The sequence below is a fragment of the Eupeodes corollae genome, chromosome 1 (assembly GCF_945859685.1).
Source record: "Eupeodes corollae chromosome 1, idEupCoro1.1, whole genome shotgun sequence".
Classification (NCBI taxonomy): Eukaryota; Metazoa; Arthropoda; class Insecta; order Diptera; family Syrphidae; genus Eupeodes; species Eupeodes corollae.
Window position 1 is genome coordinate 285,934,791 of NC_079147.1, and position 52,836 is coordinate 285,987,626.

The following is a 52,836-nucleotide window of genomic DNA, read 5'->3' on the forward strand; positions in this document are numbered from 1 at the left end:
CTGTTTATATATGCTCATGCTCTGTCAAGCTGACTAAAATCTATGAAATATAAACTGACCAATTATTAAAATAACGTTTAACTCGAGTTTATTATTGTGTTTTATAATTTTGAGTTAGTCAAACAGTAAGTATAATATGTATTTTAAAAACTAGTGATGTGTAAATAAAATCGAAAAACAACCAATATAGTAGTTTTTATAAAATTGAAATCAATATAAGTTTTAAAATAAAACAAAATAAGCAGTAAAACTAATGTTATGTATGTTACGCACCCAATAACTTTACTATGATGTATGATAATTTATGATAAGATTGAAATATAGGATCTTTCAATAAGAAGTTTCAATTTGAACAGCCAGCTATCACTTTTGAAGCTGTCATCTTTTGATATATGACAAGTAAAAATTAAACGATAATTAATAATAAGGTTGAAATGAACTACCTTTGAATAAGAAGTTTCATTTGGAATATCTAGCTGTCACTTTTAACGCTGTCATCTTTTAATATCTAAAAAGCAAAAAGTACCTAAAATTGAACGATGCACGCCTCAACAACAAACTAGAATTATAAAAATTGACTACAAAAATTGTCAGTAGCGGTTCATAAATTTAAGCACCTTCTCAGCAAACAGTAGTGAAACAGGTTGACAAATTTCAGCTGTTGAGACGAGTAAGTGATGTTAAGAATCAAAATAGTAATAATAATAATAATAATAATAATTCCTAGGTGATTTTTTGAATTAGGCTTCCTTAGCCCCGAACGATATCAAACAGTATTTTAATAAAAGCCTAAAGAGCAACAAAATTATCATCGAAAAATCATTTTTAGTGTTAAGGCCCATTTTCACCTGGGAAGCTTTGTTCAATATCAGAATTGTCACATTTGCAGTCGGAAAATACAAGAACGATTGTGAAAAAGCATTTCTTTTCTCAATGGGTTTCCGTTTGACGCAGTTTTTGGTTGCTAGGGAATTTTCTAGAGTGTTTTATATGTCGATAAAATGATCACAAGTGGATCTGGTATTGGTGAGCGTCCATTTTCCACAGTCTTTTGACATTTAAATTTCATTTTGTTTAAATTGTCCTCGAGTGCGGTCATGCTTAGGTATTTCTTATATTTAGTAAGCCTCCAAAAAATTAAGTTCCCTTACTTCGAGAAATTGATTCACTCAAAACCTGTGTTTTCTCTTATCTTCTTGAATAGTTAGCTGATTTAGTGCCTCCAGCTTCTTAACCAGCATTCATTTTTTTAAAAAGGCTAATTTTTGTTTACTTAAAAGAATTTTTTTTATATAATTTGTTTGAAAATTAATTTTGTAAAAAAACAACAACTACCGACACAAAAGGTAAGTCAACAAAAAAGGAAAAAAAAGGGGTTGAATCAGCTAAGGTGAATGTTGATAAAGGTTATAGTCAAATTGATACTTAAAAAGCTGTCACAACAAAAAAGTGATAGTCATTTTCCTACAAATATATCGTTTTTGAAAAGAGCTACCAGTCGCTTACAAAAAACCAATGAAACATTTTTTAATTACCTTTTTTAGGTACAAAACACATTCATGTGACGGACAAAGCTTACGACATTTGAAAAAGAAAAACACAAAAAAAGTAAGAATGTTATTAAAGCACAGCCAATTTTATACTTTTATCAAGATATTTTATAGGAATCATTTTATAATTTCACCATAACAACAATGAATCGTGACAATTCTAATCTTAAATTGTTCAATCGAATTGATTTGAATTGAAAAATCTTAATCAGTCGGAATGAAAATGATATTAAAATTGGACTATCAAAAATGTGATTGTCAATTATCACCTAAGCCGATTCCACTCCAGATTAACGATGTGTCAAATTTGACATTTGAGGTTGCTCATGGTAATATGGTCAGTCAAAAAAAAAAGAACTGGATTGCGGATGAGATTTCTGAAGAGAAGTTGTATTGGATTTTACTCTTGTAGAGCCTCACGGTAAGATCTTTCGGTAGAAATTTTTGATCCGTCAAATGTTGAAAAATCGGATGAAATTCTGTCAGAGAGAGGAAAAATGCCAAATAAGTATGAAGCGGTTTCTTGCCAAGAATTATCTGCCAATTAGCCAATGCGAAGCAAATCGAATGGACGACACTAAAAACACTTGCTTTACGTATCGCAATATTACATTTGACAGACCAACAATTCCTGTCCAAAGAATTTCCTTGGGCATAATTACAATACAACGAGGAACAATTATTTTACTCTCTTGTCAATGCTTTTTTCTGCCAAAACTAGCAAATTTGTATAGTGTGCAACAGCATTTGGGAAAAAATGGTTTACGATTGGCTGTTTTAAATTAGAAAAGTTCAGGAACAGACCTAATAAGTGTTTACCAAAAATACATATAAGTATATACTTGAAACATCTACGAATTGACATAACCATTAAAAAAATTCGCACCCATAATGTCATAGTGTAACTACCACCTTTGTTTTGAAATCAATCTTCCCTGTGGCACCACCTTAACAACCATATGTGAAGATTTATTTACTGTTTTACAAAAAAAAAAACAATACAACAAATAATCACTCTCTCGCTCTGCTCCATTTATCAATTCGATATTTCTATTTGCTCTAAAAACATAGCCTTCCACATAAACAGCAATTCAACCGAATACAACAGAAAGAAATAAACACAACATCAAACTGCAATCTATCATCAATCTATCTCTTTTGCTCTATCTATTCATATAACACATTCATCATCTTTTTCCCCCCAAAGCATTTAGGCATTAACAAGTATCGTTTCAACGCATCCGTACTAAAAAAGAAAAAACTCCTTTGTTTCTCATGACACAAACTCCGTTTCTGTTTTCCTATGTTCGTTGGATCATTTGGAAGACACAAAAAGATATAAAAATAAAAATAGCTACTTTGAAGTTAGAATAGAAAAGGAAAATACAAATTTTTCCACTCTATTCATTAATTCATCACTTTCTTCGTCTTTGTCGTCATCATATCATTCATCATCAAAATTCAAGCAGCAGCAGTAAAACAGCAAAAGAACAAGAAGAAAAAAGAAATAGAAATAGAAGAACACAGAAGGAGAAAAAATTTGATAATTATAGTGCAGTGCAGAAAGTAGCAAAGCAATAGCAAGTGCAATCCGAGTATTCTGTTTCTGATTCTCAAAAACGCATCGAAAAATGGCCAAATCACAGACAAAATTCAAAACTATTTAAGCGAAAATATTGAAAAACAAAGTGTTGGCCTAGAATTCCAAAAAATAATTGGTATAAAACGATAAAAAGCCACTTTTCCTTTGGGGTTTTTCTTTTCTTTTTCGTTGGTTTCTTTTTTTTCTTTCGTTTTTTCATTCGCTCGTTCCGTTTTGTGTGCTCTTCGAAGAACGAAACGTCAAAAATTTCTCGCTACACAGATTGTCAGTGAATTGAGTAGAGAACGTATCAGCAGGTAATTTTAATTTTTGTATAGTGAGGGGGAGAATATTTTTCCTACAATTTTACTTTTCTTATTTTTGGAAATGCACGAAACATAAAATCAAATCGAAATCAAAAACGAAAACGAAAATCCAGATTTTCAAAAGTAGAACTGTGCGAGGAGAAAAACTAAAAACAAAAATATTAAAATAAAATTCATACTCGAGTTGGAGTCGTTTTCAAATTCGTCCTCGACTAGAAAGAATTTGAAGAGAAAAGAGAATCACACGCAAGTTAATTCAGCTGTTCTCAAAAATAAAACATTAACATACAATAAAACAACAGCAAGCAGAAGAAAAACAATCACGACGAGAACAACAACGAGAACGACGACGAACAAAAAGAGTACAACGACGACGAGAAAGACATACACGAAGCGAGAACAGCAGAGTAGTCCCTCTCTCGCTGCCACCGCCTCCCCTTCCAAGCTCCCCTTAGCCCTCCTCCTCCTCGTTTAGACAAAGAGACTCAAAATTGATAGAAATAACAAAAAAGCTGCTGCAACTGGTGCCTCATCTGAGGACCAGCCGCCGCGCAAGAAAGGAAGACGTTCGGCAGGACAACAACAGGATTCAAGTGCCACACCAGCCTCTAACTCCACACCGTCGTCGTCGTCGTCTTCGTCTTCAGGTGTACTTTTAGCAGACAGTGATCAGCCTTCAAGCAGTTCAGCAGCAGCAGCAGCCGCCGCAGCAGCAGCAGCAGTAGCCACAACCACAGCATCATTAGCAGCAACAGCAACAGCAGTTGTTAGATCTGCCCAAACGCAGCGCAATAGTCGCGAACAGAGCACTACAACAATAGATATCTCTCAGCAGCAAACCGAACACCGTCGTCGTCGAAGTCGCGGACACTCGAAAGGCAGTATTGAGACTACAGAAACGGAGTCACAATCTCCGGAAACAACGAGTGCAGAAGCCAGAATAGAACGTCGCAACAGCAGTAATAGCAGCGCCAGTGGCACTGCCATGCAAAACGCTAACAACTCGTCATCAGTAGCTAGTGGCGGCGGCCCAGGACCAGGCGGGGGTGCAAGCAGCGGTGGTGAATCCACGAACGGACACATCTCTGGTGGACCCGCGGAGCTAGCCCAGAATGGCACAACGGTCTCTTCGGCGCTACCGATATCACGCACCACAACGACTAATGGCACGCTTAGTGGCCCGCCGTATAGTTCTTCAACGAATCGTCTTCATCTCGATAAGACCAACCAGGAGACGGTACGTCTGATCGGGCAGTACTTGCAGAATGTCGGACTGGACAGGACTGCCGACTTGCTGATGCAGGAATCTGGGTGCTTTTTGGAGCATCCGGCCGCAACTAAGTTTCGGGAGCACGTTTTGTCTGGCGATTGGACAAAAGCTGATAGCGATTTAAAGGTAAGTAGTTGATTGTTATTGTGTCTCTATTTCTTCTCTTGTTATTGTTTTCTTTGTTATACCCATCTACCTAATGCGTGTTTGTTTGGATAACAAATCTACAGAACGAACGATTCACCCATTGCTTGCTCAATCAATGAAATTCGTTCATTTCAAGACAAAGAAAGCAGTTCATTTGCCTTTTTTTCTGTTTGTCGCGTATCTCGTATGTGCGTTTGTTTGATTTGGTTTTGGTTTGGTTTATAAAGTATAATCTCACCTTCATCGACTGCGGCCACGGCCCACGGGCGCTGCTGCTGATGAAAGCAAATAGTTAAGCATTTATATATATTTTGTTAATTTATATTGAATTTGAGTTGAATTTTCAAAATACCATAAATAAAGTAAACAATAATTGAATGGACGACGCACTGCGAGAAGCAGTACAAAAGAAAAAGATGAAATAAAACATGAAAATAGAAATAGGAAAGAGAGGGTGGAGTTGGATTGGGAATAGGAATGGAAGATTCAAATCAAATACCTTTAATACGCCAACGCATTTGATTTCTTTTTCTATTTTCATCTTTACGAAAGAAAAGGGGGTTGAGGGAAATTGTAAGAGAGAATTATCATAATCACTTTGTTTTCTTTATTTTTGTTTTTGTTTGTGTGTTTTTGTATCATTAGTGCGTACGTAATGGGAGATAGCTCTTAAGCAAAGCAAAAGCAACACAAATCGTTATCAGCTGCTTTATGTCGATTAATATGTTTTTGTTTTATTTTTTAGGTAACTATATAAAACGCAATTTAAAAAATGCTCTTAGGTATTCTGTAGGTTAAGTGTTCTAAATTAAGTAATTAATTAATGCAGAGAAATGTTTGTTTTAGTAAGGAGAGGGGGCGGGGGGTTAAGTTGACTGGTTTTTTTTTAGACGAGAGCCTGGTGTGACCTTTGAATATCTCTACGAACCTTGCGACCTTGTGATAAGCTTTCTCTTTTGCATTGTAAGCTCTTGTTGATAGGTCTTTGTATCAATGTGCTCCTTTCGACATAAGATTATGTTTTAGGTACTATGTATTTTTTTTGTGTGGTTTTAGACACCGAAGATAATAATAGTGAATGAGAGATTTTTGAAGAATAAGTTTTAAATACATTTTCATAACTCGTTTTTCTAAAGTGTGCGTAAGAATTGAATAGGTTTTTCTTGTAGCTAGTTTTTGATATGAAAATTCAAATACGAGGTCAATGTCAAGTATACAAATAGGGGTTTCAATAAGAGGTTTCACTTTGATCTTAAAAATGGAAAGATTAAACTATTGTCAAGAGATCATACTTTCTCGTTAAATACTAACTACTAAAAATAATTTTGTTAAGTGATTTTACATTGTCATTGCTGAAATTAATTATTTTATTTGATTTGATTATTTATTTAGCTTTCGCTATTTTACAATCTTTAACTTAAAAGGAAAAAAACTACTTTTTAAATTAAATATAATTCATTTTTACATATACTATCTTTTTTCTTTTAAAAACAATACAATTATTTTTTAACTTTAAGTCAAAAGGCAAGTTATTAAATAATTTAAAACCTTTATGATATCCAATATATTCTGCTATCTACTTATTGTAAAAAATTGTAGCCTGTAATCATTGCTATTTCTTAAATTGTGTGTTTGCACAATTAAGTAACATATTACTTTTCATTTTGAAGTACATTCATTGATGTTCTTTGGTTAATGTTTAGCCATTTTAGAGCATCTAACATAAGTTGTATCGGTGTTAACCTATTACACATGAGAATACATCGCATTTCCCTAATTTGAAATTTTTGTAACCTTTCTGATATTTGTCTAGAACCCAGAAAAATATTCAAAATGTGGTTTGATCATTACATTATACATTTTAATTGCACAATTCATAGACACTTTACCGCTTGTTTTTAGAAAAATCCTATTTTCCTAGCAATTTTATTACATATATTGTTAATGTGATTTTCGAAACATAATTTTGTATCAATAATAACTCCTAAATACTTAATTTCTTAAACCTTTTCAATTGCCACTTCATTAAAAATAATATTTTGTACAGACTCCCCATTAATTATAATAGCTTTAGTTTTTGAAGAGTTAAGCTTTAATTTATTCATTTTGAAATAAGATTCAATGTTTTTTAAATCAGCATTCATTGATCGATACACTCCTCCGCAGATCTTCCATACGCATATAACAAGGTATCGTCCGCCTAGCCTTCGCATGTCTTAATACATTTTCCACGTCGTTTATGTAAATTATGAAAAGAAGTGTCCCTAACACCGTTTCTTGAGGCACACCCATCGTTTCATCCAAAACTTCTGATAATTTACTTGACACATTGGTTCTCTGAGTTCTGTTTGATAAATAGCTTTTGAACCATTGTAGTTCCACTCCTTCAATACCATATCGCTTCAGTTTTTTCAGCATTGCATTATATCTCGATCAATTGTCTCAAATACTTTTTGTAGATCCAGAAAAACAGCAACAATAACTTTCTTGTCGTAAACTTCGATTTTCCATTGCGTAATTATCAGATTAAGTAATGCTTCACAACTGTGATTTTGCCTAGATCCAGACTTATAATCCGTAACGAAATGATTGGCTGGTTATATACAGTTGAATTCTTATTGTTAATATTAATTAAAAGATTTAAATTACTGTTAGCATCGTATTTTGGTCAACAAAACAGTAGATACGCTCTGTGACTAGTAAATTTGCGACCTAAAGAATTTTTAAAACATAAGGATCACGAAATTCCCGAACAAATCTTTTAATAAAACCAAGAGTCTTATTACCCTTTTTAATAATGGTCAATAAATGTAAGTTTTTAGTCCAACACTATTAGTAGTATTTATTAATCATGATTAGCTAATATTGTAAGAACATAAATTCTTATTTATAATATAGCTTTAAAGTGTACAGCAGCTACGGCATTTTGTATCACAATAAATATAAGTTAAAATGTTAAAACATCAAATTACAAAAAGAAAGAAAGAGAATAATAATAACAAAAATATTAATAGGAATAGGTACTTAAACAATTTTATAAAAAGATGAATTTAAAAAATGTATTATTAATTGTTTTAATTGTAATTAAGGTACAGTTTTAGTTAATTTTGTAATTTCTTTGCGCAATTTAAACTTCTTATTTCACGTAGTAACGAATTCCACATTCGTGAGGAGTTTACAAAAAACTGGCGTTCAGATGTCGCACAACAAAAACGCGGGACCAATACTTAAGCGGAACGATTTGAGTTTAGGAATCTTATCTCATTATAAAGGTATTCAGGTTGTCGAGTTTGAAGAATATCAGAGAAAAAAGTTATAGTTCGATATTTGAGAAAATTTTTAAATGTCATTTTTGAGAAATTGAATCACGTCTAAGTCCATAAACATAACGAACAGCCTAGTTAAAGACGACACTAAGTTTTCTTTTGCTTTCGAAGTCAAGTTTGCAAAAAATTTCGCAACCGTAAGTTAATAAAAGCAGAAACAACGTTTTTATTAAAAGAACTCTGATTTTTATTGGAATTAAATATTGATATGGCATACGAAGGACACTATAACACTTACCCACAGTTCTATTGATATGGTCCTCCCAAGTCAGGGTCTTATTGACCAAAACAACGAGGTTTATAGCTTTGTCGACATACATGATGGCACTTTCTTTGAGATCAACTTGAGGAAAACATGACACATCAATCTTATTCCTAGCGATGACGATGCATTTCAATTTTATCGGGTTAATCAGCAAGCAATTTTCTATTGACCATTGATCGATTCTTCTTAAATCTTCATTAATACATGCAACGTAGTGTTCAATCATCCCTAAGGGACAACTTAGGTACAGCTGATTTTTTTTCAATACTGGGCATCTCGTTTACATACATTGAAAAGAACAAGGGGCCTAGTATTGACCCTTGTGGAACACCATTCGCTACAGGTAAGAAGATCGATTTTTGTTGATTATGTTCAATCGCCTGTTCACGCTCTGTTAAATAAGAAAACAATAAATCGACTGCAGAGGAGGAAAAATTGAAATAATTTGAGAGCTTAAGGCAAAGAATGTTGTGATTTACCACATCGAAAAAGAATAAGAAAAGTAACGTTGTCCATATCAACTGCTTTTCTGATATCCTCAGAAACACTTAACAAGGCAGTCAAGCAGCTATTTTTCTTTCGAAAGCCGGATTGTCTTGAGGTCAATAAGTCAAACCGTTTTACAAACTCGTTTATATGTTTTTGAAGTATTCTCTCAAAAACTTTCTACAAGAAAGGCAATATAGATATAGGTCTAAACTCTTCTCCTTTGAAATTGTTTAGTACAGGAATAACCTTTGCTTTTTTTTCATAGAGAAGGAAATTCATGCGTTCTTAAAATGGAGTTAAAAATGAGTGTGATGAATAGTAGCAAGGCAAGGAGAACAATTTTTAAGAACTTAGGGTGCATCATATCTAGTCCTACAGCGTTAGATTTTATCGATACAAGTGCCTCAACTACATGCTCCGGGGTAATGGGAGAGAAGTCGAAAAGGGGTGTATTTGGCCTAACATTTGATAAATTATTCTCCGACGAATTAACCCGGTCTGGAAAATGCGAGGTGCCTGTCGTGCTTGAGACGAAAGATAAGTTTAGGGCATTTATGTCAAGCAAATCTGTAGATTTGTTATCGAATTTACCAATTCCTATGTTTTTCAGATTCTTCCAAATCTCTTTGCTTCCCAATGCGGCATTGAAACGTGTTGAATATGTTTGAGCTTTGGCCTTGCGTATCTCCCGAATAATTTTGTTTCGCAGTTTGGAATAATTTACATAAAAACTGTCAATGCGAAATAATTTCCATCGTTTGAAGAATAAATCTCTTTTTTAAATGAGAGAGAGAATACTTCTTGTTATCCACGGTTTACTATTTGGACTAAAAGTTTTAGTTCTTAGGGGTACATGACTATAATAAAGTTCATTAATTTTTTCAGTAAAAAGTTCTACCTGCATAGAGGTCGAAGATATATCTAACAATGAGTGCCAACTAATAGTATTAAGATTTTGTTCCAAGGCGCCGTAGTTCAAATTACGGAAATCCCTGTATTCGATGGTATGGTTTTGCCTATGTCTTTCAACGTGGAAATCATAAACTAAGAAAATAAGGTCGTGTTTTGAAAAACCTGGAGCAGATAGTTGATCCTAGTGAATAACTTTATTTCGATCACATACTAAAAATAGATCCAACAATGAAGGATTACAATTATTAGGGAAATGTGTAGGCTTAGATGTGTTTACAGAAAATAGATTTAGCTTCAGAAATTGGTCATACACGTTATTTTCCTCTAAGATATTGCAATTGAAATCACCACTTAGGATTATGTTAGAGTACGAAATTGAAACCTGTTCTAAAGTAGAGATAAGAGGAGAAATACAAACGTTTCTGTTGGGTCGATATACTGTTCCCACTAAAATTTTTTCTTGACCATTCGAAATTTCTACGAAAGCGAATTCCATTTCACTTTCGTTTAAATCTATCCAAAGGTCAGTGAAACTTGACAAATTACAAAGTGATATCAGCAAAATGGTTGTCGTGGCTACGAATTCAATACCATATCATTTTAATGAAATTTTCAAAGACCAAGTCGCACATTTGCACTTGTATGTGCTCGATAACTTCACGAATTTCATCTTTAAATGTACGCAGGAATTTCATCTTTAAGGTCTTGAATCGATTATCTAGCAATAGCATAGACATTTTTTCACGTCATCCCAAATAATCGAGTAACTACATACAGAACTCTAGAAAGTAGTCAACTTAAATGAAAGACTCAATCTAAGATCAAGCTCATCAAGTGCATGTGTTAGTTTTTTTTGTTAGAAAAATAATACACAAAATCAAACAAATCAATCTCCTTTTTACTTTCACTCGAAATAAAATATACAGCGGTGGACAAGAATTTGGCACACTTGTTTAAGAATATAAAAACCATTTAATTTTCAATTTGTTTTCTTATTATGAAATTAGTTTTATTTTATTTACATTACATATATGTACATAGCACTATGTTTTCATAGTACTTCATAAAATATGTTTAACATCTGTAAGAAGAAAAAAGTATGGATGGACACGAATTTTACTTACCATTATCAATTCTAAGTTTTTCTTAGTACGAGTATTTGGTAGATAACCCATTATTTTGCAGTACAGAAGCAATACTTCTTGTCAAACTTTCAACCAAAACCTCACATCGTGACTTTGGAATTGCATACCAAGTATTTTGAATCTTCTGCCACAATTGTGTTAAATTGGTTGTTTTTGTTTTGCTCAATGTGATGTTCAACAGTATTCTACAAATTCTCGATCGGGTTAAGATCGGGTGATTGTGCTGGCCACTTCAAAACCTCTATTTTATTCACCTCTAAGGCACAATTCACTAACTTTGAAGTGTGTTTAGGGTATTAGTGTATCATATGATCCAACAGGATATCTCTGTACACGTTCTGGTCCATTTTGGTGTCAATTTTTACGATGGGGCCAACGCCGTGCCATGAAAAAGCATCCCAGATCATAACGTTGGTTCCACCGTGTTTCACCGTCTTAATGGTATACCTTCGATCATATTCGCTGTTTTTTGGACGCCATACATATTTTTTCCCATCCGGTCCGAACCGGCAGAATTTGGATTCATCGCTCCAAAACACGTTTTTTCAAAAACTAATTGGTTTGTCTAGGTGAGCTTTGGCAAACTGTAACCTAGATTGCAGATTTTTGTTTCATACAAGTGGTTTTCTCTGAGCAACGCACCCACGTATATTGTTTTCATTTAATCGATCGGCGTCTTATGGTCCTTAATTAAACATTTACTCCATAGTTCCTTTCGAATGGCACTGGAGGTCTTAAACGTATCCTTGGTCGATAACCTATAAATAATTCTATCTTCATTTGTAATTGTCTTTCTGGCCCGGGGGTTTTGTTTAACATTTTCAATCACTCTAGACTCTTCGAAATGACAAAGGGTATTATAAACCAGCTTCCTGAAGCATTGTAACAACTTAGAAATGTCTGTTACCCTTTTGACTTCATTTTCAAGGTCATACTTCTTTTTTCCTTTGAGCACCATTTTCCTTTTGCCATGACTAATTAATTTTTTTAAATTTTTTTTTTAATATAGATCATTAAAAGAACATTTAACTAACTCAAAAATTATTATTTCCTTTCCAAAAAAAAAACAAAAATTAAAAATACACTCTTTGATTGCAAAACGGGCTAAATTTATTTCCAGCTAAAAACAACGCAAATCACAAACAATCTTCGTTTTTCGCAAAACGGTATTTTACTTTTCAATAATTTACACATTTTTATTACCATATAAGGTAGTCATACTAACAACATAAAGATGAACCGTTACTTGCAAGTAATAAAGAATTGAAAATAGAAAAATACTTGTACTCTTTTCAATGTGCTAAATTCGTGCCCACCACTGTAAATTGCAGTTCTGAAATTCACTTCAATCCATTTTGATTTAATTTTGTTCAAACTTAATACGAAGTGATTTACGTGTTCGAGTTTTGTGATTTTAAAAGTCATTCCTTAGGCATAAATAACCCGATAAACGTAAAAAGTGATTGAATTTATTGTTTTTTTCTTTTTTTGTCATGTAACGTTGGCCGCTCGATTTTTATAACTTAGATTGTTAATTGATATTAAAAACAACTCACATAAAAAAAATTAAAACAATCGAATAAAATGCAAAATCACCATCTTTTGCAATTATAAGGTTATTGTACTAAAAGAACAAAGTCTTACAGCGAATTCCTTGATAGTTCAAAAATCTATTTAAAACTCGATCTAATAACTCTCAGTTTATCTTAAAAATTTGGTTTTAAAAATATTTTCAAGTTTAACATTTTGTTTCTTTTTTACTATAGAACTGGTTTAGTTAAGCAAAGTTCCGGAGAAAAATAAACTACATTTCTGACATTCTATCGAGTAATAATATTAAAAGTTTGTCAGTTTAGATTTAGCGGTAAACAATTTTCTTATTGATTCTAGTTTATTAAATAAATTGTCGTTTAAATTAATTTTCATTATTATTTTTCTGCGAACTATTTTCAATACTTTATGTGTCGGTTGCTTTTAAAATATTTTCTGCTTATTTGGTTCTATTAAGTTTTCGAAGTAATCCCTGTGACTAGACCTATGGTCTATCTGCGATTAGAGCTTCCATAGACCTTAGGGTTACAGAAATTGAAACAGGGTCTAAACATCTTATGCCTGTCTTGGAACTTTCATAGAATTAAATTTACCTTGGCGAAGGTAAAGGCGTCGCGGATCATTAAAAAAGGGTTTTCAACTAAAAGAAAGCAAATAACAGAAGCTAAACATTAAAAGCTACAAACTTTATATGTACATACATACATAGACATATTATGTGTATTTTTGTAGTCTGAAAGTTTTTTAAAGATGGACTTGTCAGCGTCAATAATGGTATTTTCTAAAAATGTATTACTTTAACATTTTAAACCAATTCGGTGACTCAAATTTCATAAAATAGTATTACCTGATCATTAAATCTTTCAAAGAATTAAAAACATTGCTAAACTAAATCAGAGTTTAGAGAACTTGATGAAGAAATGAGTTAGAATGCAACCGAGTTCCAATTTTTTAATTAACAGGGTTGGAATCGCGTAAGGTGATAGTTGACTGTCACTGTTTTGATAGTCAATTTTGATTATCAACTCTTCCTTGTACTACGTAAGGTGATCACTAAAAGCCGTTTATTGAAACTTACTTAGCTCCTAGTTTTTGCTAAGTAAAATTGAGGTTTCGATAAAAATGACAAAGTGGAGTGGAATGTTTTGGTCATTCTAAAAAATTGACCAATTAAAAAAAAAAATCATTCACGTTTTTCTATAAAGTACACATATTTGGAAGAATAACACTTTTTTGAGGATCAAATTCCAATGCCATTGTTCAATTAACGTAATGTTAGCCCACAAAATGATTTAACTCTGACTTGACTTTGAACTGACTGAATAATTAGCCTGTATATATTAATATTTTCTATTTTCTAAACCAGGACGAACAAATTAGGAACAAAAAAAAATAAGAACAAATATTTTATGTAGTGCAGTAATGTAGAACCAACATTTCTTTTACAATGGCACAGTCAGCTAAACATAACAAGTCAATCTGCATTCAATGTGCTCTCTTTCTACTTTTTTGGGAGTGCTTAGATTCACTGTATGTGCTCCTTGAACGTACCACAACTCCACACATTGGACCCAAACTCTACAGTGGAATAGAAGAAAATATGATTACTAAATACAGAATCAAAAATGAAAGGGAAGTAAAAACGATCAAAATTTAGAAATAACTTTCAAGAATGAGATAAGTAAAAACATTACCGAGTATTATAACCATAAATATTTCAAAGACTGCATAAGCTTTTTTAAGAATAACACCTTTGCATCTTTGGTCTAATAAACACTTCAAAACACTGGGCAAATTTTGGTAAAATGTGAAGTACGCATTCACCGAAGGTGGGAACACTTGGGACAGTACCAACCTTCTCTTACTGACGGTATCTCAAAAACTGGATTTTCTAGTTGATAGGAAGAACTGTAAGCGCTTCGTCGAGTTCTTGAAGGGTACACTAAAGATCTTTAGGTTGTAGAGCACTTGCCCAAACTAAATTGATTAATTTTCTTTTGTAATTCTCTTCCTTCCTCAATTGATTTCTCAATGAGACTCCACATATCAAAGCTTGTCCTTTTGAATCTTTTTTTCAACAGGTAATTTTGTACACACAAATGCAGCTTTCAATTGTTTATTTAATTTTATAGTTCCGTAGTTATTGTACTCAACACTCAAATATGTTCGCATTAAACTAATACTAAACTAAACTAATAAATTAAAATGCAGTTATTAGCAAACATAAATACATTTTTTTTCTATTAACTTATTTAATTTCAGGAGCTTGAGCCTTTAATCGAAGCAAAGCATGTTAACATCACTGAAATGAAATTCATAATACTCGAACAAAAATACCTCGAGTATTTGGAAGACGGTTGCCCCTTGGATGCCTTACATGTCCTTCGCAACGAATTAACACCACAACAGCACAATATCACACGCGTTCACCAGTTATCCTCATACATGATGTGTTCGAACAATCACGATCTCTATCAACGTGCTAAATGGGAGGGCAAGGGCATTGTGTCGCGTTCCCATGTCATGGAACGTCTGCAGGCCTTCCTGCCACCTTCCGTAATGCTGCCACCACGTCGTTTGCGTTCATTACTAACACAAGCTGTTGAATTACAAACACAGCGTTGTCCATGCCACGATGTGGGATGGGAGACCAATTTAGAAACAGTTTCTTTGCTCTCGGATCATTGCTGTTCAACAGAAGGTTTCCCCATGCAAACGCTCCAGATACTCACCGAACACTGCGATGAAGTGTGGTTCATAAAATTCTCACCGAACGGCTTGAAATTGGCTTCAGGCAGCAAGGATGCTAGCGTCATAATATGGGACGTTGACCCCTATAAATTGCAGCTAAAACATCGACGTACACTCGATGTGCAGGTGAGTGTGTCATTCCTTAGCTGGAGTCCAGATTCCAAGCTGTTGTTGGTCGGTGGACCTGATGATTCGCCTGAGATTTTCATATGGAATGTAGAAGATTGCAATTTGATTGTGAAGATGTCACATGCCATGGACGATAGTTTATCGTGTGGTGCATTCAATCCGGATGGGACACGTTTCGTAACGGGCGGCCTGAAGGGTCAATTTTATTTGTGTGACTTGAAAGGGACCATTTTGGACAGCTGGGAGGGAGTTCGTGTTAATTGTTTGGCCTTTTTGTCAGATAATAAAACAGTTCTAGCTTCAGATAATCATTATCGTATTAGAGGGTAAGATATAAATATAAATCTTGAGACTCATTAAATATAATTTAATCCTTATTTTGTTTAGCTATGTATTCGACAATCCACGCACCGATTATGACATAATTAAAGAAGCACACCCCATAATGACATTTACAATCAATTCAACAGAGCGTTATGCCCTTCTAAATATTGCCACTCAGGGCCTGCATCTCTGGGATTTAGAAGATAAGACCTTAGTTCGTCGTTTCCAAGGAATGCGTCAGAGTAATTTTGCCATACATTCGTGTTTTGGTGGCATCAATGAGAGTTTCGTTGCGAGTGGCAGCGAAGACAACAAAGTCTGCATATGGCACATCAAGCGCGAGGAGCCTCTTGCTAAGCTTTCTGGTCACACAAAAACCGTCAACTGTGTCTCATGGAATCCAGTATTTCCGTCCATGTTGGCATCGGCGTCCGATGATGCAACCATACGAATCTGGGGTCCCAAGACGCAAACACTCAATAATTCACCCGAGAGTGATGACTGCTCATCTTGTTCTTCATCATCATCATGGAATGTGACATCATAATAAAGTTAATTATTTCTTTTCTCCTGATCCTCAATTTCTTCTTCTTCGTCTTCTTCTTTCTCCTGCTCCTCTTCTTATACTTTTTATCGATTGCTGAGCATATACAAAAATCATTGCAATATTTTTCCTTTTTATATTGTTTTCTACCATTTCCTTCTAAGTGAGTGCGTGTGACTACAATTGGGAATTTATTATGTTCCCCCTTAAACAAAATATATATCCATTAAAAATTAGTGTTTAATTATTTAGGAAGGTAATTTTTACAAAAACAAAAAAAATTAAAGAAAGAAAGTAAGAAACATCAAAACAAACAATAGCTTACTCCTATCACCCTCCCTTTGTTTTTTAACAACAACAAGCATTTGTTTTAATCTTTTATACCATTTATCTAATTGATGTTATTTTAATTAATTTGTTTTTTGTTTAACTAATTAATTTACAGTATATGAATATATAGGAAAGAATTTATAAATATATATATTAGTATATATGTATGATGTATATATATATATTACCAACAAATACAACTCTTAACAAAACAGCAATAACAACAATTTAAACATTTACAAACAATTCAAATAAATTCTTATTATTTACAAAAATAAAAGAACACCACAAAAAAATAAATAAAATATAAAATTTATTGAACAAACAAAAACCAGCGGCAAACAAACAAAATAAAACAACATATAAATGGGTCATAGTAATAAAAATAGTTAAACAATAGTTATAAAATAAAAACAAACAAAACATAGATATATGAAAATGGAAAAAAATATATATTAGAATTCTAAAGCAAAAAGAAAATTATATAATAAATTTAATAAAATACAAAAATAAGAAACAGATATTTATATACGCAAATTGTGTTGTCTTCGAGAATACATAATTAGAACAATAGAAATTATAATAAATTTTCTTTTCTCCTAAAAATTATAAAAACAAAACAAAAAACAAAGAAATATTATATAAATATTAAATAAAAAATTGCAAATAAAGATAGTAAAACAAAAAAACAAGAAATAAAATTATAATTACAAGAATTACAAAAAAAAAATAAAAAAAAAAAAACAATTAGGAATTCTTATTAAGTGAAATATTAACAAAATAAAAATACAACAGCAATTACGAATAATTAAGAGAGACAAGTTTTAACGTATATATATATATATACAATTTAAAATAGGTTTGCAGAATAATAATTAATTATAATTAAATTTTAAACAAAATGAGCGTTTCTTTTTTTAAATAATGTTCTTTCTTTATTTTATTGTTTTGTTTTTCTTTTTCTTAACTTTTCGTTTGTCCATTCATGAGGTCGTCTAAATGCGCCTGAATATACATGATATATTAAGGACATTTTACATATATATATATTAAAATAGGTATATAATTAAAACAAAACTACAACAAGAAATCATCTAATAAAAGAGATTTTAATAAACCAAATTTGTGTATTGATTTTTGCTCTAAATTTTTTTCAAGGTTTCTTCACTGGATCTGGTAATCAAAGTGCACTTTTCTGATTCGGTCTGGTAATCAAAGTGCACGTTTCTGATTCATGGTCGTAATTCAAATGGGACTCAATTATTTTGTAGGTCAAAAACAACAAACAAGGGTAAAAGGTTCAAATGCTCTTAAATTTGATGAGGATTCTACTCGATATTGCGTGTAGAACAAAGGAAAAGGGGACATGTAAATATATTACCTATGAAAGAACCCCACAGTGCCAGGAAAGTTATTTTTTGAGTAGAAGACCAGCGCTACTAGAACTCCATCGTAATCGGAAACTTCTCCAAATCTTAAAAAAATATACCAACGACGATACGATGAAAATGTAACAAAAATCTGTCAAACCGTAATATATTTTTCTTTATTCGATATTCAACAAATGTGTGTTTTTTTTAATTATTCGTAAATAAATAAATTATAACAATGATAAATGTTGAAATGTATTACAACAATTTGATGAAGCCATCTTCCGTACTTAATACGTTTGCATCTGCATCTAAAGTCTTAATTTGTATTGACGTACATACAGCTGTGTTCAAAATAATAGTAGTGCTCATTAACCTATAGCATCCCTGACATTAACGCCATCTTTGCAGTTGTAAACTTAATTTCCCTGATGTCAAATTTTCTAACGGTCAACCATAAACAAATATACTGTAGCCTTATATTGAAAATTAATTAACAACAAATGTTATTAGACAGCATTGATATGTTTGCTTAATTAGAGCTTTTGTTTAATTTGTAAGTGATACATAATTAAAACTATTTTTTTTTCTTAGAAGAAAGTATTAATTTAATTTTGATAAATTTACAAAAAAAAGTTGTTTTATTTAAATTGAATTATAAAATGTGAAGAGCAAAACATTGCAATGTGTATAAGCCATGTCTAATACTGAACCTGCGAAGGGAAAACTCATTTATAAATCCAAAATCTTTTGGAATGCTCACCCACAATAATAGCCCACGCCATTAAATTCAAGGAAATACCTGAAACCCGAGGAAGAAACAGAAAGACAACAGTCATGGAGGACAGGCGCATTGTCCGGATGAGCAAAGTCGAACCCTTTGCGTCGGCTGTTGAAATACGATTCGGAGGCGATTGTTGGAAGCAAATTTAAGTGCTTGCAGTCCTCGCAAAGTCCCGCTGTTGATCAAGAAGTACCCAAATTCACTACGGACGGTAAAACTTGGAGGATCAAAGATTTTAATTTGGGCCTGTTTTTTATACTCTGGTGTAGGGCCCATAAAATGTATTGAAGGCATTCTGGCTTAGCGGGTCTATGTCGAAATCCTACAAAATACAATGCTGCAATCACCTGACCTTAACCCCATTGAAAATGTACACATACTCGTACATATACGGATTATGAAGACATTGAAATGCTTGGAAGCTGGGTCAAAACCAATTACATTTCCAGCAGCTTTTGCAGCTTTCTGAGCCTTCATTTCTTCGTCGGGATCATATTTGTGAACGAGATATACCCTCGTTTTTTCCATCATCGTCGTTTTTTTCCATCTTACAGAATTCTGAATAAAAGCGTTCAACACACCTTAAGATTATATACGACTTGTGAAATGCAGATTGTGTAGTATGCGGACGCTTTGCTTACTTGCATACATACATACTGGACATAGTTGCTCCTCTAAAACGTTAGGAGTTGCCGAAATGACTGGCACCTTGCTTAATCTAGTTGGTTCAGTCCAACACTCAAGTTTGTTCCCATCACTGTGATGGTATTCTACTTCACGGTAATTGTATTCTACTTCAGCGAAGAAAAAACAATACACACAATTTTGTTACTGGTGGGACAGCAAAACTCTCTTCTGCTGCATAAAAGGACCTAAAGAGAATATCAAGTAAATACTTGAAGACTATAAATTTACTAGTACAATTCCAGAGGGTTTAAACTTTTAATCAAGGATCTTCTAACAGCACATGGAATTTGATGTTTTTAACTCTTTCGAAAGAATCGTTGCTGCAATATTTAACATTTTTAATTTAATCTACTATCAATTTCAAAATGTTTGTTTTCCTTTTCTGAAGCTTTTGTATACATTCACAACAGCCGGTTCCAACATACACAATTCTCATAACCGAGTTTAAGGGTCCTTTTTGGGGGCTATCTAAATTCATGAAGTAGTTTCATTTTAAATAAAATGTGTGGCCTCCCAAATGAATAATTCCTTTTTGCATACCAATAACATAACATAAATAGAAAAATAGTGTTAGCCATTAGTAAAAAAAGAAGGAAGAAAGGATGTTAAGCTCTACGTTGGTTTTGAATCATTCTTGAATATTTTAATGACAGGGAAAGACAGATCGTTATAAGGCATTTCACATTCGTGTAGGATGCCTAAAGATCGAATCTCTGTCCATCCCAGTACGACTTATGATATGGTTCTCAAGGATATTACGGTCAACAAAATTAAAGGGGAGGAATGCGACCGGCTCTTTTCCATAGGAATAGTCGTTATGAAGATGAGCGAGTGACTCAATGAGCCCATGGTGTTTTCGTCATCAATTATTTTGAATGCTTTTAAAATGACTTAAGGCAGTTACTGAAACACCAGTCCAGAGATAGAAGTTGTACTCAATGTTTGGACGCATATATATTTCATAGTTTGTAACCAGATCAGAAGAGAGAAATTTCTAGCATCGCGTCCGTGATCGTTCGCAATAGGTGGTTCACAAAAGGGTATATCTCGCTTTGCGTATCGAGTTTTCGAAGCATTAAATTATGCAATTATATGTATTCTGGACGCAGTTCTACATCCAAAGAAGAGGAACAGAGCGTTTGGGTGCACCAGCATTTGTTTTGTGTTTTTCAGACTTGAACTAATTGAATTCTACTTGTATTGAATGGTCACTCTCAAGAAAACATAGTGACTAATTAAAGATTCCAAAATATTTATTGACAGCGTCCCAATTACCTTTCTAGTATTGGGCAGGTTCAGACGACATAAGGGACTTGAAAGTTAGGCAAGTTTCTAGTATCTGATTGGCCAGCTGCCAAAAAATTACCTTCCAATTGAGGCAACTTTAATAGAAAGCTGACTGGAAAGTTAGTCAAGAAAAATCAAGTCAAGTCTATCAAAATGACAGTTGATAATGTTGTTTCGTTCAACTGAAAGCTGAACTTTATTACTTTATGATTTATTTATTTACTGCACAACTTTATTTAATGCCTTCTGTAAAAGGCTTCCTTGTCATTTACTTTCAAAGAATGCAGTTGGCAGCAAATGAAGTCCCTTACGTTGGCTGAACCTGCCTGTTGTCATAGGTTCTCTTTCGAGCCCTTTCCATAACTGGATTTGTTTGACAATAATATTCACCATAAATGACAATATGGTCGAATAAGTATTTATAAGTGTCAGAAGTGAGAAAGAAGGCAAGAGTATTTCCTGCTCGAACAATAACGTCCAATATGCTTATTGACATCGTCTGATAACAATTTTAGTGCGAGGATATAAAGAAAAAAATCTTTGGATAGAATCTGATCGTACAATAAATTAACTTTAAGGTCATACTATTTATTATATTTGATTTGCTTATAAGAAACAAGGGCGACTTATGATCTTCAAATACTCTATGATCATTTAAAAATTGAATTACTGAAGTAAAATGTTCTCCTAATGTTAAGGGCGATACCATGTCGGGATAAGAATAAAGGCAATATTTTATATCCATGATTATTAACTTCAACAGGTTGTCGACAGAAAATTTGTGATGTTTTTGCAAACGTATGAACCTTATGTCAGTGCTTTCATCATATTTCATGAAATTTTTGAAAAACCTTCATAACATGTAAGATTTAATACATAAATCTGTAAGGAACGCTGAACCATTTATACTTAAACGGTTTATAACAGAAAAGGCCAAAACGATTTGAAATTAATTTAGTAACGAATCTGTCCTCTAAACAAGGCTGCAATATCCAGTTTTCGAAATAAATTAAAAAAATATAAAAGTATTCTAAAAAAACTAGAGGTATTTTTTTTTTAATTAGAACAAATAGTTAAAATCATAGTTTGGATTTTAAATCAAAACTTAAAATTAACTCTAAACGTATTTTTCAAAAGTATGAAAACATTAAATACAACGTTTATGAAGACTCATTCATAACTTATGAGAATGTCGAAAAACTAAGTAGCTATGCTGTATGCTTTGCCAAATCATCGTACAATTTATTCTTAAGAATTATGCTCCGTTTTATCGTAGATTTAAAAATACGGTTTTTGTTGTCTTCAACGTTTTAAATGAGGGTTATTTGAGAAGCCTGATGTTATAGAAAAATTATAGGATTATTAGATTCTTTTCTTTGTGGGGCAGAACATTTTAGCAACCAGTGCAATCAGCAACATTGTTTCATCAACGGTTCTTTCGGATTAACATAGTTTCAAAGTTCAACCACTTTAGTGATAAGTTGTTATATTACAAAAAATATGTGATAACAGCAAATTTAATGTCTGAATCACTGCCTAACCTCGGTTGATCTTCCGAAATCGGTGAAATGTGTTTGTACCATGTTTGTACATATGTAAATTAAATAATATAAAATTCCAGTTTTAATTTAAAATCATTTTTTTTTATTTAGAAATATTATTAATTGTATACATTGATATTCCAGCCTTAATGTATTTTTTTAATGCAAACAGTGTCAAGACTATAAGTGCGCTACGAGTTTTACTTAATCGACTGACAACTGAAAAAAAAGTACACACTCATTAATTAGCAGTTAATCAGCATAATAAACTCAAACGAGTTGCTTACCTGAATATAAAAATATTGAAGCCAGTAGATAGTGACCCATAACAAGGAAATAATGAACATTAGCACCGAATTCAGTTGTATTATCTCTCCAAATCATAATGGGTAGTAAAAAGAATTTTGAAAAGTTTGCAATTGTTATGCCTTTGTACATATTAATTGCCGATCGAAGATTGAAGAAATTCTTTTGCACAAAAACTGTGCAAGTGAATAACAATGTGAATAGTATGATGTTGTCTGAAATAAAAGTAAACCTTCCAAATTTAGCCTGTATTGTAATTCATTTAATAATATTATACCTACCAATAATGTTTTGGAGGCAACAGATGTAAAAGCCTTTTTCGTGTACCATGTCAACGTCATCGTCAAAGCCAATGTCTTGTCGTTTATGTCGGAACAATGCAAAAGACTCCAAGAGTAAGAGGACAAGAGATAATTTCCAATGAAGCTACAAGATTCAATTATTATTTTGTATCACATAACATTAAAGAGTAGGTCTTTTGTTTTGGACTTACCTTAAAATCCTGATTGAAGAGAATATGCCGAAAAGCTGTCTCTGATAGTAGAACAGAATCAATTAATATCACAACTGGTTCGAATTCTATGTACTTGTCAACTACTAAATTACATTTGTCCTGCAATTTGGATGAAGTTTAACAATTAGACTATTTTTTAAGGAATAAGCTTAAGCCTAAACTAATAATAATTTTTTAAATACTACTTACACAGCGAACTACTTTTACTGTTGTACTGAATTTTTTGTATAGTTCTTTAACAGATTGTCCACAGTTAATGCAAACATATTGTTTATTAACATTTTTATTTATTGGTAAAGTTTTGTTATGAAAGGAACTAAAAGAAGTCATTGCATTGATGAAAGAGGATGGTTTTACAAAATAAAACAAAATCACACAATATTTTTGTAAACAAAAAGCATATTCCGCAAATTAAATCATATGGTCATGGGGTACAGCAGTTTTAACGAAACGTTGTTAAAGGGTGCTCCTTTATTAAATTTGTATTTTTTAAGCGATGCTCACATTGAACTCATTTTGACATTTAGTCTTATTTTCTATCTTAACACAATGAGACGTCAAAGTGAGTTACCTTAAAGGAACTGTACACTTTTTCTTAAGAAAACTAGCAACTAGGAGCTTTCTTTTCTTTCAACACTATAGAGATCATTAAGATAATGATTTATAATTTTGACCAAGTTGATGTTTATGTTTGATTTGAGAACAATTAAGTGGTGATTCTCATCGGCTTTGTTGATCTTTTTGATGATTAAATGAAAACAATTTTCATTTGATTTTTCCCAACGTTTCGACGGTGATTGCCGTCTTCTTCAGGGGATGTCTTTATTCACATAAATGATAAGAGTGTTTATTAAATACATACGAATATTATGTAAAGCTTTCAAGTATGACTTACATTGATTTAAATATTACAAAAACATTAAAACAAAAATAATTTAAACAATTAAAACAATTAAAATTTAAAGCGCTTCCGACTTTGAAGACTTGTCACTGTTAAATGTAAACTGTTGAATTGTTTTTGTCTGAAACTAAGGAACAGTAAACGGCGGATATGTTTTGAGTGTCTTGTTTGCGGTTCATATTATTTTTGTTATTTATTATGTGAAGTGTTTCTAATGTATAGCGTTTGGATGTATGTTTCTCCGTTGCAAGAATTTGGACTCCTTCAAAGTCTGGTTGATGTCCTGTTTCGATGGTGTGGCATGCTAGTGCTGTCTTTTCCGGGTTTTTTTGGCGAATGTCTGATTTATGGTTAGCCATTCTTTGTCGAAGGAGTTGTTTAGTTGTGCCAATGTAGCAGAGATTGCATGGTTCGTCCGGTTTTCCTTTGCAGTTTATTTTGTAAACTACGTCTGAGCGGCGATCCTTGTCCGTTTTCGTCTTTAGGCATGTAAATAAAGATGCAATTGTCTGGTTTGACTTATATGCTAAGTTCACGTCAGAGTTGTTTTTGGCGACAACTTCTTTGAAATTTTCCGAGAGTTTGGGAACATACACAACACTTTTATAAACACCATTCTTCTCTTCCAACTTGTTTCCGGAAGAAACTTGATGTTTTTGACGAAGTATCAAGTTTCTTATGATTTTTATCGGAAAGCTATTGTCAATGAGTATTTGTGTTACTTTTTTCTCATTGTCGGAGTGGTATTTTGAGTCACTCAACGCAAAGACTTTATTTATGAGATTGGAAGCAGTGTTCATACGTATGTGTTTGGCTTGATTAGATCGGAAATTGACAAGTCTTCCAGATGCCGTATCCTTCTGATACCAGTCGAAAGACAGACGGTCGTTTTCCCGATAGATTTTAACGTCTAGGAATGTTATTGACTCACTTTCTTCCTTCTCTACGGTGAACTGGATCTTTTCGTTGAATTGGTTGAGGCATCGTAGCACATTATCAATTTCTTCTCTTTTAACAATCGCGAAAATATCATCAACGTATTTTGCTATAAACTTAGGTCTGTAGTTTAGTTTAAAACATTCTTCAAGCAAATAGTCTAAAACCAAGTCAGCAATCGTCGGGGAAAGAGGGTTTCCCATTGGCATACCATGTATTTGTTTGTACAAGTTGTCTTTAAATTGTAAATAGTTATTGTCCTTAATGCAAAAATTAAACAATTCGAGAAATTTGCTTTGGCTCAACCTTGTGTTTTGGCTTATAATTTCCCATTTACTTTTAATAATGTTGACTGCAAGTTGAACAGGAACATTAGTGAACAGAGAAACAGCGTCATAAGAAACCAAAACTTCATTTTTATCGATTGTTAAATCTTTCGCTTTGTACTTGAACTCTAACGAATTTTTAACTGAGTGGGAAGATTCTTTCGTGACACACTGTAATATGAACTCTCCAGGTTTCTTGGTAAAATATTACAGTGTGTCACGAAAGAATCTTCCCACTCAGTTAAAAATTCGTTAGAGTTCAAGTACAAAGCGAAAGATTTAACAATCGATAAAAATGAAGTTTTGGTTTCTTATGACGCTGTTTCTCTGTTCACTAATGTTCCTGTTCAACTTGCAGTCAACATTATTAAAAGTAAATGGGAAATTATAAGCCAAAACACAAGGTTGAGCCAAAGCAAATTTCTCGAATTGTTTAATTTTTGCATTAAGGACAATAACTATTTACAATTTAAAGACAACTTGTACAAACAAATACATGGTATGCCAATGGGAAACCCTCTTTCCCCGACGATTGCTGACTTGGTTTTAGACTATTTGCTTGAAGAATGTTTTAAACTAAACTACAGACCTAAGTTTATAGCAAAATACGTTGATGATATTTTCGCGATTGTTAAAAGAGAAGAAATTGATAATGTGCTACGATGCCTCAACCAATTCAACGAAAAGATCCAGTTCACCGTAGAGAAGGAAGAAAGTGAGTCAATAACATTCCTAGACGTTAAAATCTATCGGGAAAACGACCGTCTGTCTTTCGACTGGTATCAGAAGGATACGGCATCTGGAAGACTTGTCAATTTCCGATCTAATCAAGCCAAACACATACGTATGAACACTGCTTCCAATCTCATAAATAAAGTCTTTGCGTTGAGTGACTCAAAATACCACTCCGACAATGAGAAAAAAGTAACACAAATACTCATTGACAATAGCTTTCCGATAAAAATCATAAGAAACTTGATACTTCGTCAAAAACATCAAGTTTCTTCCGGAAACAAGTTGGAAGAGAAGAATGGTGTTTATAAAAGTGTTGTGTATGTTCCCAAACTCTCGGAAAATTTCAAAGAAGTTGTCGCCAAAAACAACTCTGACGTGAACTTAGCATATAAGTCAAACCAGACAATTGCATCTTTATTTACATGCCTAAAGACGAAAACGGACAAGGATCGCCGCTCAGACGTAGTTTACAAAATAAACTGCAAAGGAAAACCGGACGAACCATGCAATCTCTGCTACATTGGCACAACTAAACAACTCCTTCGACAAAGAATGGCTAACCATAAATCAGACATTCGCCAAAAAAACCCGGAAAAGACAGCACTAGCATGCCACACCATCGAAACAGGACATCAACCAGACTTTGAAGGAGTCCAAATTCTTGCAACGGAGAAACATACATCCAAACGCTATACATTAGAAACACTTCACATAATAAATAACAAAAATAATATGAACCGCAAACAAGACACTCAAAACATATCCGCCGTTTACTGTTCCTTAGTTTCAGACAAAAACAATTCAACAGTTTACATTTAACAGTGACAAGTCTTCAAAGTCGGAAGCGCTTTAAATTTTAATTGTTTTAATTGTTTAAATTATTTTTGTTTTAATGTTTTTGTAATATTTAAATCAATGTAAGTCATACTTGAAAGCTTTACATAATATTCGTATGTATTTAATAAACACTCTTATCATTTATGTGAATAAAGACATCCCCTGAAGAAGACGGCAATCACCGTCGAAACGTTGGGAAAAATCAAATGAAAATTGTTTTCATTTAATCATCAAAAAGATCAACAAAGCCGATGAGAATCACCACTTAATTGTTCTCAAATCAAACATGATCATTAAGATAGGAGAAAATATGTCGAGAACGGCTTATTAAAAAATAGCAACATTTTAAAATTTCAAGTTATTGCCTTGACTTTTAAAAATCTAGGCTTTCTGGAGTGGAATTATTTTAATAAATATGATTTAAAATCACGAAAATAAATATAAACCAGTATAAAAGTTTTCATACATGTTTTTTTTTTTATAATAAGCGCACACTCAAAGGGATATATAACACTTATTATGTAGACACAGTGTGAGCACTAGGAAAGGAAAAAAGAGTACACATTGGTTTTGAATTCCTGAATATTGCAATAGCTGGGAAAGACAGAGTGAGGCAAGGCATTCCACATTCGCATAGTACGGCTAAGGAACGAATCTCTGTACTTGACAGCACGACCGAAGTTGGGCTCGAGGCTATATTGATGAGCATTCCTAGAAGCGCGAGTATAACGGTTGAACTGTTTAAGGGGAGGAATGCAACTGGCTATTTTTCTAAAGCATAAACTATCAAAATAACGGTAAAAGAGGGTGAGACAAGATTACCAATCAATTTAAATACTCTACGTTTAATACTATCCAAGAGGCTTAAGTAAATTGCAGGAGCACCAGCCCAGATATGGGAGTTATACTCAAGCTTTGGATATAAATCTTGTAAATAACAGCCAGATCAGAGGGGGAGACAAATTTCTTGCATCGCCTTAGAAAACCCAAGCATCTTGCGGCATTTTTGGCGACATCGCGTATGTGATCGTTCCACAAAAGGTGGTTAGTGGTACACATACCGAGAATATCGAGATGTTTAGTCTCCTCGATGAAAGTGCCATTTATGGATAATGACAAGGGGGGTATATTGCATTTTCAAAGCATTAAATTCCACGTGGTTTCTTATTCCCCATGGTAAAATGCTGTCAAGGTCGAAATTTAATGAGATTATCATATGTTGTCGTTGCAGTTCCACATCCGAAAGCGAATATAAAAAGCTAAGAGTACTATCGTCAGTGAAACAATGTATTGGATTAGAAGTTGCAGACATGAGATCATTAATAACAATGAGAAAAAATGTTGGACATAGAACAGAACCCAGGGGCACACCAGCATTTATTTTGTGGTTTTCAGACTTGAATCCATCCAATACAACTTGTATTGAACGTTTCGAAAGGTAATTAGTAATCCAATGAAGGAGGGATTCATGAAAACTGAAAGCACGCATTTTCGATAAGAGAGCCTGATGCCAAACCCTATCAAATACTTTTGAAGTATCAAGTGCAATAATCTTACTTTTTCCAAATGAATGGTGAGATGAACCAACAGATCACCAGTTGACCTATTGCTACGTATTGTCGGTCATTAAGAAGCTTTCGATCTTCGAGATTTTTCTTGAGCTGATAATTAATCAGCGTTTCCATTAACTTGGAAAGAAGGGAAGTAAGTGCAATCAGTCGGTCGGTAATTAGACAGTGATGAAGATTCGCCTTTTTTGGGAAAAGGCTGGACAAATGCGGTTTTCCATCCGCTCGCAACGAGACCTGATTAGAAGGACAGATGAAAATTCTTACGCAGTGGTTTTAACAGGGTTGAAGAACACCTCTTCAGAACAATAGCGGGGATACCATCAGGACAAGCGGATTTATGTATATTAAGATCTTTTAGGACTCTCGCTACAGTACGAGCGCGAAAAAACATTTGCCCCATAGAATCACTAACTCGCTCAAGTACAGGTGGAGTCATAACAATCACTGGCATCGCTGAATTGGCAGCGAACTACCTAGCAAAAGATTTACTTTCCCTAAAGAGCTAACAAATGGAGTGTCATTCACAACGAGCCCCGATGTAATGGTTGGGCTCATCAGAAGATGACAATTAAACCGAGATTCCATATTATCCGAGCTACATAGTTTTAAGTATTTTGGTTAAATTTGACAAGTTTTTGCAATAAACGTTGAATAATCGAATATTTTTTTAAGAAAAGCCACTAGATGTTAGTTTTTTTAACTGTACAGAAAAAGGTTTATAATTGACTATGGAAAAAAATTTCAGTTAACTGGCTCCCAACATGGCTACTTCACCATATTCCTCCTATACAATTTTGCATAACAAGTTTAAAAGTTGACTGCTATATTTCCTTTTGCTTAATGATCACAAATTGCATAATGGGCTTGAGCCGATTGTGGATTATTGACTTGGACCTTATTTTCTACCTGACCCAAACGAAAAAGGTCATAAAGCATAAAATAACAAGACCTTTGCGTCCTCTTGCGATTAGATTTTCAAAGAAAAAAAAAACCACCAAGAAATGTTTGATGCAAAAATGAAACTATTTTTTTGGTTTGTTGGCCAAACAAAATATTAATAGTAGCTCACTCCTTCAAATTATGGTCAAATCACACCACAATCCTTAAAACCAAATAGTGATATGCTGGGTTGGCTACGAAAGACCGCATATTAAAATCTTGTTAACAAAACTAAAATCTCGGAGACTAAAATCTTGTTTTTTAGAATCTCGCAATCGAAAAATCTCACTTCTGCAAATCCCGGAATTTAAAAATATCGCAGACTAAAATCCCGAAATTTTAAATGCGAGATTTCAAATTTCAGGATTATAGTTTATCAGACTTATTGCAGCATAAAACAAAACGGGACTAACGATTAATTTTCATTTTAATTTATTGCTTTAATTGATATAAGATATGATAAGCCAAGCAATAAACAAACTGTTAAAATGAATACAAGAGAGATTACTCTTTCAATCGATGATTCAAGCTGAGCATGAAATCAAAGTGCAACTTAATATGAATATTTAGTTTAGTTTAGTTTATTCATCAAATAGATTACAGTTAATCTCTTAGACTATGATAAAAGTACATAATTTAATTGTTGGTGGGAAATATGTATTTAATACACAAACGACTATTACAAATAGAATGTTTTATTGTCTACATTAAATAAAAACATATTTAATTACAATTAGGAACAAATTATTCAAATATTATTTAATACAAGAGATTTGAACATGTTTCTTGAACAATTAGAATAAAAATCAATCCTGCTACAAATTAAATTAGCCTCCCTGATACAACGGGAAATAGGTTCATTTCGACCATAATTGCTACGATGAAACTGTTCATAAATAAGAAATCGACAACGTATTGTTCTTGATGGAGCAATTCCTCCAGTTACTAATGATAGTAACGGGGGACAATTAATATGATACGTTATGATGTCTCTAATAAACATCACTGAAAAGTATACTCTACGATCTTGAAGAGATTGTATTCCAAACAGCAAACACCGAACACTATAGAACGGTCTTGGAATCCTCCATTTCAACTTAAAGAAAGCATATCTAGTAAAATTCTTTTGAACTCTCTCAATTCTATCCCTTGAATTATTATAATAAGGATTCCAGACTATGCTGCAATACTCTAGAACCGACCTTACAAAAGAATTATATAGTGATTTTAATGTATAGGGATCTGAAAATTCTCTGGTGTTTCTTTTGACAAAACCAAGCATTTGACTAGCTTTATTAATCATATAGTCGTAGTGAGGTAAAAATGACAAATTGGTATCTAAGATAACTCCTAGGTCTTTCTTTGTTCTCACTCTTTCTAGTTTTATGTGTTTGATGTTATAAACAAACAAAATTGGGTTGTAATTCCTAACACACGACAAGACTTGACATTTAGAAATATTAAGAAGAAGGTGATTCCGTTGGCACCAATCATCTAATCTTGTTAGATCCTTCAAAAGGAGCGAACAATCAGATTCACTGCTTATTTTACGATAAAGTTTTAGATCATCCGCAAAAAGAAAGCAATTCGAATCATTAAATACATTAGGTATGTCATTTACAAATAACAAAAACAGTAATGGCCCTAAATGACTTCCTTGAGGAACCCCTGATGGAACAAAGATGTCATATGAGAACGAGCAATCTATTTTTACTTTTTGAATTCTACCTGTCAAGTATGATTTTAGCCACTTCAATAACGAAGAGTGAATACCTAGGGAAGTTAATTTATGAAGTAAGACGTTATGATTAATTCTATCGAATGCTTTCGCAAAATCTGTGAAAATAATATCCGTTTGACACATCATTTCCATATTTGATATGATATCGTGAGCCAATAAAGCTAAGTTTGTCGCAGTTGATTTACCTGAAACAAATCCATGTTGGAAAACTGATATGTGGCTACGAAACAAAACTGACAATTTGTTACAAACTAGCTTCTCGAATATTTTTGGTATTGCAGAAATTTTACATATTGGCCTATAATTAGTAATTTCCTGCCTTGACCCCGATTTAAAAATTGGAGACAAAAACGAAATTTTCCACTTATCCAAAAAATTTCCTTCTGCAAGTGAAAGATTAAAAATTATAGCAAGTGGTTCAGCTAACGCAATTGCACAATTTTTTAAAAGACAAGCAGGAATCCCATCGGGTCCTTCACTTTTATTGGCATCTAATCCAGACAGGGCCTCTTCAATTTCTTTACGACTTAAGTTCACCGAGCATAAAGAGCATAGCTCGAAATCTATATGTTTCCTAGGCTTGGGAATATATTAAGCTACCTATATGAATCGTACAGTTTTTTTTAATTTAATTTGGTTAAAAACAATGTTTGTTGTTTGTAATAAAAAATATAATCGTTTAATTTTGTGTCAAATAAATGCAAAAAATAGGATAGGGATTTTGTAATGCGAGATTTCGATAGTGTAAGATTTGTTGAAACTAGCGAAATTTTCGGAAAAAATGAGTGATTTTGTGTTTCGAGATTTTGAAAATGCGAGATTTGAAAATAAGTTATTTTGGGAATGCCAGATTTCGTTATGTGAATTTTTTTCAAATTTGCGAGATTTCGTTAAAAGTGATTTTGGTCTGCGGTCAAAGGTAGTGCTCCCTTATATGCTGACAATAGGGAGGCTTTTCAACGATAATTTTTCCCAAGTTAACACTAGAAGTACTTTATTTCAAAAGTTTATCCAATTACTGTGATACGCTTATGAATGATGATTGACAATATCAATGGGAGAACTAACGTGATGTTAAAGGGGCATTTGTGAATAGGCAGCTTAGCGGTCAATAAGTGTTAAACATGCTGACATCAAGAAAAGACCTACAACACCGAAGTCTCTTCAAAACTTCACTATAGACATATCTAACATTGAAGTAGTTAGGGATTTTTTCTACAAAAGCTCTGCTATGAACAGAAAACAACACCAGCGCTGAGATCAAACAAAGAATAATTTTTGGTAACCGCTTTTATTTTGGGCTAAGAAAGCAATTCAAAGTCCTCTCTCGAGCGACCAAAGTGTAGCTATATAGGACCCTCATCATCCCTGTATTACTATATGAAGCAGAAGCATGGACTAAGACAAAAGCGGATAAAAGCACCTTGGGTCGTTCGACAGAAAATTTCTTCGCGTGATCTATCGTCGTATAGAAAGTGAATGGAGGGGAAGATGGAACGACAAGCTGCGGGCTTTGTTCCGGAACGTCCTCAAAGTCATGTCTACAGAAAAGCGCAGTAGAGCAAGACCACGGATTAGATTGCGTGTACAGATGGAAAGTGACTACGCCCAACTTGCACAATTGTAGATATCTAGGTAGGGACTGAGCTAGATGGATAAACTGCCACTTTCAGTAAGTAAGAGAGTAATATTTACTTATCCAATGTCAGAAGTGACGGTTGCCCAAATAAGGTTTTTTTTTATTATTATGTCTAAAATAAATCTTAGTTTCTAGCTCACCTTTGAAATATCCCTTTCAATATAACTTATGTGGTTTTCCATGGGTGTATTTAGAGTTCCGTCAATATAAGATTTTTTTTTTTCCTGATGCATGGACCACGATTGAAATTGTTTTTTGTCATTGTATCAGTATAACTTCTTATTTGTGTTAATGAGTGCGGTAGAGCTGTCAAACTTGCAGCTAAGCATGTTTTAAATTGAATTACAATTATTGCAAAAATTAATCAATTTTTTTTGTCGAATTGAATGCAAAATTAAGGAAAATTTGTGTTTTGGCAGATCTAGATCTAAAATAACTTGATTAATTGTATCCATGCAAAACCATATTATTTATTGTATAAATACCATCAAACATTATTTTAGTAATATTACAGGAGCAAACATTAGGTAAATGTCAAAATTAATCGGTTTCACAAAAGTTAAATAAAAATAACAGCATGTGAACTCATGTGCTGAAAATTGATTTTATAGTAACTTTTCATTACTGCAGAACAAATTTCCTTCTAATTGTTCTTACAGTTAATTAAGGGTCTCAATAGAACATGTTTTAAGTCGAGGAAACACCTTTAAGTCATAAAACAAATATTTTCTTTTTCATATGTAACCCAACTTTTTTTGTATTTCGTTTTTTATAACAAGTTTTTTTGAATTGATAGTACGGCGTACTAACAGCTATATAGTGCTTCGAAATTCGTGCTGCGCTAATGAAAAGTTAAGTTTTTATTTTCTATGCTAAGTTTTAACCCAAATTGCAGTATATTGGTAATAAATTTTTATTTTTATTCTTGATCTGTGTTTCTCTCTCCTGACTAAAACTAAGTGGGATTGGTGTACTCGGCTTAACCAACTTGTCATTGCAATCCCACCCTTAACTGTCACCATATTTCGTTAAAACCGCTGAATTCGATGACGTTTTCGTTAAATTGATTTTTTGCCTATTTTATAAAATGTCAGTCATGTGACAACTTTTTCACTGAACATCAAGAACAAGTTTCAATTTTTATTTTTCTTCACGTAGAAACTAGATTTCCGTGAAGTTTTTCAGTTTTTTCTCCCCACAGTATTACACTATATTTCGTTTACAAAAATGGCTGCTGCATTTCTACCACCCTCATTAATTACAGTAATCTGGGGATTCATTGGAATTGTGTGTCCTTTGTTCGCCAAGGGACCAAATAAAGGGTGAGACCACCTCCAAAAATGACTCAATTGGACAAAATTTTATATTTTTCTTATCCACAGAATAATTCAGTGTTGTCTTATGTTAACTGCAGCCTGTTGTTGGTTATTGTAAGTATACCTTCTTCTAATTTTTTGAAACATTTTTTTTCCTTTAAAAACTAAATTATTATTAAAATTTGTAGCTGGTTGTGCTGTTACATGACCCAAATGAACCCACTTATTGGACCCAACCTTAGTCGTCATTCAATTTTAATCATTGCCAAAGAATGGGGAAATGAAATTACCAATACCACAACAACCTAAAGGGAACAAAAACCTCCTAAAAGGATAATCATTTAATTGTAAAAATTTATATTGTTATACTGTTAATTCTTCTATTTCTTCTGTATTTTTTTGTATGCTACTTGGTCCAAAACTTTTTAAATGTTGTATTCAATGTGCCTTTAACTAAAACAAACAAAAACAAAATAACCATACGGACAAAAATAATATGAAACACACAAAACAAAATGTTAAAATACCTTTTCTGAGAATATTTTCTATACAGTAATATATTTACAGTTTACAAATATATATACCTATTTTGCTTAAGACATTAATTGTTGATTTATTAAAAAATAAAACAAAATAAAAGATGTACCTATAAAATACCTTAAAAAAAAGAAGACAAATAAAAGAAACAAAATCAAACTAACTTGTGATCTTGTAAGAGTTGAGGTAGGAAGGGATCTACTGTGACTTTGAGAGCATAAATGGCGTCATTTCGGTCAGCTGATTATATTTGTTTAGATAAGTGCCTAGGTTCCTCGTGATGTCTCTGTTGAAACAGTCTTGATATGGGATTAGTATGAAATGATAAATATCGAATTATATTGGTTTCATTTATAATGAACATGCTATTAACGCTTGAAGGTACATTAAGTTTATTTTCATCTGTATTTAGCTTGAATTGGAACCATCACGATGAGATGTACCCGTATTTGGCTGTTAGACTTTTAAAAGGTGGGCGTCAATCATGAAGGAATATTTAGAGTTCCGGACTTGGCTATGTAAAGAAACAATGCGCCTGCTTGGAGGTAAAAGTCATTAAATAACAAAATCAAAATTTTGCAGGAGAGCAAAAAATCGGGAATACGCCCAATAGTTAAATAGTAAACTTCCTCATTCTCTGATTTGAATTTATAGCAGTTATGTTCACTTAGTGACTTTTCATACTTATGGAAAATGAAAGTTAAGAATTTGAAAGGTTTTAAAATAATTGAGGCAATGAGAGCAGTAGTGGCGTAATCCTCATTTTTTCAATTTTGAGTTTATTACACTAACATGACCAAAATTAAATTTTCTTTGCATGCAGAAGTGGCGTAGCTCATATTTGTTCAAAAAACCTACTCAATATTGTTGAAACATTGTCACTGCACGCAATTTTTCGTAGGACAGAAATGGCGTAACCCGCTTTCGCCACTTCTGCATTATGTATTTCGTTTTTAAATTAATCAATTCCAAACACACGCTATTTCTGCACCAAAATTGTACAGTAAGCGAAATCAAACATGAACTGCGTCTTAGAAAAGCGGAATCGGCTAGAAATGGCATAAGAGATGATGCAGCAAAAGCAAACGAATCTAAAGACACTTCCGTAATTGCATTTAATCTTATGAAAACCTTGCGAACTCCAGTCATTTCAAGGGGTGTGTGCTATTATAAGAGACAGCTTTGGACAAATTGTCTAGGTATCCATCCAGGAACAAAGCTTACATGTATATTTGAGATGAGTCGGTTGGATTAAGCGGTCCCCAAGAAATTGGCAGCTGCTTATTGCATTATATTAAACATTTTGTGAGTACCTCAAATTTAATTATGTACACAGACCAGTGTGGTGGGCAAAATAGGAATATTAAGATGTCCGTTTTTTGCCAATAGATTGTTTCGCATAGTGACTATCTTGTAAATAAAATTGATCACAAATTTCTATTGAGTAGCCACTCTTACTTACCTTGTGATCAAGACTTTAGTCTTATAGAAAAACAAAAGAGGTATTTAAAAGACATTTTTGGCCCTATGGACTGGTTATAGCAGCAGCAAGAAAGAAGGATCCATTTAAAATTATTGTTATGGATGGATCTGTGATAAATTTAAACAAATCCAAAGATTAATTTTAATAAAGGCAAAGCGGAATGGCTTAAGATTCAATGGCTACAAGTACAGCAATAACGAAGACGTGCTTTTTGAAACTGTGATATTAAAAATAGAACATCTAAAATAATCACAGATCTCTAAAGGAAATGCCGTAAGTGAAGCGAAAAAGAAAGATTTACTCGACTTACTAAATTGTATTCCCCTGAGTTACCAGGACTTTTATAAGAACTTGACAACTGTTTCTACAGACAGAGACGTTAGCTTAGTTGCATACACTACCGGTCAAAAGTTTGAGACCACCTTCAAAGGGTTGCTTTATTTGTCCCTGGCGCCTGGGTTTATGAATGAATATAGGATTTTTTTACCTGCATTGTTAACTTAGACCATTTATAAAAGGTGCAAGTGAAAAAACTCCAGATATTAATCCTTTTCTGTAAATTATGAGGAGTTTTGTGAAAAAAGGTAAAAAAAACAGCATTTGGTTTTTGGTTTCTATTTGGATTTTTTATAGTTTTTATTTTTATGACTTCTTACATTCAATTTGGAATTTTTTTATGACTGGGGTAATATTAAAGAGTAAAAAAAATGTAAAATTTTAATACCTACATATTCAGGATTTTGTATTTAATGCTCGGTTTGATCCAATTTAAATTTATTTGAGACTGATCTTCTCCAGTAAACAAAGTTCGCATTATGGGAAAAGTTAAGGAATTAACTATTGAAACTCGATCTGCGATCATGACCCTTATTGAAGAAGGCTATTTGCAAAGAGAAATCGCCATAAAACTGAAGATATCCAAAGGAGCAGTTCACAGGACCATACAGCGTTACTCTAGTACCGGCGGTTTTAAGGATAAACCGAGTTCAGGACGACCTAGAGTTAAGACGAAAACCGAAGATCTGCATATCATCACCATAAGCAAGCGTTCTAGGAAGAAAACAGCACAAGAAATACGCACCCAGATCAATGAAATCCGCGAAGAACCATTATCTGTATCAACGATACAACGAAGGCTAAGGCATGCTGGACTTTTTGGGAGCGTTGGAGTGCGGAAACCATTTGTACGACCCCAAAACTAGATCAAACGGTTGGAATGGGCCAAAACCCATAAGGATTGGAAAGATAAAGACTTCAACAGAGTCTTATGGAGCGATGAGTCAGGCGCAGTGCTGAATAGAAGATGCTACCAGACTGTTTGGTCTCAACTGTAAAGCATGGAGGCGGTTCAGTAATGGTGTGGGGATGTTTTTCCTTCAATGGAGGAGGAGATCTTACACGAGTGATCGGAAGAATGGATAAAGAAGTCAATAAAACGATATTGGAAGACCACGTTTTGGTATCTGAACTCCGATTAATGGGTGAAGGTTTTGTATTCCAGCAAGGCAATGACCCGAAACACACTTCAAAATTTTGCCGGGATACCTGAAACAAAAAGAAGATGAGGAAATTCTAAAAGTAATGGTATGGCCACCGCCCGCAGTCTTCAGATATTAACCCCATTGAGCTCTTATGAAAAGAGCTTGACAGAAATGCCCGGAATCACCACATAACATCGGAATCTGCTCTTTGGGAAACTCTACAAAATTGCTGGAATAATATTCCATCAAGAAAAAATACAAAACCTTGTAAGAAGATTGCCCAGAATTGTAAAAAAAATTATTGAATTTAAAGGAGGGTTTTTTTGATGAAAACTCAGTTTAGAGCTTTTATTTTTTTTTTAAATAAATAATTTATGTTTAGTACAAAAATAGTTTATATTTTTCTATCATTTACAACTAGACATGCTCTTCACTTTTTTCACGTATTAACTTTTTTCCTAAAACTTCAGTTTAGGGGTTAAAACTCGATATTTCCCAAATTTCAGAGGTGGTCTCAAACTTTTAATAATGAAAAGTGATAGTTTCATAGCAGTTTTAACTCATAACTTGTTACAATTTTGTGCTTAGAAATTTATAATAAAAAAATGTAATAACTAAAATAAAGTAAATCACACATTTAAAGACAAGATTAGAATCTAAAATAAGAGATATTCCTCCAGACATTTCATAGCTGAAGTTTATTAGCCATTTTTTAAAATAGGAAACCAATAATAAACAAATGTTTTTCTTTAATTTCTTTAACCGTTATTTTCTCAATTATTACAATTTGGGGTTACGCTTCTTCTGCTCTCAATGCCTCAATTCAGGAAAACAGGTGTTTGAAGCTTTACTATTAATAATAAAGCTATTTTAAATAAATATTATTTTCATAAAAAGTTTCTACTACAATATTGACATTTGCTTCAGGTAATTGCCTCTTGCTATTTCTTCCAAAAATATTTATCTTTTCCTTCCTTTAAACATGAAAAGAGAAAGTTCTTCTATTCATATCCTACATTTTTTTTCCAATACACTCAGAAGATGTTTTAAATTGTAAAAGTCTAATTTACCATCTTTTTCATAATTCCGCAATGGAACTTACTAAACATTTCGAAATTCTCGGCATTTGTATCACCAACCACCTGTTGTGGAACTTTCACATCGCCGATGCCACCAAAAATGTAGCAAAGTATTTAGGTTACGTAAGACAAAGACCGCTCCCCTTGATCTAAGTATTTTACTGAGTCTTGGATAGTGTTCAAAGAAGACTATTTAAAACTATTAGGGACAATAACGTCGCTTGAATACCTTTATAATGTCCTTGGCTTACTCTGTTTTCTATAGAAAGCTATCGGAAACAAAAGGAGAATGGACATTTTGGTCTTCCTACTGCCCACAAATGAGATTTATATATCATGCGGTTTAGAAAATGCTTGGTTTAGCGATAATCAAAATTATGATTCGCAAAAGGTTACCCTTAAAATGAAAGTGTTCGTCAGTTTTAACAAACTTACTAGGCCCTAAAATAATGGAACATTTATACCAATGGCCAACCATATCGATTATTATTATGATTGGCGAACATTTCGCTTAACAATAAGAACATCGTTTTTTATTATATTTAGTCAATAGAAATAATTGTGCTTCTAGTGCCCACAATAGTGATGACTGATGAACAGCGTTGGAAGCTTTACCTTTGGTTCGGAAGCATTCTCTTCAATTATGGACACAGAATTTTAAGCCATGGGACTCAGGCAATAAATAAAAAACAATCCTTTCTTTTCGTTTTTTCCTGTTTAGCGAAAATTAGATTTTGGGAAGTTTATTGAAACACATCTCAAGAAGTAGGAACCAAACCAATTTCCAATGGTCTCTTACTCCGCAGTTAAGTTAAGTTGCAAAAAATGTCGCAGAACCACATACGACAGTTTGTACTCTTTGTTCAAAAAAAAGGTTAAGCTGATCCATGTGATATTTATGATGGGACCGAAATCAAAACTTTAACGAATTCCGAGAGAAACTATTAACAAAATCAAAAATAATGGTGTTCTCGGGATGTGCACGTAAATAAACTTCATACAATTGGCACTTAAATGGAAACCCTCCACAGATGAATACAAGTACCTGGAAGGTTTTTTTTTTATTTAAAAAAAAAAACAAAATCACGTTAATGTCAAGGAATGGGGAAACATATTTTCAAACCAGCGAATAGTATTATCTTCAAAATACAATATAAATTTAATGCTGTTATAAAAAGTTCGCTTCCTTATGCTGCCCAGGTATGGGGAATCAACGAATACGAGGCGATAGAAAAGTTTAACAGATGTTTTTTGAAGAAACTTTTTAATTTACCCCTTAAAACACCTAACTATGCCTTGTATCTGGAAACAGGACTTCCAAAAATATTTACTAGCAAAATTAAATTTCACGCTGACTACATTTAAAGGTTTTATTCCATCATGAAGACCGACAGACAAAACGAATGGCACTTTATGAGCTAAGAAACGAGGACTGGTGGATGTTGATATGGAAAGCTGTGGGAAACGCGTGTCGAGAAACAATATCGTTGAATCCATCAAATTTATATCATGCTAAAGAGGCTTTCTACAAAATCCAACAAAAGTATGAAAATTTGGAATGCGATGCTCTTATGGAGGAAGCTCGAAAATCACAAAGCAAGATTCTTTACTCACAACTGAACCTGAATCTTATGGAATCAAACTTCTTTAAAGATTCACTGAATTACAATCAAATATCCTTAATATTTAAAACAAGATGTGAAGTCCCTAGCTTTAACGGATCACCATACAACGGCAGTTTTAATCAGTTTTACACCTATTCGTCTTTATTTATTTGAATTTTCAAAGCCAGTTACCTTTTTTTGTCGTTTATTTCAGTCACTTTCGATCAGTGTTACCGCTATGCGACTTTAGTTGCATTTTAAACCTTTTTTGTACCTCATGCGACCTTTTAAAAAATTGTCTATTTTGACCCTTTTTTAAAAAAAAATGCGACTTTTTTGACCCCATCTCTAGAAAAATACATTGAAAAGATAAGTTATTTTCTTAATTCATACAAAATTTCCAAACTTCCATTGAAATAAGAACATATCTAACACTGTCATACATAATTTCAATCTATAAAATGGAATCAAGTTGAAATTCTTTGGGTCGACTCAATCACGTTTGCTCAGAATCGAAATCTTGCTATTCTAGCATAAAAATTCATTTCAACCTTTCGATTCTGCATATTAATGTAGTTAATAGTTAACAATTTTAAGTTTGTAATAGTAATTTTGGTTATTTCACCACTCCGTTCCTCTTTAACAAAGTTTCCCAATTATTTCTATGTGTTTTCAATATCAATGATAGGAAGTTTTCGGTTTTGAGGCACTTGGATCCTCAAGTAATCAAACTAGGCGAAGATCTCAAACTATAATGATCTAGTATCAGATTATTAACACCTTATAATTCAACCTGAAAAAGTAATTGAAGAATACAAGCTTTTAGAATTCAAAATTCATGAAAAGAATTATGAAAGTTTTTTGGAACTGTCTAATTTGGAGGAGTTTTGGCATAAGATCGGGGCAGTTAAAAACCGTCTCGGAGAATTTGTTTAATCCAATTTATACTCCTTTGTAAAACATATTTTCACACTTCCACACTGCAGTGCGTGTGCCGAAAGGGTTTTTTCTAAGTTAACAATTCTAAAAAATATATTAACGAACCGCCTGTGTGTGGAAACATGTAATGCAATGCTCTCTGCAGCAAATATTTTAGAAAAGCAAACTCTTGATGAATGGAAACCTTCAGAGGAGCTTATAAAAAGCTACCGTAAATTAATCACAACAAAATAATCAGCCCTATAATGAATTCCATCCTAAAAATTTTTACGAATCCCGCAAAAACTGCATCATGAAATCCGTTAGTAATGCAAAATTGTATGAGATTTTCCACTACGAACGGATTTCATGATACAGTTTTTCGGGATTCGTTAAAATTTCGATTACGATGAAATTCATGATAGGGCTGAATGACTGGTATTTTAAAAATAATATAAATATAAAAGTCAAATCTTTATAAATAATATGAATTCCTAAAATGTACCTTAATTTTTGTTTTTCAAAAGAACTGAATAGAATATGAATGTATTTATTTTTTAGTTTAACTTTAAAACTTGAGTTAATATAACTTTAATCGACTGAATTGAATTGACTGTTATTGTTATTTACCTAATGTTATATACATATACACTTTAACGTATTTTTTAAGAAAAGGAACGTGTGTGATATATATTATTATTTATAAGAATTTATAATAAAGAACTAAAAAACAACTAATTTTTTTTTTGCAAATTATACAGATTTTGTTTGATTTAGGTATGTATTAAAAAAAAATCTTAATGCGACTTTTTTTTCATTTGACCCTTTTTTTTGCGACCTTTTCAAAAATCCCACCGGTAACACTGCTTTCGATTGTTTATAATACATATATATAAATACTCCATAATACCTAATCTATTTTATAGGCATCGTTTTTGGAAACTGGTTACACCAGGTCCCAAATATATTTTTCTAGTTTATTTTTCAAATCTTCTAAAATTGAAGTCATCCTTATGAAAGGAATCGATTAGGAAAATTATTTGGCCAGTTTATATTTCTTAAGTCTTTATCGCTCAATTCAAAAAGAAATGATTCCTAGGTAATCTAACTGAAGATAGTTAAAAATTCACAATTCTTGTACAAATCGAAGAATATTCCTTTAAGATCCGTAATCTCAATCTTCAATTTAAAGAATTTAGTTTCTGTTTCTGTGGAATATATATGTACATTTGGCTCAATTCTAACATAAATAATATTTATCAATAACTTAAATTTAAACATTTGTTGGCACAAAGGCTTTATGCATTGGTAAATTACAAAAATTAACATGAAGTCGTTTGCTAAAAAAAGATTGTCGTTGGCGAGGTTCATCTCAGGTTGTTTAGTCCCGGTTCTAATGATGGATTTTGGTTGGGTGTTGCGGCGTTTAGCCGCGGTAGTATGCTGACCAGGCATCATAGAAGGAGACGGCGTCGTCAGTGGGGAGTTTGTCCAAAATATCCATATCACACAGGTATCTCGGGTCCGGGTGTCAAGACTTGTCAAGACTCTCGAAGGCTTTAAGTTTTTCCATTGCAGTTTTTCATATTATGGTAACCATATCGGAAAACTGTAGGTAATAACCGGCTTTCGCTATCACAGCCTTTTAGTGTGGGTTGAATTGCAGCAGCTTATTGAAATGTATTCCCAGGTATTTGGCGTTCTTCTTGACTTTAATCCACCCGGAAACGTCAGGGGCCCAACTCTGTAACTCGATTCTACAAAGAAAATGTGCGAATTCGCAAATTTGGTACTCTGTAATTCTTATAGAACGCTACAATGTGCGAAAATCGAACAGTTCTAGTAGTGCCAAGTACTTTTTACGCACTTTCGCATAAACGGGGAACTACCGAACTCGTAAGTAGACGCCAAATTGTAGCAAAACCTCACAAAATTATCCGTCATCAAATGTGTTGCCGAAAAGAACTGTGCGAAAGTATTATTTTTCAAAATGTAAGTAAATATAAATTGAAAATTAATAATTTATTGATTTTATTTCATTATTATTGTATGTGCATGTGTTTTGTATAGGGAATCATCAAAAAATCCGAACACGAAGACATCACAATTTGAACTAATGGTGCAATTCATGACTAGCCATTCAGATTTGGCTAAAGGATATTTAAAATCTCCCGAGGCAAGACAAAAGTCCAAACAGTTGTGGCTAAATTTATCTGCAAATTTGAATGCTGAAGGTCCTCCGCAGCGTGATGTTGTCGGTTGGAAAAAGGTAAACTAAGTTCCACCATTGACCACTTTTTTTAAAGCTATGTACCTTTTTAGGTTTGGGCTGATTTTAAAGTTCATACGAAAGCTAAGTTACGAAAAAACAGAATAAATATATCCGCAACTGGAGGTGGTCCACCTAAATATTATTCTTTGAATGCTTTAGAAGAGAAAGTAATTGAGTTGCTAGATTTAAATCAAGCAGTTGATGGGATGCAAAGGTCTCTATGCTTCGGTGTTGCACATGAAACAAATTCAAATAGCCAGCTCGAAGACTATACAGAAAGTGTAGGAGCATCCGTGGTGGGCATTGAAAATGCTGATGAAGAATGTATATTTGATACTACCGTCGACTTTGAAACAAGTCTGAATACTCAGAGGGCTGAAAAAGAAAATATACCAAGACAAAGAATTACACCAAAAAAGCGACAAAATGCATTACTTGAAAATCAAATAAGCCATCAAATCGAATATCAGAACAATATGTTTATGGCTATGAGGGAAGTTAATGATAACTTAAAAAGTATTGTGAAATATAAGAAAAGAAACTATGAACTTAATGAAAAAAAGTACACACTAAAAAAAGATAAACAAAAATTTGCAAAAGAAAAGTTTGAGTTCAAAAAATTGTGTGCAATAGAAAAAAACAAAAATTTGGTATTGAAGTTAGAACTAAAAAAAGAAATTTTAAAACTTAAGCAACAGCAAACTTTTAACATTGAAGACTGTTAACTTGTAGACTTTTTATAGTAACAAAAACAAGTTTTTTTTTTTGAAAATGAAGTATTTTATTTATTTTTGTGATATCTTTTAAAGTGAAATTCCTTATTTATGTTTGTTTTTGTTGAAATAGTGAATTGATGTTTACTTATTTTTAAGTTGATTGATTTAATAAAAGTAAAATATTTATGAATTAAATAAATCGTTTCTTATATTATTTCGAATCCTTTTTGCTATATTGATATATTCTTCGTTTTCTACATAATGTTGATCTGAGCTGAAATGATCACTAACATCTTCCAAAACCAGATCTTGATTTGAATCAGGTAACGCAACTTTATATTTTACACAGATGTTATGAAGAGCGCAACAAACATTCATAATCTGAGTGACCTTCTCCGGTGTATAGTGAAGTTCTCTTGCCGCCAAAAGACATCTGAACCTTGCTTTTAAAACACCAAAAACGCGCTCAATAATTGACCTTGAAATCGAAAATTTTTCATTAAATTTTGATTCGGCAGATCCTTCGCTTGCTATTCTGTATGGTGTCAAAATCCAAGGCTCCAAAGGATACCCTGAGTCTCCTTAAAATAAAATTTTTAGTAGTATTTTATTCATTTTTTTTTCAGTAAATTTAAGACATACCTAAGATCCATGACGACCGATCACCGTTTTGAAAGTTTCTTTTGAGGAAAGCCCTTTCAGCACTTAGTCCCCAGATGTGAGAATCGTGTGAAGCTCCTCCATATCGTCCATTAACTGCCCTTATTGCCATAGTATTGTCACATATCTATATATCATTTTATATATAGCCTTTATAATATGAAATTTATATTTCAACTTACCACCATTGCATTAATACTATGCTTAAGTTTTCTGTTAAAGAAAAGCTGTTCACTAGTTGCCGGCCTAATGATCTGGATGTGGGTTCCATCGACAACACCGATCACACCGGGTATTCGCGATTTATCCCAAAAGTACCGCTTCGATTTTCTTTTTTCCTCCTCTGTCATATTAAAGTTTATGAACTTCGGACAAACAACCTTTTCTATAACAGATAAAACTTCACTCATTATTTTCGACATTGTTTGTTGTGCTAGTCCCGCAAATCTATCTCCACCGATTTGGTTTTGATATCCGCCTGTCGCCAAAAATTTCAATGTTGCCGATAATTTGATTATATTCGGCACAGAAGTTTGTCTTCTGGAAATATTTAGTTCTGTGGAAATGCTATTTAATATGAATGTAAATGCATCCTTAGACAGGCGGTAATTTTGAACAAAGCTGTAAGTAAACATAACAAAATGTATTAAAAAAAACTTTTGAAATAACTTCAATGGCACAACCTCTTGTCGCTGAGCTCCAATATATTGGAATTATCTCGTATCCATCTCCTTTGTATTTGTTGAACTCTTTCCTCATTTTCATTTGACTCCTCATCAAACCAAATTCCTACACTATCCATATTTAATTAACAAATAAAAAACTATGTTGGAATAAATTTCGCGCTTTGAGTTATTAGTTTTTCTCTTTTTATTTTTGTTCATGTAATGTCAAATAAATTCGAGCCTCGTTCGAAAATCGCAATTTTTCGAGCAATTCCTTGGCATTACTGGCATTCGATTCTACTTTCATAGGTAGTGCCACTTAAAAGTAGAATCGCAAATGATTTTCTAATAGAATCAAAAGTAGAATCGAGTTACATAGTAGGGCCCCAGAACAAGGTTTCGGGCCACTGCAGTCGATCTACATCGGTTGATGTTGGTGACGTGTCTCCGGATCCTCACCAATTCCGATTTGGAGGTGTTTATCCTTATTCCCCACTTCTGGTAGTACTCGTAGTCTGCTTATGTGTGCTTCTACTCTTCGGGCTGCGATCGTAGGAAACATAGAGGACGAATAGGTGAGTGAGTCATCCGCAAACAGCAGGTTCTCCCAATCCGTTGGCACTGGCTGTTCAGATGTCATTAGGCTGTGTAGAGGAACGGTCCAAGTTATGATCCTTGGGCGACTCCAGCCTTTACGTATTTAATTGTTGACTTGAAACTGCCAATTTCTACAAAGAAGTTTCTGAAAGAAAGAAAACAAAATTTTGTATTATTGGCTGTGGGATATTAAAAATTCGGAGCTTATGAATGAGGGCCTCAATCCTTTTTCCTTTCTCGACAATCAGAAAGCATCCAACTGTGGCTCGGTGGCTATTGAGATCGGCGGTGACGTCGGACTGAAACTTTAGAAGTGGATGGATCGTTGAGTGAGCTTGTCGAAATCCAAACTGCATGTCGGAGTGATGTTTTGTCCGTTGCAGAATATCTTCAGCCTTCTTAATATGACTTCTTCCAGAATTTTGAGTTGTTGAGGAGTGATACCGGCCTGTAGTTGGAGATCATATTGGTGCTGCCTTTCTTCGGAATTGCGACTACTTTGGATGTCTTCCACTTTTTTGGAAAATAGCCGTTGATGATGCAGTTATTTATGATGAAAGTCAAGATTATTACAAAGATTTGCTGAAGTCTTTTCAGTATATAGTTGGAAACCCTGTCCATTTCAGTTGATTTCTTCGGCTTCAAGTTGTTAATGATCTTAGCTATCTCTTCAGGATTGCAAAATCTATGGATATTAGCTGGTTCATCGGCTTTACAGTTGTCGTCAAATTGAACTACAATGTTTGGCTGTTGAGTCAACTGGATGGAGGTTTCTTTGGAGCTTCCATTTTGTAATTCATTGATGTTAGTTCAATGTTGTTGCTCATCATGATTTTCGGTAGCGGTTTTCTCCTACAATTGCAAACAGAAGCATACAAATGGGAATTCCCTAATCTCCTCGTCAGTGGGAAAAATTCAGAGGCCTTATTATTTAACGGATTACGTTCTATAATCTATTGAAATAGCGCGTTTAATTGTTCCCCTAAGCAATTCAATGGTGACTCTCGCCTTTGGTATCAATGTCAAAAATAAAGATATTGGTTCTTTTGCAAGCTTTTAAGAGGTGATTACTTTCTTCTTTCCCCACATCTTTTGAAGAACTCAATATTTTTCTTTAAAGTTTGCACTGTCTTGACTTAAATCCTCTTCAAGGCTTGCTTATTATCATATCATTTAGTGCTAAGTCGGTGTCCATCAGCATGCACGTTATGCATCGGATCAATAAAAATATATGTCCGAGAGCTATTCCAAAAAAGTTTCCTATTGAAAATAATAGAAAGAAAATCAATCTGTTCCAACCAAATAAAAACAACCCAATTCAAATTTCAAGTAAAAACTTTTATTATACTTGTCAAGTTTGTTGCAACTCGCCATTGGAGTGTCAGTCCGACGATAATTTGCAACTTAACTATTACAATTAGTATACCAAAGCATTCCTTGATGATAGAGGCGTCTGTTGATGCAGTTCTAGTGCGTTTAATCGAACAAACCGAAACCCATGTCGTCGTCTTCCTCTTCCTCGGATTCCTCCTTAGCGGCTTCCTTGGCGGCGGCTGCTGGAGCAGCTGCAGCGGCAGCAGCTGGGGCGGCTGCGGCAGCGAATTTGCTTGGATCCTTGATGTACTCCTTGATGGTGGCGGCTTCCTTGAATTCCACTTCGGTGGTGGCAGCAATGGCCAACAAGTTCCTGAAACCATTTGCAACGCTGTGTGGTGCGGATGCGATGGTTGGGTATCCAACTTGCAAACACACGGCAGCCAAATTGGCAACACCTTGTTGGAACTTGGCGCGCAAGTCCTCGGGCTTGATGTCCAAGATTTCGGGCGAGAAGATTGAACCAGAGTCGTAAACTTGTTTCACAATCAAACCGTATGAGAATGGAGAGATGTTCAACATGTTAAGCAAAGTGGCTTCGGAAGCTCCGACCTTGTCACCAGGCTTCAAGATGGGTACATCGTTGATGATTTCAATTGTACCCTTGGAAATCTTGGTTGGGATGGACAGAGCCTGGAAGAAAGAAGTCTTCTCGGGTCCCAAACCGGTGTTCTGGGCTGGGATGATGACGGGAAGTGGGGCAATGGCACCAGCACGAGCTGGGGCACGAACTTTGCTCTCCAACAACTTGTCACGGATGTCGCACAAATCCTCCTTGGTGAAAACGAAACCTACATTGTTCTTGATGTAAGGCAACAACTTCTCGAGCTGTTGGTTGTTCTCCAAGTGTCCGCGGATAGCCTTGCGGATCATGGTGTTCTTACCCATGAGAACGACACCCTTTCCACGGAGGGAAGTACGGATGTTTTGCATCTGGCGAGAACCTACGTTGTCGGCTCCGACGATGAAACATTTTGGGTATTCGTCGAACAATTGCTGAAAAAAATGAAAAATTGTTTTTAGAAATGCTAATAATTTGAATGGGCAGAGTAGAAAAGTTTGGAAGTAATCAGACAGCCCTTAGGAGGCAGGTATAAAACATTCCACGAACCAGGATACTTGGGTTCAGCTATTTCTAGCTTGAGCATCCAGACGGTTCGAGTTTAGACGGAAAGGTATTCATCATGGATTGATAGCAAATAGAAATTAATTTAAATAAATACTTACAACGACTTTAAGGAAATAGCTGGCTTTCCAGGCTGTTTTGTTCTCCCTAACCATCTTGAATAATTGTAATTAGGGACTCTTGAAGAATTTAAGAACTGCAAATTATAAAAAAAAGATATCACATTATAGCACACGAATTTAGTCAAAACATTCAATTAAATTCAAGGATGGCTTCGAAATTTTGAGATTATTTTCACAAAAAAAAATTGTAGAAACGTGGAACCTACCAAAAGCACAAACGTACACGATGATGTCTTTGACTAAAATGGCCGATTGTTGGTGAAAACCGATGCGATGACAGCTTTGTATGGGAGCCACTAGCGTGTAGCTGCTGTCAAATTAATGATAATGTAGTTTGAATGTGTATGCTTTAGGTTGCAAATACAATTTTAAATTCACGGAAGTATTCAAAATAAAGTATATGTTTTCGTGAGCCCAAAAATATCCGTCGAATAACATATAAAAATCAATTACAAATTTAATTATACATTTTTAATTAAGACTTTACTAAGCGGAGAACTTAAAACAAATATTTTCTTTTCCAAAAATTGAAAAACAAAGGGGTACTTCGCATCCATATATATTTATGGACTTACTTGCTTGCCCTTAAAGACAAATGTTTGTATATCTTCATTTTGTAATTTTTCCAAAAAAAAATGGTTGAATAAAGTTAAGCTGTCATATTGGAATAATTATTGAAATTTTTAATTGTTAATTTTAGAATATTTGAGTTGAAAATTATCTTTTTGACAACTGAAACAAATAACGTATGAAATTAAGTATTTTATTTTGATATTTAGTTACAGAATATGCCATGAAACTAGGATGTTGCCAAAAATTCTTAATATAATGACACACGAACAAATGTTGTTCTCTGTTTGGAACTATGTCAATGCAACAAACCGAAAGATTTTATTCACTTTATTTAAAATGGAAAACAATAAGGAATCCACCATTACGTCTATTTGATTAGGATTTTACATTGATTATCAAAACGACGTAACTGCTGAATAAGTGGTAACTTTGTATGTAAAACATATTTTCGTCGTTCGATTTGACGTTGAAGGTTTTTATACAAAAAAGTCTGCACAAGCTTATTTCGCAGTAGCCACCAGGTGGCGCCCCCTAGAGTGTCATTCATGATAGTACTACAAGTTTTATATACAAAGGCGGCAGGAACAAAATTCGAGAACTTATTTCATTTGTTCTTATAAAATTGTCATTGGGTTTGATGTACAAGTTTTTATGCATGATCGAGCAAGAGTTGGGTGGAGTTAGTTTTTACACTACGTTTTCTTACTACCCAAGTTGAGTTTTCCATCTGAACAGGTGAGAAAAAAGTAGCAAACAGAAAACTAAATATATATGAGTACCTAGCTGCTTATATATATTAAATTAAAACAATGGTCTAAGCGAGCTTTTAACTCGATTCAGTATTTCATATAAACGGGTTAGCTAAACTCAAAATATAAACAAACATTTATTGTTCTAAACAGTTGTTGTAACAGTAATTTTTAATTTTTTTAATGTTAATTCTTCGCATAAATTGAACATTGCTGCAATTCAACAATGTATCTTATTTTGTAGAAATAAATTTAGACCAACCAATAAACCATAAACCATTTCGAATACTATTAAAGTACATGAGCTACGAACTGCGAACTGTGAATGTTCGCATAATTTGACTTTTCTTTCACATGACCTTTATTTATATTTGCAGATAGCGACGAATTGAAGTACAATTTTCTCCATATTTTCCTCAGCCATGATCTTTCACACAAAGACAAAATAAGAATGGTATAATTTTGAGGTTATGTTGCGCGCGTATAATTTATTCGTTGCAGTGTGGATGGTATGTGGAACGCGAATAGAGTTTGACAGTTCGTAGCAACCACACTGCAATTCGTTACTACCAAACTGTTTTTAAAAAATGAATGCTTTAGAGAACAAAATTCAATTTTTATATTATTAACATTAGTGTCAATTGGTCTCTCATAATTTAAATGTGTTTTTGTTTGAAATTGACTTTTTGAAATGTGTAAAATCACGTTTGTTTGTCAAACTCAAGACAAACTCGGGTTCCACATGCGATCGACACTTCAACAAATATAATGTTTGCACCCTTCTATGCCTACAAATTAAATTTAAATTTTTGTTGTACACATAGAGGAAATATATTATCTCTAAAATATTTCCTCGATGGTTGTGCATCTGTTAAGAAGAATACAAATTATAGCAACATTAAAGAAATGTCATAATGGACGCATGTGTATTCGTTCATTCGTTGGTCACTCTCATGCAAATAGTTCAGTGAAAAGTGAAATGTTTAATATCGATAAAACTATTTTTTACCGTACACAGAATAAATCAGCTGTTCGGTTAGCTTGTAGGCAAAAAAGTATGGCTTCTGACGTTTGGCATCTTAATTTATGTATATATATGTATAGTGTTTTTGATTTTAAGTCAAGATCTTTTCTTATTAGTTAAACTACACGAATGTAAAATAGTTAGTTAGTTTTTTTGTTTTCTTTCTAAACAATTAAACATAAGCTCCGTTTTATAATTCAAAATTATCCATTTGGCTTATGTTTTAACATGTATTACTATAACTATTTGTGATCCTGGTTTCTATCTTGGTCAATGTCAGAAACTTATAAAACAGTTTACATTAAGACGGGTAGATGGCTATTTTGTGTTTTGAATGGTAAGGTAGTTTGAACTAAAGTTGATAGAAGAAAGTTTAAATGTTTGAAAAGTAAACAAACATAAGAAAAAAACATGGATGAATGAACGTTTTATGTCTTGGATTTACGTCGTTTTATTTTCCCAGGATGAACTTAATGGGTCATTGGCGGTAATAATATAATATAATTTAAATAAATACATTTTAAATGTTACATTAATCACATAAATAGTGTAAATATAAAAAATGTGCAAAGTGCTTTCAAAAGTTTCATAAGCCAAACACAGCATTGGTACTTTCATATTATTTAAATGCGGTGACATCTCTAGTTAGAACATTGTAGCCAAAAAAGAATCTTTTAGTATCCATCAGCAACGGACATTTTCCTACAAAATGCAACACATCTTCTCTTTCTTTCTGGTTGCAGATAGACTACAAGATAGAAATAGACCTACAAAAATTCTGCACGCAGTCTTAAGCACTATTCACATGAGCACGACCAACGAATGAACGAATATTCGTCAATTTTGACATTTCTTTCACATGAGAGTTTGTAATTCGTCGCGAATGAAGTTTGACTAGGAACCACAGCCAAACACCATTCACCATCGAAACCAAAACAAGAATGATTTTTTTAGGTTAAGTACGCTCGATTATTTTATTCGTTGCTAGTGTGGATAATGTGGAACGCGAATAAAATTTGACAGTTCGTATGAACATACGTTTTTTCGCGACGAATAAATTTGTTTTCTTAAATTTATTAATATATGATATTGAAAAGTAAAAGTATGCATCATAAATCAAATAAAAACTATACTGCTATCGTTTTGTTAAGAATTTGTTCGAAATATGTCTTCAAACGTACATATATAAACTCACATTTTGTATTTCATTCGTCGTTCGTTGGTCGCGCTCATGTGAATACTACTTTACTGTAATAGTTATTCACTCCATGCTATTTTCATATAGAAAATAATGTCAGAACTAATATTTAGCTCTCAGTGCATATAGAACTAGAAGCTTCTTAAATATTCTTTTCCCCACATTTTATGCCTTAATAAGTTTGTAGAGTAAGCCTTTTCAATAATTGACATTTACCGAATTCAAATTCAGATGAGTCCCACACCATATTTCCAGCTCCAACAACTCCGCATAACAACCGCGCTTTTCGGATCAATAGCTTGAAGTACTCTTTTCCTTTGGAAGTCTTTCAAAACCTAAATTAAATAATCAACGTGTATAGCTTAAGGCTCGTTTCACACTACACGGTTTCGACCGTACGGCAAAAAACCGGACGGCAACAATTTTGTTAGAGTTGCGAAGAAGAGCATATACGCTTTCATATTATACGGTCATGGCAAAATTCCCGCGCCGCGCCAGGTAGTAACCGTCTACTGCCACTACGGTATAAGGCAGCCAGATGGTGCTAAAGGGTTAGTGGCGTACGTGACAAAATGCATGTTTTCACT

The 52,836-nt window shown here is 33.4% G+C and overlaps 8 protein-coding genes across 9 annotated transcripts; 5 read left to right on the forward strand and 3 right to left on the reverse strand.

Moving 5' to 3' along the window:
- Positions 1 to 1,001: 1,001 nt before the first annotated feature.
- LOC129951146 (uncharacterized) lies at positions 1,002 to 4,402 on the forward strand. Its single transcript, XM_056063164.1, has 3 exons — positions 1,002 to 1,026; positions 3,971 to 4,339; positions 4,386 to 4,402. The coding sequence occupies exons 1-3, from the start codon at positions 1,002 to 1,004 to the stop codon at positions 4,400 to 4,402; spliced, it is 411 nt and encodes a 136-aa protein (XP_055919139.1).
- On the forward strand, positions 2,785 to 17,558 carry LOC129938902 (WD repeat-containing protein 26 homolog). The gene is made up of 4 exons (XM_056046725.1): positions 2,785 to 3,449; positions 3,572 to 4,854; positions 14,826 to 15,769; positions 15,831 to 17,558. The coding sequence occupies exons 2-4, from the start codon at positions 4,444 to 4,446 to the stop codon at positions 16,312 to 16,314; spliced, it is 1,839 nt and encodes a 612-aa protein (XP_055902700.1). The 5' UTR covers positions 2,785 to 3,449; positions 3,572 to 4,443; the 3' UTR covers positions 16,315 to 17,558.
- Positions 17,559 to 22,390: 4,832 nt separating this feature from the next.
- Positions 22,391 to 23,508, reverse strand: LOC129938920 (protein ARV1). Its single transcript, XM_056046754.1, has 5 exons — positions 23,320 to 23,508; positions 23,110 to 23,229; positions 22,898 to 23,042; positions 22,598 to 22,831; positions 22,391 to 22,529 (listed from the first exon to the last, which is right to left on the reverse strand). The coding sequence occupies exons 1-5, from the start codon at positions 23,458 to 23,460 to the stop codon at positions 22,414 to 22,416; spliced, it is 756 nt and encodes a 251-aa protein (XP_055902729.1). The 5' UTR covers positions 23,461 to 23,508; the 3' UTR covers positions 22,391 to 22,413.
- A 10,332-nt stretch (positions 23,509 to 33,840) lies between these two features.
- On the forward strand, positions 33,841 to 34,670 carry LOC129938922 (V-type proton ATPase subunit e 2). Its single transcript, XM_056046756.1, has 3 exons — positions 33,841 to 34,077; positions 34,138 to 34,185; positions 34,260 to 34,670. The coding sequence occupies exons 1-3, from the start codon at positions 33,983 to 33,985 to the stop codon at positions 34,378 to 34,380; spliced, it is 264 nt and encodes an 87-aa protein (XP_055902731.1). The 5' UTR covers positions 33,841 to 33,982; the 3' UTR covers positions 34,381 to 34,670.
- Positions 34,671 to 36,906: 2,236 nt separating this feature from the next.
- On the forward strand, positions 36,907 to 37,293 carry LOC129951152 (uncharacterized). The gene has a single exon (XM_056063176.1). The coding sequence runs from the start codon at positions 36,907 to 36,909 to the stop codon at positions 37,291 to 37,293; it is 387 nt and encodes a 128-aa protein (XP_055919151.1).
- A 5,617-nt stretch (positions 37,294 to 42,910) lies between these two features.
- Positions 42,911 to 44,170, forward strand: LOC129938914 (uncharacterized). 2 transcript variants are annotated; one of them, XM_056046741.1, is made up of 3 exons: positions 42,911 to 43,165; positions 43,244 to 43,442; positions 43,496 to 44,170. In XM_056046741.1, coding segments are annotated over exons 1-3 (876 nt in total). In that variant the 5' UTR covers positions 42,911 to 43,163. The 2 variants fall into 2 exon arrangements, with proteins under 2 accessions (XP_055902716.1, XP_055902715.1); XM_056046740.1 differs by having other exon boundaries at positions 42,911 to 43,122.
- LOC129938913 (putative nuclease HARBI1) lies at positions 43,188 to 45,866 on the reverse strand. The gene is made up of 4 exons (XM_056046739.1): positions 45,505 to 45,866; positions 45,004 to 45,442; positions 44,804 to 44,948; positions 43,188 to 44,742 (listed from the first exon to the last, which is right to left on the reverse strand). The coding sequence occupies exons 1-4, from the start codon at positions 45,621 to 45,623 to the stop codon at positions 44,345 to 44,347; spliced, it is 1,101 nt and encodes a 366-aa protein (XP_055902714.1). The 5' UTR covers positions 45,624 to 45,866; the 3' UTR covers positions 43,188 to 44,344.
- Positions 45,867 to 47,400: 1,534 nt separating this feature from the next.
- On the reverse strand, positions 47,401 to 48,976 carry LOC129938915 (60S acidic ribosomal protein P0). Its single transcript, XM_056046742.1, has 3 exons — positions 48,912 to 48,976; positions 48,685 to 48,779; positions 47,401 to 48,453 (listed from the first exon to the last, which is right to left on the reverse strand). Exons 2-3 carry the CDS (start codon positions 48,736 to 48,738, stop codon positions 47,560 to 47,562), a joined length of 948 nt encoding a protein of 315 aa, XP_055902717.1. The 5' UTR covers positions 48,739 to 48,779; positions 48,912 to 48,976; the 3' UTR covers positions 47,401 to 47,559.
- Between the last annotated feature and the right edge of the window lie 3,860 nt (positions 48,977 to 52,836).

Excerpts from the sequence above, each read along its gene's own strand:
- LOC129951152 (XM_056063176.1), top strand. The coding sequence starts at position 36,907 with ATGGGAAAAGTTAAGGAATTAACTATTGAAACTCGATCTGCGATCATG.
- LOC129938902 (XM_056046725.1), top strand. The coding sequence starts at position 4,444 with ATGCAAAACGCTAACAACTCGTCATCAGTAGCTAGTGGCGGCGGCCCA. Across the intron at positions 4,855-14,825 it reads AAGCTGATAGCGATTTAAAG|GAGCTTGAGCCTTTAATCGA; the intron begins GTAAGTAGTTGA and ends ATTTAATTTCAG. Across the intron at positions 15,770-15,830 it reads AATCATTATCGTATTAGAGG|CTATGTATTCGACAATCCAC; the intron begins GTAAGATATAAA and ends TATTTTGTTTAG.
- LOC129938915 (XM_056046742.1), bottom strand. The coding sequence starts at position 48,738 with ATGGTTAGGGAGAACAAAACAGCCTGGAAAGCCAGCTATTTCCTTAAA. Across the intron at positions 48,454-48,684 it reads GCTATTTCCTTAAAGTCGTT|CAATTGTTCGACGAATACCC; the intron begins GTAAGTATTTAT and ends CATTTTTTTCAG.
- LOC129938913 (XM_056046739.1), bottom strand. The coding sequence starts at position 45,623 with ATGGATAGTGTAGGAATTTGGTTTGATGAGGAGTCAAATGAAAATGAG. Across the intron at positions 45,443-45,504 it reads TTGGAGCTCAGCGACAAGAG|CTTTGTTCAAAATTACCGCC; the intron begins GTTGTGCCATTG and ends GTTTACTTACAG. Across the intron at positions 44,949-45,003 it reads ATAGTATTAATGCAATGGTG|ATATGTGACAATACTATGGC; the intron begins GTAAGTTGAAAT and ends AATGATATATAG.
- LOC129938914 (XM_056046740.1), top strand. The coding sequence starts at position 42,992 with ATGTGCGAAAATCGAACAGTTCTAGTAGTGCCAAGTACTTTTTACGCA. Across the intron at positions 43,123-43,243 it reads AAAATTATCCGTCATCAAAT|GGAATCATCAAAAAATCCGA; the intron begins GTGTTGCCGAAA and ends TGTTTTGTATAG. Across the intron at positions 43,443-43,495 it reads ATGTTGTCGGTTGGAAAAAG|GTTTGGGCTGATTTTAAAGT; the intron begins GTAAACTAAGTT and ends GTACCTTTTTAG.
- LOC129938922 (XM_056046756.1), top strand. The coding sequence starts at position 33,983 with ATGGCTGCTGCATTTCTACCACCCTCATTAATTACAGTAATCTGGGGA. Across the intron at positions 34,078-34,137 it reads GCCAAGGGACCAAATAAAGG|AATAATTCAGTGTTGTCTTA; the intron begins GTGAGACCACCT and ends TCTTATCCACAG. Across the intron at positions 34,186-34,259 it reads GCAGCCTGTTGTTGGTTATT|CTGGTTGTGCTGTTACATGA; the intron begins GTAAGTATACCT and ends TAAAATTTGTAG.
- LOC129951146 (XM_056063164.1), top strand. The coding sequence starts at position 1,002 with ATGATCACAAGTGGATCTGGTATTG. Across the intron at positions 1,027-3,970 it reads CACAAGTGGATCTGGTATTG|CTGCTGCAACTGGTGCCTCA; the intron begins GTGAGCGTCCAT and ends ATAACAAAAAAG.
- LOC129938920 (XM_056046754.1), bottom strand. The coding sequence starts at position 23,460 with ATGACTTCTTTTAGTTCCTTTCATAACAAAACTTTACCAATAAATAAA. Across the intron at positions 23,043-23,109 it reads TCTTCAATCAGGATTTTAAG|CTTCATTGGAAATTATCTCT; the intron begins GTAAGTCCAAAA and ends TGAATCTTGTAG. Across the intron at positions 22,530-22,597 it reads TTCAATATTTTTATATTCAG|TTGTCAGTCGATTAAGTAAA; the intron begins GTAAGCAACTCG and ends CTTTTTTTTCAG.